The sequence below is a fragment of the Trachinotus anak genome, unplaced genomic scaffold (genome assembly GCF_046630095.1).
Source record: "Trachinotus anak isolate AG129_WGS33_773 ecotype Australia unplaced genomic scaffold, CSIRO_AGI_Tana_v1 ptg000012l, whole genome shotgun sequence".
NCBI lineage: Eukaryota > Metazoa > Chordata > Actinopteri > Carangiformes > Carangidae > Trachinotus > Trachinotus anak.
The window spans coordinates 21,930,695-22,002,783 of NW_027273863.1; the positions used below are offsets into that span (position 1 = coordinate 21,930,695).

The 72,089-nt window shown below is 41.1% G+C and overlaps 3 protein-coding genes across 14 annotated transcripts in view; all 3 read right to left on the reverse strand.

Moving 5' to 3' along the window:
• Positions 1–4,368: 4,368 nt before the first annotated feature.
• LOC139629604 (enhancer of polycomb homolog 1-like) lies at positions 4,369–33,968 on the reverse strand. Of its 5 annotated transcripts, none has more exons than XM_071492330.1 (15): positions 33,618–33,968; positions 31,008–31,097; positions 21,786–21,945; positions 16,760–16,905; positions 16,406–16,612; positions 14,628–14,776; positions 14,174–14,321; positions 13,801–13,965; positions 12,955–13,044; positions 12,394–12,542; positions 11,738–12,165; positions 9,102–9,223; positions 8,849–8,987; positions 7,478–7,888; positions 4,369–6,134 (listed from the first exon to the last, which is right to left on the reverse strand). In XM_071492330.1, exons 3-14 carry the CDS (start codon positions 21,883–21,885, stop codon positions 7,512–7,514), a joined length of 2,220 nt encoding a protein of 739 aa, XP_071348431.1. In that variant the 5' UTR covers positions 21,886–21,945; positions 31,008–31,097; positions 33,618–33,968; the 3' UTR covers positions 4,369–6,134; positions 7,478–7,511. The 5 variants fall into 5 exon arrangements, with proteins under 5 accessions (XP_071348431.1, XP_071348429.1, XP_071348428.1 ...); XM_071492328.1 differs by having other exon boundaries at positions 7,516–7,888; positions 33,618–33,962; XM_071492327.1 differs by lacking the exons at positions 31,008–31,097; positions 33,618–33,968 and adding an exon at positions 29,527–30,017.
• A 1,409-nt stretch (positions 33,969–35,377) lies between these two features.
• On the reverse strand, positions 35,378–57,849 carry LOC139629605 (integrin beta-1-like). Of its 2 annotated transcripts, XM_071492332.1 has the most exons (17): positions 57,492–57,814; positions 46,941–47,007; positions 46,334–46,419; positions 43,875–44,097; positions 43,537–43,707; positions 43,184–43,422; positions 42,920–43,075; positions 42,614–42,709; positions 42,433–42,522; positions 41,901–42,041; positions 41,289–41,491; positions 40,727–40,965; positions 40,406–40,628; positions 39,377–39,609; positions 38,395–38,561; positions 37,145–37,222; positions 35,378–36,648 (listed from the first exon to the last, which is right to left on the reverse strand). In XM_071492332.1, the coding sequence occupies exons 2-16, from the start codon at positions 47,005–47,007 to the stop codon at positions 37,145–37,147; spliced, it is 2,412 nt and encodes an 803-aa protein (XP_071348433.1). In that variant the 5' UTR covers positions 57,492–57,814; the 3' UTR covers positions 35,378–36,648. The 2 variants fall into 2 exon arrangements, with proteins under 2 accessions (XP_071348433.1, XP_071348434.1); XM_071492333.1 differs by lacking the exon at positions 37,145–37,222 and having other exon boundaries at positions 57,492–57,849.
• Positions 57,850–60,106: 2,257 nt separating this feature from the next.
• Positions 60,107–72,089, reverse strand: part of LOC139629823 (neuropilin-1a-like) — a 177,891-nt gene continuing 165,908 nt past the window's right edge. For all 7 annotated transcript variants that reach the window (XM_071492705.1, XM_071492704.1, XM_071492710.1 and 4 more), the window contains 7 exons: positions 71,518–71,700; positions 70,803–70,847; positions 67,820–67,957; positions 65,839–66,140; positions 65,251–65,347; positions 65,018–65,062; positions 60,107–63,863 (listed from right to left, as the gene is read on the reverse strand). In XM_071492705.1, coding sequence (XP_071348806.1) covers positions 63,589–63,863; positions 65,018–65,062; positions 65,251–65,347; positions 65,839–66,140; positions 67,820–67,957; positions 70,803–70,847; positions 71,518–71,700 — 1,085 coding nt within the window. In that variant the 3' untranslated portion in view covers positions 60,107–63,588. The remainder of the gene's footprint in view (positions 63,864–65,017; positions 65,063–65,250; positions 65,348–65,838; positions 66,141–67,819; positions 67,958–70,802; positions 70,848–71,517; positions 71,701–72,089) is intronic.

Below are 72,089 nucleotides of genomic sequence, written 5' to 3' on the forward strand. Positions count from 1 at the left end.
AGGCCAAGAGCACAGATAATGAGGACGGGGTTTGAGAGCATCTTTTGTGCCTCGCTTTTTCCAGCTTTGATTGTGCTCGATAGAAAATAACTGCTCAAAGCACCAACCGGCATCATCAAGCTTTCATTTACAACAGCAGCACTTACACAGCAGCACATGTCACTGATGTCAATGGACGCAACTTTATCAAAGTCATGAAGCATTCAAATGAAGTATTTTTGGTAGTTTTTCTAGGACACACAGTTGGGTATTGACATTATGAACTATTTTTTGTTTACCCATGACTACAAAACTCAAAAATGAGAGTGTAGCAAATGACACTTTCTCCATTTCCCTTATAATTTGTAGTAAATTGTGCAGGTCTTTCTTGGAAACATAATTATCATATTACATGTAAATTGTGGGGAACATTTTTAGAAAAATTACTGGAAAATACATAAAATAAAGTGTTACCCTGTTTGTTTAACGGCGAGACTGGTTATTGTAGTTTAGTTGCTGTGCACAAATCCAATGAAGAGATCAAATCCAACAATGTATTAAGTTGTGTCTTAATGCTTTAAATGGTCCATTGGTTCTTACTGAAGACTTAATCTTTAAAAACAGTTCACTGAAAACATTTAGCAAACATTACTCAATCTGGAGGAAATAGAGCATTTGTTTGGGACTATTTTCAGCAGCAGATTAATATGCCTAACTAGCAATTACTTTGCACTTTCGGTGAACTTCTTTACTCGATCCCCTTCCACTTATTCAAGAGATGTTGTACTTCGTACTCACACCAAGGTCTCCTACCACACAGAAGCTTTGGTTGTGTCCCTCATTTGTAAATTGCTTTGGATAAAAGCATCTGCCAAATGTGTGAATGTAATGTAATGTAAATGGATCACTTCAACTTTGGGGCTCTTGTGAGTATTTACAGAAGCAGGGTGGTGTATGTGGGATTCATTCACACTTTTTAACACAAGTCTTGCACGACCTTATCGCCTTGAGATGCAAAGTTTGCCAAGAGCTGATATCACCCTCTCTCACATCTCTAAAAACTTTCTGCATTTACACTTTTTTTTCCTCTTCCTACCTTTTTCGAACAAGCAATTACAGGCAAAGATCCAAAAATGATCAAGTCAGACACATGGTAAAGGCAATCTCTCTCTCTGGGAGTCAGGCTCCGCTCTGCTCATTTATTTTCCAGCTCTTATCGACTTTCCTCTTTTCCTCCTCTAAAACGTAGAATTTACATTTAAATGTCATCTCTTATCCTACCCATTTTGTGTTTACTTCAATGAATAGGAACCACGGGTAAACAGCTACAGTGTTCCTGGCCAGCCTTTTTCAGATGCTGAGAAGTCTGAACAAATGTTTTTTCTGAGCTTCTATTTTATGAAGTTACAGTTATACTACAGTGCAGCGGTGTACTGTAAAAGCTGAAAGTCCCTTTCTTTATCAATGCTTTATTTTAACCTGAACCATCTTGATGTTAGAAAAATAATCATGATAGAAGAAAAACCTATGAAAAACATGTTTTTTTGTTTCACTGACCTTCACTAACTACAGCTATGCACACTGCTTAATTTATAGCTGAACATAAAACACATTCAACATAGAAACATAAGTTTGATTCTTAACCTTTGCCTGTGGGTTGTAGTTAATGAATAAAGAGGACAGTTGTGGGCATTTGGCACAAAAATAAGACAGAAATACCACGACACATGGCTCTTGCTTCACCATTGTAAGACAATGTCACCTTTACGAACAAAACCCATCTAAGACTGCGAGAGAATCAAGTCATGAACTGTGCACTAAGCTCTATATGGATCTAATACAACTTTCCTGAGGAAAGAATAAAGAGAACGGCTCTGGTCAACCTCTGCCTACAGTTTCTGAGTGTATACTGCTGTATCTCGTGTACACTCGATGCTGTGGACTAAACCTTTTGTTACGTCATCCTGTCGGCTGCCAGCGTCTGATTTCTGACTGAAGGCACATCAGCCATCTTTAAATGTTGTATGTATAAACCACTGACATCAGGCAACTGAAAAGTCTGAAGACAGAGAGAATAATTGCTTCAGAGGATGTGGGACTTTGTCAACATTATGCATGTTGTTTATTTCCTTGTGTATTTTTTTATGTTTTCTGACCCTATTGTTGTTTAGTGGCCATGTTGTTAACAAGTACAATCCAGACTTTTAGTATTTAGATAGATAGTTTTTTTTGTTCTTCAGGCTCTTTCCTACAGCACATTCGATTTGAAATAAAAAAATGAACACTACAATAAAGTGCCAAGTCTTCACATCAGTAGGTTTACATCAATATAGACATAACTACATGGGAGATTAAGCCCTTTAAAGAAATAGTGCTCAACATTTAGGGATTCAAAGGTAATCTGAAGATACACATGAAGTCAAACAAAACCATCACTCAACAGACATCAACAGACACTTCGTATCTCCCTGGTGACGCTCTCCCAAGCCTCCACTGCAGCCTCCTTCAGTTCTTGTTTATTGTGGGGTCTCTCTCTCATTAGTCTGGTCTTCAACAAGTGGAACGCAGCTCAGTCAGACTCAAATCAGGTGATTGGCTCAGCCAGTTGAGGATGTCGCACCTCCTCTGCTTGAAAAGCTCTGTGGTTGTTTTAGCCGAACGTTTAAGATCATTGTCCTGCTTAATGATGAAATGTTGTCCTATATGTTTTGATGCATTTTGTTGAATCTGAGCCCGAACACTCCATTAGACCTCTGCATTCATCTTGTAGCTTCATCAGCAGTGAAATCAACAATAAATGTTAGTGTGACTATAAACAGAGAAACTTCATATTTCTTCGTTCCATCATTTTGATGGAGGTTGATTGATTAGTTTCATCAGTCCATACAGAACTTTGGAGGTTTACATCTTGTGCTGAATCCTCTGGCCTTCTCTTAGCTTTAAATTAATTACATTTCAGATATTTTGACATGGTATGTGTCCAACCGAGCATTGAGATCTGTGGAATGAGACATGCTGGTCACCCCAAGGTTTGTGAGTAAGGGTGTCGTTTTATCCCTAATTATTGTTTTTTTTTAACATATTTTATTGCTTCTCTTCACTTCAGAACTTTTTGCATAATACTGATACATGTTACGTTTTTATTTATGTTGTTCTACTCTTTCATTATGCTCAGGCTTTGTCCTTCTCACTTATCTAGTTTTATTTTTCTGTGAGGCACTTTGTAACATTGTTGAGGAAACTATGTTAATCAAACATTAAACATTTCATAGCCAAAAGGCCAATTACTTCTGAACCTTTGCAGTTTTGACACCGTGTTTAAGAGGCTATATCTCACAAATAGTTCTTTCAATACTTATGTAAACCTTTTCAAATTAAAGCTGAAACTTTGCACTTAAATGCAGTGTCCATTATTTTATCTCATATTGAATGTGCTGAAACACAGAGCCTGAAAAACTGTCCAAATATGTATGGTCTGGATTCAGTGCCTAGGTATTGCTGGTAGGTGTATTACTTATAAACTGCTTCAAAGTTATAGCACTCATGCAATACTAAGTGTAGAAAGAGTTGGACACATATTTTCTTAAACCAACAAATGTGTGTATCTGGTAGTTGCCAAGCTACTGCACTGCGGCAGTAAAATTGAAGGACATACAGTACCAGGCTTAACAGGTGCAGTAGCAAAGGAACTGAGGCACACATGGATTTAAAACATACGAGTTTTCCTCCACAATTCAGTATCTCTAATTTAGAATAAAACAGAAATTAGGAATAACCTCCAAGAGGTGCACACATGAATTTTATGCAGGTTTGCCTCGCAACTATATGATCTGAAATATACACAGAAATGTCTTTTCTCCAGTTTTGTTTTCTTGTTAGGACACGACATGATTATGAAAATGTGGTCAGTCGTAGAATAGATATGGAGTCATAAAATAAAGAGCTAAGAGCAGCAGAAATGAAAAAATGAGCACCACTTGTATTTGAAAATATTTCACATTTGATTTTCAGGTATTAAAACTGTATAAAAATTGATTTGTGGGGTCAAAGCTACTGGATTCATCTCAAGTTGTGCGAGCACCAGACCAAACGTCAAAGGATCTGATTAAACCCAAACTTACTAGTCATTCCCACCATTTTTAAATAACCTTATAAATGACAGATGCTGCTTAGTGGCAGGCTGCCGTATTCATGTTCCTGCCCAAAAATAGACACACAATATAACCTATAAGCTCAAGGGACTGACAGACAAACTTAACACACACAACCAAAGTTGTAACAGCATTTGGCTGGAGGTTTGTGGTCATTTCCCTCAACACGCAGCAGATTCTACTGCATTCAAGTTGTAATGACACGTCAAAGACAAAGACGACAAAGAACGAGACATGCTGGTCAAAACACATAATGCCCTGGATTTTTATTTCATTTTGTGACAGTTCAAGAGGATTTTTAGTCTTTCCCGTGAGTGTGTGTCTGTATGTGTGTGTGTGTGTGTTTGTGTCTGTGTGTGGTGGAAGAGACTACAAAAAAAAACAAAACTCATGAATCAACTGGGCCACTGGAATGGGCATTGGGATTGTGGTACAGACAAAGAAAAACTACAAGTAGCCTTGTTCAGTACCAAACTCTTCACAGAAGAGAGTGATTTTTTTTTTAAGGTTTTTTCTTTTTTTCCCAAATGAAGGCACCCGATAACTTGTGGTTCATGGCCTTTCAGCCTTCTGGAGAGTTTTAAAAGTAGAGAAAACGATCTTTATTTTTTTAATTAATACATGTTTTCTTCCTTATTATGTAGAAGCTGGAATGATAGTAAATGTCAGTTACTGCATTTTTTTACTCCCTTATAGTTTTTTTTTTTTTTTTTTTTTTTTAGATCAACAAGTAACAAAAGAATGAAGTCTTTTGTGAGGAAAATTTAAATAAAAAAGTGGGAGATACAAAAATATTTATTTTAAAAAATGATACGGGGAGGTGGGAGGGATTATCTTTGAGAGAAAACAAAAAGGAAATGAGGCCACCTGGTGCAAACCAGAGGCCAAAATCATACAAAAGCAGCATCAATCAATTAAAAAAACAAATTATATAGTGCTTAGATAAATCAGAAGCAGCAAAGTCTTCTGGGAAAGAGTCTTCATCCCCATTGTTTTGTTACTTGTCTCAGGAATAATATACGTATGGAAGAGCTTTGTGGAAACTGATTAACCCACTGACAAACTGATGCCTACAACAAACAAATTCACACCTGTCTTCTTCTACTGCCCTGCTGCGCCCGAATCTGTATGAAAGCACGTCTCCATGGATTCAACATGACACACGGGAACATTGTGGAAGGACGCCCAACAGAAACGGGCAAACCCCCGGCCATGTTCACAACATCCAAAAAAAAAAAAATAAAAAAATAAAAAATACAGAGTTGTTTAAATCTAGCTAGACACTGACTACAGCACGGGGAACCGGTGAGGGGTACAGTGTATTAAAAAAAAAAGATATTTCAAAAAATTAAAAGAACAAAAAAAAAAAATCATAAATGGAAAAAACCCCTTTGTAAACACGGCACAATAAATAGATCAAACAGCAGGTTCCGCACCATGCATGTGATGACATACATTTTTCTGTGGTACAACTTTCACACCTCATACTCGCACCAGTTGCAGTTTGTCGTTTTCTCTTTTTAATTTTGATTTTTTTTTTTTTTTAATATCTTGAGTGCAAAACATCACAAATGAACAATTCTGTATTCAAGTAATGTTATATACAAGAACAGGGGGTGGGGAGGGGGGGTATTACAAATATGCAGTACTGTACATATAATTGCCATATTAAGAATTTACAGACGATCTCTTATTAACAGTAACAAATAGGGAAATGGTGGGGGGAGAAAAAAAATTGTACGAGACGAGCATTGCAATTAAGTCCCAAAACAGTTACCGTGGAAACCCAGCCTTGCCATGCTCATTCTGCCACCACTTGCATTCATGACTAACAAATGATGCATAGCACCTAAAAAAAAAAAAACAACCAAAAAAAAAAAAAAACCCCAACAACAAAGGAGTCACGCTTCCCCCGTGCTGTGTACGGGAGGCTACGTAACCTCCATGGCCACTGTGTTCTCTGATAGACTGTTCAGTGCTGGCTTGTCTTGTTCGTGATTCTCCCTGAGGACAAAGGAAGACACGAGTCAGTAAGACACACTGTCAGCAGCAAGACGTTAACATTTAAAGCAGTTTCATAAATGTGCAAAAGGCCCTTTAACACTGCAGGAACTTAACTCATAACCTGTTTTCATTAAACTTAACTTTCCACTGTGTCTTCACAACTGAACGCTTCACACAGTATTCATGAGGGAGACGTGTTACATAGTTTGGTAGATAAGTGAAGTAAACAGATGCTGGGGTTATTTTCTGCTACTTCATACTTTTACTTGTCTGCATTAATTCTAAAGTTGTGATCACTGGACGTTATATAGATTAACATTTTACATTACACATCTATTATCAGTGTATACAGTGGTGCTTATAAAGAATGATTATTTATTGGTTTTAATATACCAAAGCAGCCTATAATTAGTGCTTCTACAGTTTGTTGACGCTCTACTTTATTGGTTCCACCCTTTTTACTTGGATTAGCCATTTGTGCCTAGATTTGTTTTGTCTTCTTTGCCATTGACTTACTTCAATATGTTGTCTATAAACTTAATCAAAAATAAACCTGAATTGCAAAAAAAAGAAAACAAGCCAGATGTTGTGTTTGTTGTGATGGGATAACACATCTGCTTGACCAGTCAGCAACATCCCCTGAAAGTTTCTGGCAGTTTTATTTAGCAGTGCTGAAGTTCCTGCAGTGGAAAAGGGATTTAACCGTCACATGCTGATATGGCCTAGAGAAGAAACATACAACAGGCTGCATTCAACTTAAGCCCTTTCCTCCACTATTTATACATTATAAACTGGCTCATCTCAAATTAAATTTCATTCTGTTTTACCACTATAGGCTGAAGCTTTCATGATATAATCAATGTGTGAAATTCTATTATGTAAACAACCGTTCCACATATTGTTTTTTTAAAGCCACTTTACCACTGTCATTTACAAGCACTTGCTCCATCACTCTGGGTGATATTTACTAGGTTCATGGACATAAACATCATCTCCTCCAGACTTCTCCTCAGTGACTCCAGCAGCAGTTTATCTAATATAACATATATGTAATATACTGTCAATTGTCTCTTGTGATGGTGTGTTTGGTGGAGCTATTCTCCTCAGTGTATGTTGAGCATGACAACACAACATTATTATTCTATTTTGCACACCTGTGGATTTGTAGAACAGTTACATCTGCAGTAATAAACCTAATGTGGCTGCAGCCTTTGTCACAAACTGATACATAAACCGTTTCTAAAATCAAGGTAAGGACGGATGATAGTTTCCACTTAAATGTCATCCTAATTATTTTGAGCCTGGGGGCTATGTAACGGCTCACCCCCCCACCCCACACACACCTCTTTAGTGTCTGCCGCACCAGATGCATGTTCCTCACCTGGGCACTATGTCCAGCGGCGAGGCCGATGCTGTAGTGACCTTGGGTTTCTGACAGTTGGCGGTTGCGTGCGCAAACTTTAAGGCGGGTGTCGACATGGTGGTGCTCAGTGTCCGGGGTGCATGGACACGCTTGCCGGTGGGAACACCCAGACGGAGGCTGTTGTTGTTTCCCAGCAGGACCTGAGTGGTGGCGGTGTTAGTGGTAGTGGTGTTGGCGGGGTGGGCGGTGCCGTTGTTGTTACTGGTGGCGGAGGTGGAGCTGGTGGTGGTGCAGGGGTGGAGCAAGGCGGGTGTCGGGGTAGTGGTGGGAGGAGCCGGGGCGGCGGGGGAGGGGGATGCTGTGCTCGAGAGGTGCAAGCCCTTATAAACACCTGGGGGGAGGGGGTCAAAAGAGGCCGGGCGATGGTGAGGGAGGGGGAGGGGGAGAAGGGTGGGGATGGTTGATGACAAGGGTGGGGGTTGGAAGATTTTATTATTATTAATTATCTTTTCTTTGAACAAAAATCCTGAAAGTATTTATATTGAAACTTGAAGCACTGAATATGCACTGTGATATAATAATTACTATTATAATATATAGTAAGTGTGATAAACCAATCAAAACGAGCCGTTGAGAATAACTTTAAAACTTTGAGATTGTTCACAGTTGTGTTGTCTTAAATCTGTATTGTGAGACTTGAGGTCAGTTATCAGCTCCACTTATCCCTTTGCACCTGAATCCTTAAGAGAGTCAGTATAAGAACAAAAATTCTTCCACAATGTTTATTTGACTTTTCGTTTTCAGCACTTTTATCTGTGAAGGACAGATCTTTGGTTCATGCGTTTTCATCTGCAGAATAATCTCAAATTAAATTCCACTTTGTCACTTTTCTCATTTATCTTCTGAATCCCGCTGCCTGAGACGGCGTCACTTGTTCGGGGGTTAGTGCTGCAGGTTTTGTTCTGTCTGCTTTGTGCCGTTATCTGCTCTTTGGGTGCACTCCATTATGGGTTTTAGACAGTAATTACTTTACCGTCATTGTTTGCTTTGTCTGTTCAGTGTCACTGTACTGCTACACTTGGGTGAAGTGCACTTGAAATTGCAAATGCTTTTATTTTTTATAACTGACTGCTACTGTATTTGTTTTCAAAAGTTACATTCAGGACAAAAAAAAAGTATAAATATATAAATAAAAATCCAAAGTTGCTCCAAATGTTAAACATTTATGAAGCTTCTTGTCGTGAGTAGTTAGATTGGATAGTAGTTCGACTGATTAGACAACTTTTTAAAAGCTGAAATCCCCTGACTGAGTCTACCACCCTACCAGTGGAAGTATTGAGAACTGTCATACCTGAGGGGGAGAGGACGCCATTGACTCCGCCTCCCAGGGCTAGCTCCTCCTTGGTTTTGAGAGCCAGCAGTTGGTCGGCGGTGACGAGGGCCGAGGCGGCGAACTGAGCGCTGGCCTGGTCCAACGTGTTCGCCAGGCCCTGTTAGGGGAGAGGTAAAGGGTTTGTGAGTGGTGAGGTGAGAGGAAGAGAAGGACGTAAGAGAAACCGAACAGATGTAACCGTCTGCCGCTGGCGTGAAAGCAGAATACTGACCACTGTGCTGTTGGCAGTGGTGGTGCTCTTGGCTTGCTGTTGCAGCTGGATCTGCTCCAGCTGCTGTTTCTGCATCAGGGCCAGCTGCTCCTGATGCTGCTGGTACTGTTCGGCTGTGAGAGCTGAGAGGGACAAAAGTGTTGTTACAAATCTGGAAATAGACTCACATGATCATACACATGTGTGAAACGTGCAAATCACATGGTTTCCCCAAGTGGAAGATACACACAAACAGCTCCATCTCTAAAACAGTATTCTAGTTGTAAATGCACCTGTCAAGGATCCACTCAGTTTAAACATCAATCAATACAATTGGAAACAAAAACAACTTTTCTGTTAAAAAACACTGTACTGCGTTCAACTGGTTCAACCCAGGATGGCACGATGCATGTTAAGCTATTCAGATAGGCCACACACACTGTCTGTACACACAAGATATGATGCAGCTCTTTGTGCGTTACAGCCATTCTTAAAATTTTCTTATTGTCACCTGGAAGCTTCTTGCAATTTGGCCGCTCCAATAGCTTCAACTACAAGACAGACTTCACAAACATGAATCTCGTAACTGACGCATGAAGCTGTTTGAATCCACAGTTTTACTCTTCACCTCCTTCTCTCTCACACAAAACCTGTAAAAACCACTCTGGGGTTTCTAGACAGTGCAAATATGTTCAGAAATATTTGTTTTCAATTTCTTTTTGGCTTCAGTAAGCAACCAGGTGAGCTGTTGGAATGGTCTCCTGCCTCCCTCTTCTAGCAAACCGCCAAGGTTCTTCGTGGTGTGCCTGTTTGGTAAGTCAGGCAGTTAACCCACCCACTCTGCACTGCATTGTTTGATAAGGAAGCAGGCAGGACTGCAAGAAGACTGGGTCTCAGACTTCAACTATTTTCCTCAGCTCAGTCTTCTTATGGATATACTGGAGCTGTTACTGCAGACTGCGCTGATCAATAACTGAATGATATACACTGAGAAATATTTATTATTAAATATTAAGTTCCAGACAGCCGAGTCTGACTAGTTTGGACCACATTTTGGGCACTTTGAGTCTGAGAGTCCAGAGCTTTCCTTTGTTCACAAGAGTTTACCATTTCTATTACAAGTAATTAAAAACTATTAAACCTGTAGTCTGACAATGAGCGAGTCTGTTTTTGCAGTGACGAGGTTTGGCTTCAAAGAGATGCTCCTGGAGTTTGATCAAACTTTCAACAACTGTGATTAAATGCGATTTAGTAACCAGCTTACTTCAGTATGATTTTCTCGTGCCCTTAAAATATTCCTGCCTAGTGTTGTGTAGGAAAGAGATCTCATTACTGAGCTGCATGTAAACATCTGTTTGACAGTAACCATGTTACTCCAGTCAATGTGCGCTAAAATTATCTGATCTAACCTGATTTTACTTGGTGTTTTGTGTGTATTTTAACATTCCTCCTCCATGGGTCTCATTTGCATCCCAACCACTTAACCTGTAAATAACGAGGTCTGAAGTCTTTCTTCAATTCCTTTCTATTGATTAGCGTTACGTGGCCTTGCGCCTCAGTGCAATATTGATTTCCTTATTACCCGAGATTCTATCAGCTCTCTACTTCACACGAAAGAGGACTCATCACTCTGCATGTGAAAGTAGAAGCTCGTCCTCTGGCACCGCCTCCATCTGGATGGCGCTTCATGCTTATTTCATGCAATCTCACACCGACTCATTTAATCAAAATACTGCACCTTTGCACATTAATTCAGCAGTGCATACAACCTGCCTTCACTGCAGCTCTCTGCTCTCTTTCCCGCTAGTGTAGTTACTCTGCACAGATGCAGATCTTTACTCATTCAATGTTTGTCCTTTAGTTTCATTATGCAAGCACATCAATTTTTCCAGAAGGAATCAACAGACAGTTGTTTTTTCAGCACATCAAAATGAACACAACTCTTGTAAAAGGCTTGTAGTGGCATTAAGACGCCCACCGCCTGATTGCCCTCACAGTGATACCACCAGGGACCTGTGGCATTTAGTTTGTATTCAATGCTCCACACCTCTGTGTCCACACACCCTGATAACTCCTGTGAATCTCATGAATTTATTTATCAAACCCAGTTTTAATTGACTTCTTGTAAACTGGGTGGGGTGGGAGGTGACGCAGTGTGAATGCCAAGCAACAGCAACAACAAACAAAAAACGTTCACAATGCAGCTGGAGGAGAGCAGACACCAGTCCTGAAATTAAGACAATCCCATCACACAAAAGGGAAGAAGATCACAACAGTCTGGGTCAAGAAAAGAAAAAAATAAACAAGGAGGTAAAAACTAAGCAAAGGTTTTCTCTGCATTTAAATTCACCCTCATTGTAGAAGGGTGTGAGCAGAAATATCAGTGGTGGGCATCTCAACACCCAGACACATAAAACCAAAACTATTGGCAGGGCAAAATACCACTAGGGCTGAGCAACTAAATCTTATTTGTAAGTGGTGCTAACAGTGTGTGTGTCTTGTTTTCAATAAAATATTTTCATAATTAAATAAATCATCTATGATCAAAGTAGAGATGGTGAGTCTGGATCCTCAAGCTGCCCTGAGTGCAAGATAGTTAAACCAACAGCGCCTGAGAGAGTCGACCATGTGTGTTTGAAGGCAGACAAGCCTCTTACCAGCAATGGTTGAGGGTGCAGGGACAACCCTCCCCGGGCGTTGAGAGCCATTGGGCTGTCCCCCAGCTGTGGAGGCTGAGACTGAGCGCTTCAGGCCTCGACTCAACCTCCTGAATAGCGGGTGGGCGTTATCCAGCTCGTGTAGTGGTAGTGTCCGTGGTCTAAAGTGCCTCCATCGGCACGACTTTATATTCAACAGTATCTGACTGAGGTCCGTGGAAGAGGGAGAGGAAAGAGAGGAGTTGAAGGAGTAGGAACTTCTGTCCGAGGTATTTGTTTCTGAGGTACTGGCAAACTTGTCGATGGCCGGCGAGTGTGAAGTAGCTGAGGGAGGAGGGGGAGACGGGGGAAGAGGCAGGTCGAGCATTTCTGGATCCAGTTCATGGAAAACGTTGTCATAGTCCGTGTATGCCCGGTCCAGCAACACCCTGAGAGAGGAGGGGGGGGGGGGGGGGTCAGATCTTCTGCTTTAACTCCAAGACATGTCAGTTCAGATACAGACTCATCTGTCTGCCATTCTTCCTGTCAACAGCTTCCTTCTGACATTTATGTAAGTAAAGCCTTTTTATAATATTTTTGTGTGATATTTAATAAGTTTCATTGCAATAGCACATGACCAAAAAAGTGAAATCTGAGCAACATGAAACTTAACCGACCTGCCGCCTCGTCCAACGCGTCGTCTGGCCATGCCCAGGCAGCGCCGCGGCACGGTGAGCGTGGTGAGACTGTAGCGAAAGCGAGCTTCTGCCAAACCGCCCTCCCAGGGACCACACCAAGGCCAGCTCCCCACACGGTCCTGGCGAGCCTGGAGAGAGAGAGAAAGGATGATGAACTTCACCCATTCCATTCCTTCTGCTTGAGTAAAAAATGCCTGATATTTGCAGCAGGTGACTGGTCGGTTTTGAGCCAGGTAGACCAGTTGTAGTCTACTACATATCTAAAAACACTGACAAACTTAAAATCCGTATACTGCTAAATGTTGTCTTCTACTATGAAGGTGAAGTTCTGAAAACTACAAAAATGTGTTCAATACAGCTGGACTTGACAGCCAAAACATTACTTCAGGCATTCAGCATTTACACAAAGCAACAACTATTTATTATGCCTCCCATCACCCCACCACTATAATCATGATTTACTGAATTAGCTACAGAACGTAAACCTCTAATGAGCTTTGTTATACATTCTGTGCAGGACCAAAGGACGATGTCACTTACAGCATAGTACTGGCAGCCTGCCTTCCTGCGAAAGGCGTATGCACCATCTGGATCGTTCTCCTCCTCCGCTTCTGATGAGCCTGAGTGCAGCTGAGGACACAGAGGTCAGAGGTCAGTCAGAAGTCAGTGGAAGAGCTCAATTAACAACGGCAAAGCCAGAGGTTATGGTTTAAATACATTTCCCACCCAATTGTCTCACATGGTTTTGCAATTCTGAGTGGATTTATCAAGACATGGGGCAGAGTGCAGTGACAGAGGTTGAACTCTAAAGTCACTCCATCAGTAAAAGGTGTAAAAAATGTCTGGGGAAGCTGCAGTGGGACTGACCGCCCAGTGCCCTCATCAGTTCATCAATTTCAGACAAACCTCCCAGGTCTTTTTCATTGTTCATTTAATTCTTGGGTCTAGATTTAAGGTTTCCAGTTTATACCAGTTTCTCCTTAACTCTATGAACTGGTCTGTCATCTTACAAACTTCAAAACTTAAACATAAGCTTTTATTGTTCAGCCAATTCTTTTAGCTCAAAAATTAATTAATCTAATCAGGAAATAAAATCTGTTGCTGCTTCGTTAAAAACATAATTTCAGGATCATGTTTACTAGAAATAATGGAAAAGGTAACAGACAAAAAACTAATTTATAAGAATTCATTATGTTAGACAGATGATAAACTTGAACAACAACAAAAACAACTACAAAATTTTATTTTAGTGAGAGAGGCGGTGATGCTCGGTCTGTACAGTGTCCTTGGCTTTGCAAATGAGTGCCTGTGTTTGTTTAAGTGTGTGTGTGTGTGTGTGTGTGTGTGTGTGTGTGTGTGTGTGTGTGTGTGTGTGTGTATGTATACCTGGGAGAAGGGCTCGTCATCCGAGCTGGGGAAGTCGTACTGGTTGAGGTCCTTGGGATTGAAGACAACAGGACCCGGATGGTGCGGGACGCCCGACGACAGAGGCAGCACCTTCTGCTTCTTCTCGTACTTCCTCTTCTGTCGGGGAACTTCCATCTTCTCGGGCTACAGGGGAAAGGAGAGGTAAGTAATGTTAACGTTACACAGTATTCCTTCTAAAATATTCCTAATATTACCATTTCAAAACACTTTAACTGCAGTTTCTTGACTGCATTTTAAGAATGGTTGGTGCTTTAAATGTGTACCCTACACCTTAAGGAAACTGTACTAAAATACAACAATGTGACAGTCGTGAACCTAAAGTGGGCCTCACCTTGGACTTGTAGTCCTTGAGGTCCATGTGGTCCTGGTGTCGGTACTGGTTGGTGAGAGGAACCAGAGGAATGATCTGCGGCCTCACCAGCGCCCGTTCAGCCAGAACCTCTGCCATCACCTCGCCACCGTAGTCTGACATGACGTTTCTGGAAAAGAAATGGGACAAAGGATTTGCCAGTCAGTGTCTCCGTCTGATCAGACCATTTCATTTGGCACAGCGCTCTGTTTTCCCCTCAAACTACATCAATGACAATCCTTTTGGAAGCTGTGCCAAACATCAAGTACCACAGAAATAGAAAAAAGGAGCTTCAACTCTTCTCTTATCTCAGTCTCACACTTTGAGCAGACAGCTGACTTTTCCATTTATAACGTTCGACAGCCTGCTGTCAAACTGCGTTTTGTTTTATTTCTGTACTAACGCATTTTGTGTGCGGCCCAAGAGGCAGCCTCACCTCTTCTCAAAGATCTCCAGTGTGAGGTGCAGCAGCTCTCTCTTGCTCTTCTCCCTCCTCTTGATCATTTCCAGGATGGTAACGGCTCGGCTGAGATCCCGGCGCAGCTTCAGCATCTTCTCATAGGATGCCTCGTCATTCTTACGATTCTGTGGAAAAAGTATGAACAAAACACGTAAGAAAAAGCAACACAAAGACCAACCTGTGATAAGATGAAAACTTTTTACGTTTCTTAAAGCTTTACACTGAGACATGGCACAATTAAAGTTTCAAAAAATTATAATTAGGTGTATTAGGTGTATAAAAAGGTGTATAAAAAGGTGTATATAGTAATTACACCTTTACTACAGGTTGATTTATACTGATCCAGTGCAGAAAGTCATTTCACAGGTGTTAGTTCAACTTAAACAAACACAAACAGGTTCTCAAGATTATTAAAAACTACATTAGGCTAAATTCTTCTAATGACCACTTGGTGGCATATTCATCCCTTACAGGAGCTCCATGGAGTCAGTGTTTGCACTGTGTTGGACAGTGTGTAAATCACCAAATTCAGAAAATAATGGGCTGGGGTAAATATAAAAGAGGCGCAGTATTTCTCTTAGACTGATCACTTTTGTGGGTTGGGTGGGTACTTTATTAAAAAATAATAATAATCGCTCATACACTGATGTACTTGATGTGTTATTTTGTATGTATCCAAACACTTCACATCAGGGACTCACGCCTGTCTCTGAATCAATGAAATTATGAAATAGAGCTATCATATGTATGGATATAGATATGGATGTGTATTGATGCATCTGTTGTCATTGAATTATTGTCTAAAACTTTATGGGGACCCCAGGAAGAGCAGATACTGTTACAATACAGTAGCCAATGGGGAAACAAAATAAATACATTTCCATATTAACCAGAACCATAAAATCACCACTTTGCACAGCAGCTCAGTTTGTTGAGCAGACACAAAACAATTTAAAAGTCAACTAAATCTCACACTTTGCCATTTAATTCAATCTGTCAGATTTAACACAGCATTGATGAAATCTGTACTGATGGAGCCAACAGGTACGAGCCAACATGACACACACTGTGAGCGCAGTCAGACGTTGTTCATTTAGTGTGTTTCCACTGCCTGACAGTCAGTCACAGTCCAATACTGAGAGTCTGTCCCAACTACATCACAGCTTCAGCATGTGTAGTGTTGACAAACTGGATCTGGTTAATCAGGCCAAGCCTCATAAAACACCTTGATGCAGTGAAATGTAATCGCTTTAAGATTAGTTCATGCATGGAGGAAGCCAGCCTGGCATGACAAAATAGTTCCTGCAGCAAGAAATGACAATGCACATTTTTTGTCTGCAGTGGTAGTCATACTGTTATAGAATCAACTAATGACAGTGTGCTATATATATATATATATATATTTACTTTGAAAGCAGATAGGATAGCAGACAGTCTTTTGTGGCAAATGGCAGCATAAATTAACTTAAAATAAAGGTGGTTTTAGCTTTGAACTCAAAGACGAGAACCAGAGGAGCAGATCAGGAACAGACAAGGAGAAATATGGGTAACATCTAAAATCTCTTCAAGTTAATCTCTGCACCACAACACGCCACAACTTAATGAAAATTAATATCAAAACTCAATCTAACAATTGTAAATTATCAAAAGAAATAACTACAACCAACACAGGGATGAATCTGGACATTAACAACTTCTGCAATCACAGCCACATCCAAACTGCCAATAAAACAATGGGTGAACAGACAACCGACCTTCCTGGTTTGCATCTTCTCTGTGCGCCGTCGGAAGGCCACATAGGGGTCACTGGTGCTGGAGCCATCCCGCTTCTCCTGCTTGACGTTGGGGATGAGCGAGTTAGCCTTGCTGTTTTTCCTCTTCCGGCTCCAGTAGTCGAAGACTTCCTTGATGAGCTCGTCGTCCTCCTTCAGCAGCAGTTTGGCCTCAGGAAGACTCACCAGCTAAGAGACACAGAGGGGGTGTTACACTTTTGATAAATAATCTTTTTTTCCAAATATCACTGTGCAGTGATCTGTAAGGTATTTGATGGGGTTTTCTGTAAAGCCAGTCTGTGTTTAGGGGAAGATGGAGAGACAAACAGTGCCGACCTGCTGCCCACTGCCTTTCTCCAGCCGGTCAATCATCTCCTCAAACTGCAGGAAGCTGATCTCCATCTTCTTTTTCAGCTTGATGACAAATGCCTCATCGTCTGAGTCCAGGTCGTAGTCGGGCTGCTCTGTGTCCAAGCTGAAAGCTGCAGGGAGGCAGAGGAGAGGAAACAGGATTCATACTGATACTCATAAGCATTTAGCGCAAGTGCCGTCAAGTTTGGCAATTAGCTTGTACGCTAACCCAAACTGATGTGGAATAAGTGGGATAAAAGAAACGAATATCAATTAATTATGACTAATTATGACACTGGCATGCACAAGGAGCATACATGTTTGGACTTATCTATTCAAATAGCAGTGAACTGGAATGAGGGCAGAAATTAGGACAACATTATATTCGCATTTTGAAATTTATTTGACAGAGAACTTCACATTGATCAGGTGAGATGGGGTTTTCTCTGCTCTGACTCCACAGCAGATTCACTGTTCAAAGTTAAAATTCAGCTTAATTGGTCTGGCAGTAAGTGAAGGCGCTGCATGCAGCATTACAAAACATTACAGAGCCAGTTTCCAGCCAAGATCACTTAACCTCACTGTTGAGCAATCGCTTTGAAATAACAGACTGTGTGAACCCTAACTTTTAGTTATTGTTTGAGATGCAGCAAAGCAAACAGAAACTCCCTTATACCCATCAAACAACAGCAGAAAACTTTGGTTTACAGAGGGGGGTTAAACAATGCTCCAAATCAACACTTCTGTTTATTTATTTATTTTTTGGTGGCCTGAGTGTGCCCAGGAGGGCTGCAACCTCAGGGTTATTATCTTGAACTAATTAAACTAGCCAAACTTTTTCTGCAGGCGTGATCGCTCCATGATAACTGTGTTAATATCTTTATTGCGGTTTCAGAGTCGTTCTGTCCCTCGTTTATAAGGAAGATAAAAACTAGGACGGCCCATAGTTCACAATTCAGTGTCAGTGGTTTGCCAGTCAGTTGGATTAAAAAAAAAAAAAAAAAGAAAAAAAAAAAAAAGATGGTTCCTCTTTGTAGTGGCAGTTAATAATACTGAGATATACAGATGGTTGCTTAGCAATAAGACTGGCAATGTCACCCTACAGTTCAAGTGCTATGTTTGATAAAGTAATTCAGTCATTTAATATACTTTCAGTTTCAGTCTGTGCGCATACGTGTCACCTATCCAATGTAAAAAGATGTTTATTGCACATCCTCTGTAACACTGTTCCCACCATCGAAGCAAGGTTACCACCTACACAGAAGTCATTTAGAATTCATCATTTAATGAGCAAGTATTTAATGACCTCGTTTTCAGCACCTCAATGTACCTATGATGAAAAGGCAGCCAGATATATGGAAAAGGAAACATTCTTTACAGATGCTAACTATGGCTGCTACACACAATGAAACTGACTAAATTATTTTGATTATACCTTTCAAATAGTTTTCTGTGCAGCTAAAACTGTAAACAGTGTTTATCCCTTTTTAACATGGCCACAGGGTTTCCACTGGATACATGCTGATGGCAAAATTTGTCTGAGAAAACTAAAACCCAGTGTGGCGCCCATCAACAGACGCACACAACTGAAACCAGAGAACAGAGCTCTGACCAAAACAGTGCAGCGGCTGTGAATAGGCGACAGTGTTTTAATTCTCAGTTTCCCTGAGCTGTCTGTTTACTCTATATACCTCCACCTGGACTACTGACGGTATTCACACAATGCTACACAAATCTGTAGAAAGGTGCCAGGGTGTGAAAGGATGGCCAGAAAACGTGCAGACTACAGAAACCACCTACACTTTAACATGAGATGCAGACAACATGGACTCATTCCCAGCAGCTTATGTCTGGGTTTACTGTGACCGGCATAGTTATATCCTCAATTATGATGTTGTGGGTTGTCATCACAAAATAAATTCCAACAATAATGATGCTAAACTGATGAGTAATTTAAAATAAATGTTTCTGTTCTGCATTTGGGTCAGACCTCATCTGCATAATCACTCTATTAGGCTACAGCAACACAGTTACACAGCTGATATGTGGCAGGCCAAAACCACACACACACACACACACACACACACACACACACACACACACACGGAAGCATTAAAAATGAGAAACTGCGGGGGTAGTCAAACATCTGCATGAGACGAGGTAATTGTGATGAAGAGACGCCGCACAACATCAGTGCTCTGGAAGCGGTTTGGATCTCTAAAGCTGGATCAACAGCAGAGCGATATCCTTTGTAAAAACATGCATGCAACCTGTGCCGACAAAGATGTGAAGCACAACAAACCTTTCCCACCATCTGAAAAACGGTACCATCCCTCCGCTCATACACAAAGCCACAGTCTGCGTTCCCAGACTGACAGCAATAGCAGCCAGGCTCGCAAACAAACCTCCTGTGGTAGCGTGAGTTCAAACCCCAGCAGCAGTCAGCCCTGTCTGCCTTCTCAGCCATCACTGAGTCTTTAATAGGGACCAGGCAGTAGTCATTTTATAAGTCACATTTAACCAAGTTATACACTTTTTTTTATCATTATGTGGTAAAACTAAAGACATCTGCTAGTGGCAGTGTGGAACAGTCGTGTGTAGCAGTTTTTGCCTTTATCATGATAGTTACAGTGAGAGAGAGACATGAAGCAAAGGGCCACAGGCCGAACTCTTAACTCGAACCCGGGCCGCTGGGGTTAGGACTAAGCCTTAATGGTATGCGGTCTAACAGGTGAGCCACCGCAGCACCTCTTGCCGTTGCCTTGTTCAGACAAGAATGTTTTCAGAGAGGATCAAGTTACTGATTAACAACTATAACAAATTCTTAATTTATTTTGGATTGAGTCTTAAACAGAATAAACCCCTTCAGCACTAAAGCACATGGTGCTGTGAGGAGTTTTCTTGTAAACAGGTTTAGATTCAGTGTTAATCACAAAAACCCATTGTGTGCATTTGTGAGGCCTGACAAACATCCTACCTCAGTGATGGCGTTAAATGTCTCTATACACCAATAATATTCAATATCAAATGAATATATTGATAATATTTTTGACTGTAAGGCCCAGACCCATTTCTGTATTCATAGCAAACCTGCTGTGGTTCTTTTCTGCGTAAGACATAATGCTCATTAAATTACACAGGACTAATTGCCCAAAGTTAACTGCATTAAATGACTGTTTTAATAGTTCAGCCCACCCAGCGTCTGTTGGACACCAACTCTGGGGTACGCCGGGTGATTATCAGGCTTAATTACACCGAATGTGTACTATCAGACATCTGGAAGGAGGAGGACAGACTGGAGACGTGACTGTAAACAGTAAACATTATAATAATAGTAAATATTATCTGGCTGTTGACAAGTGCAGATACAGCTTAACTCAGAGACTGACCTAAGACCACCACACAATTTAATGGAGTCTGCATTGATGTGTACATGCCAGCTGAATACTTCTGCAGGTCAGGGATACATTAGTTGAAGCATAAAATGTGACCCTCTGCCCTCTCCTAATGGTCCAATGTCAACATACTCCTGACTCAGGAGACAGAAAAATATCAAAGCTCTTCACTCAGCACAGCTCAGCTTTGTCTCAAACCTCAGTGACCTCTGAGACATGAGTCCGACCACAGACTAATTCAAATCAATGCAACTCTCAACAACTAAAGAGGTCAAAATGTCAGCAACACTTTAAGTACACAGAAGAACTTTATTATTAGACAGATGCTTTTCGGTTGTTGGCTTCATTGGGGTCAACAACAAGCCACAACGTGTTGGTCACATAATCAAGTTCTTCTGTTTTGACCTCTTCAGACTTTCTCCTTTGTCCATGCACCTTGGAAGTAGGTAAAGCTGTGCCAGAAACCTCTACTTGGACTCAACAACTGCCTCATGACTCACAGCCAGTGTTAATTTTGTATTTTAATACAGCCATGGCGTGTCTCACAGCATGAACGCTGCCAAATCTGCTAAAATCAAATTAAACTAGCTGCCATCGAGCACGCACGGCTACTGCAATTACAATTATACAGTAAACAATGTACAGGCTGAAGCATCTGCTGCTTCAGCTTTAAAGTGATAACCTCTGTTTAGATTTAATTATAGCAGCCATCAAGACAACTGAGCGTAACAGAGGGGATTCATCGCTATTGACCAGACAAGTTTTTACTGACACTGTGTAGAATCATCCTTACATAAATGGCATAACACACAACATAATCTTGAGTTTCAGATAATTCTGTACTAACACATAAAAACTTTCAAGGCCTGGAAATGTTCTTAACTGAATTTTCTTCACGGTCTGGACCTCTGAGGAAACCCCAAAATTAGTTCGACAGCAGTTTGACAGGACAACACATTCGTCATTTCAGCTTTCAACTGATAACGGTGTCTCAGTTTAGGGTACAACAAATTGCTTTCCTTTGAGAAACAATTGTGGCAACCACTTGTGACACAGACATGGTTACTGAACTAACCAATCTCGCAAACTCATTTTCTTTGATGCTATTACTGAACTAGGCAATCTCTCAAACTCATTTGCTTTGACAAACAGATGACAACTCAGTAAAAGCTCATAAAAAACATGCCCAGTGCCATTAAACGGACGAATAGCTGTCAGCAACAACAGACCCACCACCTTGGCTTGTGAGTCATTGAGTGGGATCAACTTTTTATCAGCCTTTCTGCAGCCAACTTAGCAAACCTTCTGTAGCCAGGAAAACTCTTCATTAACTGTTTCACTTTAATCCACTTTATAAACCAGAAGCTGATCTAATGAGCACACTCAGGGCTAAAGTGATGATTTACAAATGAAAAACCCACCTAAAGGTACACTAATGAGGAATATTCTACTCATTGCAGCTTCTTATTTTGATCAACAGCCCCCAAGTGTCACTTAACACATTCAAAATAATTGAGGAAAACACTATTATAGCCAAATTAAACCTAAACTGCTACATCTAACTGATTGTCGCTGCTTTCTGCATCATACATTTGCTATTAGAGAAGCCCACTTACGCTGTATGTGAATTAGCTGCTTTGGCATCTTGTAGTCCCCAGGGTAGAGGGAGTCGTAGTAGGTGATGTTGCTCTCCGCCTCGGGGACCGGGATGACCATGTTGTCCCGCTTCTCGCCATATACTTGCTGTGCAGAGATGGCCCGCTGGAGATGGTGTTCCTACAGAGACACAGAGGGAGTTCAGACACTGAGGATGGATTTTATCTCACTAGAGACTATAAAAATTATCATTAAATTTAAATTACTTAAACACAAAAGGATTTTTTTTTTTTTTTTTTTTTTTAAATTGAATCCATCAGGCTGATAGGAAGCTACCAGACTATGTGAAGACAGCTGCTGGAACACTTTAAAAAAGCTCATATGAAGGCAAAAAGACTTTATAGAAAATGGTTTTATAGGTGGATGTGTTGGAGAAGTCCCTGCTGTTGCCAAGGAAAAAAATAAAAAATAAAAAATCCAAGCAGCATAAATCAGCCAGGCTGATACATCAGCTAATATTAGCTTATTACAGATATCTCAGTGTGTTTATTATGTACAAAAAACAACAAGGAACTGTAATACAGACATGCATCTTGTCTGGTGATTTAAAAATTGTCAAAGTACTCGAGGACCAGTAAGTTTATTCTTCAACTGTAAAATGTCCTATTTAATATGCATGAGTTACATATTTTAAAAAACTTAAACACAATAAGCAAACAAACAAAACTACAATATTTGCATCAAGATTAACATTGTGTTTGTTAACGAAAATAACACCACCAAACAAAACTCGGTCAACATACCAAGATTTTTTAAGCTTCCAATTATCGATATCGGTACCTGACTCAAACCTTCCAATATTAGACAAGCTACACTGTAAACCGGCATAAAAATGACTGGATGTTAAATGACAGCCACACAGCTTAAGCATAAATGAATCAGTTAATACAAGTGTGACTGAGCTAACGCTACACTCCATGTATCCATTGAGCAGCAGCAGTTTTTTAAAATGACAAATTTATATGCAGAAAAGTTTAAGTTTTGTGGTGTTTTCTTCTCTCTACCAGACACAACAGCAACCATGACCGAGAACCAGTTTCTATTTCGACTGTAACAAAGTAAAAGAAAACATCAACCTCTGACATTTAATTTTGCTGCCACAATAGGAGGTTTAACAAGTAATTAACAGCTTTAAAAAGAGCGAAATTTCACAAAGGGCTGTAACAAACTTAACAATCCAAGAAAACAACTCCCAACTTAAGACCAGTTTGTGAAACAGCTGGAGCGAAACAGAACATTGCACAACCCAAACAATATCTTGGACAATTTATGATTCTGAGGGGAAAGACACACTGAGTCATGGAGATACCAGCCGAACGTACACCTGCAAAGTGAGCTGCAGGAGGAAGCTGGTGATTTTCCAGTTAATCATTGAGTAATATTTGGCATCCAAGCCTTATGACAGAAAACCAGTAGAGGAACAAACACAACTGCCACCACAAACAGAACCATATTGAAACATCTGTTCCTAAGTCTACAGAGTCAGTCAATGTTGTGAATGTTTTTACATCTTAATATATAAGAAATTACAGATCAGCCCTTGAATGGCATGTAGGAGCTGTGCAGGGACAAATCTGAACCTGCCATCCAATCACTCCAGCACAAAGACAGGGGAAACTTGACACCGTTTTTGTCTCCAGCGCTCAGTCTGTTGGCCTTATCTTCTCGCCACAAGTGTGACGGGAGCCTGCTGCTGCCAAGCCTGTTGAGGGGGAATGTGCCGGAAGGAAGGCAGACAGGCTGGATGGCTGACTAACTGGTTTGCTGGCGGGCTGCTTGTCTGAACAGTCCCAGTCAGTCGTAGTAGTAAGAGCCTTTGGCCCAGAGTTGGGCACTGTGCCACTGGCAGGCGGGCAGTCTGTCAACGAGGCAGCGTGCCGCCGGGCTCGCTCAACAGTTCTCTGGAGAGAAGGAGGTGTGTGTTTATTGTTTCCCCTGCGGCTGTCCAAGTCACAAGGAAGGGTGTGTGTGTGTGTGTGTGCGTGTGCGTGTGTGTGTGCGTGTGTGTGGGGGAGGGAGAGGAAATATTTGAGCCTGGGGAAGGTAGCAGAGAGAGTGAATGAGTCAGAAAGAAAGAAAGTGTGTGTGCACTTGAATGAGGAAGTGTGACACTGGAAGTGCAACTGGTCTGTCACGGTTGCATTTTTGCATGAAAAGCAACAGAATTCACCGGCTGCCGACACTATCACTAGTCAGTCACATCACAGAGTCACTGTCGTGTAACACATGTGCCAGCCCTGAAGAGGATGTGCTACATTACATAAGTATTGAACAGTTTCAGCCCATGAAGTCGACATCCTCAGAGAGATATCGTAGGAACTGGTCCCTTCACAGGTGGTATGGCCTGTCATACTGACTGCGCTTCAAGCTCCACTGGCCATGTCTGTATCTCATTTTATATGCCAGCATCTGCCCTCTATATATGCATAGTCAGCCCCAGTCCCAGATTTTCTGGATTCTTGCCATTTGTTAATGGTATAAATACAACAAAACATATTACACCTAGGTGCAAACAGCGGGGTAAATTCTGACCGGTGATAAATTTCTATTGTCTCACTACATTTTGTAATTCAAACCATCCCTGTTCAGAAACTAACAACTGCACAGCAATGCACCATTTTTTCCCCAGTCTTCTCTTACAGGTTTATTTCTGCGCAGAATTCAGAGAGAAATATTTTTCATAAGTCAGCCAACTGGTTAATGGTTTATAAAGTGTTATGCACTACACAACTTCAAGTTGGTTGTACATCAACAAGACTCTTACACCTGTGCTTTAAGTTATTCTGAACTGTGACTGGAGAACTACTTTAAAAAGAAACACCCTGCAGGAGCTCAGTAATCATTATTATTATTTACATAAAACTCAATAAACAGTTGTTTGGAGGCCTGACTGTTCCTGAGACACAGCTCCATTATAATAAATATGGTATTTCTACTTAAACATTTACATGAGGCCATTTTAAAGGTCATTTCTTCAGTGATTCATATCAGCTATATTTTGTTTTAATCTATGCTGCCTCTGGCACCATGTGAAGGCCAGGAGAAAGGGTTGAACAGGAACATAAAGACAGCAAATTTGTTTTCACTAAGTTAAATCAAGCAAGTGAGGCGCTTCTCAGAGAGACCTCCAGCAAAACTGAAGACAGACAAACACAGCACAGCACTGATCAATTTGTGTCTCTTTAAAAGACCCCAATGTGCAGGCTTTTCAGAGCTACAGGCTTTTGAAACAGAAGGTCCTTGAAGACACAAAGCTCTGTTCCACTGCATTCTGTGCAAGCTTTATTATTCTATATGGTCTTCAGTCGTTCATTATTTCATACAACAGAACCTGTCCAGGACTGCAAAGTGTGGACAATCACAAATTGAGTACTTTTTACTATTGCCAGTTAAACGATTAAGGTTTCAGTCATTACACAAAAGTGTAATTATGCACATAATTTTCCTATATTTTCAAATGAATCACTACAGCTTGTGAAAAGTCTGATTGTTCAGCATTTGCTTCGACTGAATGATTTAGACATCAATGTATCACAGTAACTGTTTCTTCACATCATGAAAACAATAATTCTGGATTGTTACTAGTCCCTGGTTCTGGTCTAAAGAGCAAAAGTAACTGTTGGTTAATCATTTCAGTCAGAAAATGTTGTTTGTAATCATCAGTAAAAAAAAGTTTCAGTCTTCAGCAGTAAATCCGATTTACTGCGTCAGAGCCCCGTGTTCATCACCATTTGGGCTTTTGGGGCTGGAAATATTCTTCACAGTCTGTTCTACCTGAGGTTAGTGACTGTACTTTACATTTATTGCACTATGTGCTCCGACGATCTGCTCTAAAGATGTAGTGACTCCCTTATCTGGAGAAGCTGCTGAGCACAAGCCTTTCACTTTTATTCTCAGAGCTTCCCCAAGGTGTGTGCACACAGACCTCAAAACTCTTACACATTCAATCTGTAGCATTCGCTGTAAACCCCCCCCCGTGCTTGTACGCTTGCATAACCTTCAAGTTCCCATCTGATTCCAACATTCCCCCGGCAAGCCCCTGCAGCCCCCACATCAACCTCCTCTGGCTTCTCCACCATGAGGGAGAAACTCATAAAAATCAAATGGCCTTGAGCAAGAATCACGTCAGCTGCCAAACCTAATCAAGCAGTGTGTTTGTTTACTTCCCCCACCATGGCAATTTGCCTGGGAATAAATAGACTCAGATTGAGGTGAACAGTCAGAATACAGAGCATTTGGCTGGTGCCCCCTCACTCTCACACACACTCTCTCACACACACACACACACACACACACACTTTTACATCTTGGTCTGGCTTTCCCACCCACACACACACACACACACACACACACGGGAGTCCAGAAATAGCCTTCTAAAATGACCAAATCGATCACTGTCAAGTCTGCTGAGGCAGCCAGAGCCTCCTCCACCCTCTCCAGTCTCGCCTCTGACAGCTACTGTCCCAGACACTGTAAATGCCACTTAACATGATGGACAGCTGCAGGGAACGGTCTGGTGGCGCTGTCAGGGGACGCGCAGCTACAGTACAAAGCAGGTTTATGTGCTGCGTGGGAGGAGGATTTTTAACACCCAGTGTAAGTGGGGCGGGAAATTAACAGCAGCCATCAGACTGTGTTTTTGGCTGTTCCAACTCAGTTTGCAGTTTGTAAAGTCTCAGAGCATAAATTGAGAAACTTTCCATTCCCCAACTGAAAGTGGCTGCTGGTAAAATAAGATGGAGGCAGCATCTGCAAGTTTTTCCTGACTTGAGCGTAGGCCCACTATTGCATAATAATGCAGTGAAACCAATTAATCCCCAACAGGCAATGTACATACAGTAGTTTTCCATTCATGGGTCATTGACTGGAGAGTCCTTTAATTCACTGGCTGTGGAGTTGGATTCAAGAACCTGCCCCAAGGCTGGTGTAAATTTCCCACGCTGCCCACATACACATCAATACAAAACTGTCAACACTGAAAGAAAAAGGAGGGAAACCGCTGACAAAGGCAACTTTCACTTTCACAGCACGTAGGCTGCAGAGACTTTGGACAGGTGACATGCTCCAAATTCCCACCCAGCAAGGTCACACAGTGAGGAGCTGGTGGTCTGCCAGAATCTGTGTGCGTGTGCGTGTGTGTGTGTGTGTGTGTGTGTGTGTGTGTGTGTGTGTGTGTGTGTGTGTGTGTACACAAGAGCAGTGTCTGGCAAACACAACAGATGCCTGTGGGTTCCCACCAGGGCCGCAGATATTGACCTTACTTTCACCCAAGTGTAAACACAAGACAAAGTCTCTGGCCCAAAACAAACAATCCGCACGTGCTGAGGGAATTTCAGCGATGACGGCTCCTCAGTCAAGCCACGCTACATAAACGCCACCCGTAAATCACAAAACCAAACACTGGACTGAGATATGACTTCTGAGGGGCCAGAACAGCAGCAACAGAGAAAGCAGGGCTGTAGTCTTGAAACTAGCAGGGCTAAATACAGCCTACAGAGAGGCCTGAAGCTGAGACGTTGCTCTGTGGCCCGAGTTCAACAGCTCACTGTTAAAAGCGGCGCATCAGGAAGCACAGAGACACCACATGTTAGCTCTGTAGACCACCGAACATTGAGTGGGTAGTCGATGTGGTTGTGGTGGTGTGCCGAACATGAAAAGCTGATGCATTACCACTTCGAGGATGGCTGTTCAAAATAAAATCTACATGTTTGCTCAGTGGATGAATGCAAGGCACTGCTCCCTGTGTGGAGCAATGAATGCAAACTCAGACCCACAAAACTTAAAAAACAAACAAATATGTATTTACAGCACAATAAACCAACAGCACCACACCTTCAGTAGGGAGAGAGAAAGGCCTTTTGAAGAGTGTGGGCTACATTATCTGCCAGCAACGATTCAAAGCAAATTTCCATCTGAACTCTGACGTAAAAATTCACGACAGACAACTCAAAAACATGCAGCAGGCCTTGTCCCATCTCTTATGATGCTATGACTCTTACATAACCAAGCACTCCAGCTGAGCGGAGCACAGACTTTGAAGTGACAGCAAACCCCCACCACCTCCCCCACCACAACCCCATCCCTCCTCCTGCTGCTGCCCTGATCTCCTCCTGAGCGGCACGTGCCGCTGGTCTGCCAGCCTGCTGTGCCATCTGACACACTGAACCCCTGACACCGAGCCTCCACGGGAGCAGGGATGCAGACTGGCTGCAGTACACTGTCAGTGAATTACAGCGTCTCCCACCACATGACGCCTGCAGTGATATTCCCCATTTACTTGCTGTTTTATTTAAACATTATTCAAGCTTGCTGAGTCAGCTGTAACGCCGAAACCCTTGGAGAAGCTAATATATTGCTTAGGGGACCCAGAATAAGGGCCACGCTGTGCCACGCTGTTGTCTGATAAACGGCATGAACAGAAGAGGACAGTAAAATTACAATGGGGTGCATCTAGTTTACAAACACCGCCACTACAGCCAACAGACAGCTAAAAGCACCCATGTGGGCTGCTGCACAACCCAGACAGAGAAGCAGACTGTTTATTTACCTGACCCTGTGGCTGGTGCATCCTTGAATCCTTCCTAAAATACCTCTCCTTTCTCGTTCCAACTAAAGACTGTCAGTATACTCTAAGAGTAGACAATTAGCTGCAAAAATAGCGAGCAGAGTTTCCCAAATGAAACGTAAAAGACTTTGATTTTCAAATGAGCTTTAATGTGCTTATCTGGCAAATCAAACGTCAACACTTTGAAACCTGAGAGATGCTCATTACAGTCACAACAGCCATCAAGACACCCCCCCACCCCCCCCCCCCCATCCCCCAAGTGACCTACTCTGAAAAGTCAACATAGGTAAATATATTAGGAGAAATCTCTGCAGCTTTAGTGGAGTGAGGCTGGAAGATTAAATAATAGTCCAGTCTGACGGCTACACAAACAAGGTGATCAGTCCAGTTCATTTACTGTCCAAACAATGGTTTTTAGTTGCTGCAAAACCTGAATGACAACAGCTGCATTACACACAGGGCAGGATCACAACCCACAGCGTCACTACAATTAAACTGTACTACACACAGACAACTCCACGCTGTGACAAAGTGGTACCAGCGAACTGCACCTTAACTGTGACAGCATGCTCTAATACAAATGTGGGGGGGGGGGGGGGGGGACTATGTCAACACACAAACAAACATATAAACTGCATCGTTTCAAGATGTCAAAGATTAAGCAGCTTCCAAATGCATGGCAGCAGTGTTGACATTCCTGTCTGGTAGTGGCACAGATGCCACATATAATATGAAATCACTAGCTCCCCCTTGCCCCGGTCCTTTGCAATTACGCCAACACAAGGCCCCCATCCTGACAGACGAGACAAAATGTCGGAATTGCTGAAGTCACATGACTCCTTTGTACTCAGAAAACCACCTCATGCATTAATAACCCGGCAAAACCGGGCGATTTTATCCGATAATGTCACAGTGTATCCCCGCTGTACCCCAACTTTAGTCAAAACCCCACATATATGCAACCCGCCGCTGAATTCTGTCGTGTTTCTTCTGAGAAAATTGGCCGCCATTTTGTGAAAGCTTGCGCAGGAGAGAAAAAAAAAAAAAAAAAAAAAAAGAGGGACGCCTCTGATCATGTAAAAATAAGAAATAAACCAAAGCGTATATTTTCACATTTTCGAACAGTTAAAGCATACCGATTCCTCTTCTTTCTCCATCCCCGTAGGCATCTGCGGCACTGCCCGGTTAATGGATGCATATTCGTGTAGGTCGGGTAAATCCTCACAACGGAAGACGGGTAGTGGCTTGGAAGCGTCCAGCGCCCGTGCCCGAAACGACAATTTACTCATTTTTTCACAATTCAAGATGCGATATAAAATCTATCCGATCTCCTAATATTCACACCGGTGCCGAGTGGAGCTTTCATGGATGTTTCTGTGCGGTTAATCTCTGTTCTAACGTTCGAATGGTTGTAGCTTGTTTTTAGGGCGTCGCCAGCGGAGCCGGGGGAAGGCCCGGATCTCGGTCGCTCTCTCTCGGACTGTTTTTTTCCGACGCTCCGCTCCCTATCGGTGGTTCAGTGCGCCATGGACAACATGGCGGACATTTAAAACTCTTTTGCGCTGTTTCGCTCGGAGCGGTCCAACCCCCAGTTCGCGGACCGACCATTCCCACACGGTCCCTAGCGCTTGCGCGTTGCGGGGGTGGGGGGAAGGGGGCATTTCTTGCAAACTAACTCCTCTGCACACATACACATAAATAATTAAAATAAACATTAGGCATGGCCGAAATACATACTTCCGTGATAAAATAAATATGTAAATAACGGATTATATATTAATGAAACCTCCCAAAAAATTAAAGGGAAACTACAAATTAAAAAGGCCAAAATCCTAAAAAACTAAAAGACAATTTATATTTAATATTTCTTATTAAATTACTGATTTATACCTAGTTATTAAATATGATAAAACAAACGGATTAATAAGAATTTAAATTAAATTTATAAATAAAGTGATTAACATGATTCACATTTTTTAAAAATAAAATTTAATTGTACTTATTCAAATTTGGTGTTGATTACTAATTACTGACTGGGCAGTCCAATAATGTTGTTAATAATAGTATTAATTATAGTAATAGTAATAATAATAATAATAATAATAATATTAAATCAATTTTTAGTATAAATTATATATGTATTTATTTTCCTGGTATTTGCTTTTATGCTTTAGAGCAAAACTGGAGGAATTCAATCCTAAATCCATTACAAGACAACGCCTCAAGTACCAGAGAAACTGTTCTGCAAACTGACCTGAGATAACAGATCCACTGAACCTAATCTATCAGGGTTGGTTCTACAGCAGCCCACCAAAAAAAATGCTCCAGGTGAAACGCTTCACAGCAACATGTTCACACCGTGAACAATGTCGCCCTCTTCTGGTCCGACAGGCAAAGCATCTAGATTTTCAGGACAGGACACCAGGATGCATATTTGTATGGAGAACACACACTGCACACACCATTTGGTGAATATTCAGAATGAAAACACTGCAGTTCTATGAGTGAACATGTTATTAAATCTATGCTCAGTATGATACGTAGCCAGAGCCAAAGACGTCTGGAATGTAAATATATCAAGGTTATAATAATATTTACAACCATTTAAACACCTTACTTGTTGATGGCATTGGGTTTAGCCAGGGTCCACCCAGATGAAGTGAGGTTCTCTTGTCATCATTAAATCCACTGACAGCATGATGAGGACCTGAGAGCCAACAGGGACATTTAGTCAAAACTCTGCATGAACACAAAGCTTTTAAAAGAAAGACATTATGAAAACTCAGGTACAGGAGGAAAAAAAAAAAGTCAAGCAGCAAGTCAGCCAAAAAAGAAACCTCTGGTCTTCAATTTGTTGATTAAAAAGAGGCTTCGAAAAGGGCAGTCTGGGTGGAGCAAAGACAAAAAACATTTTTCCACCACCTGATCACGATTGTCAGCAGTGTCGCCTGCTCTGGCCCTCCCACCACCACACCTGGCTGTGTTCATGCACCAAAGGAGCTCTTTTGTATAGTAAATGTATTTATCTATTAAGTTAAGTTTATCTGAAATTTTGTACAGATATTCATGTTTCTTGGAGGATGAATCCCCATGACTTTGACCCCCTGACCCTTCCTCTAGTGCCAGCATGAGGGTGACAAGCTTCAACTACTTCAGAAAGGACTGCCATGAAATCTGGTCCCCAGAGGACAAACCCTAATGACTTTGGTGATTCACTTTTGATCTTGTGCCACCAGTGGGTCAGATTTTTCAGAAACATCTCCACACCCACTAGACTGACAAAAATAAAATCGTGATCAAGTTAGCAGGCTGACTTTAGCATTTGGCTAAAATAAGTGCTGTGGGTAATCACAGCCTCACAGGGTGACTGGCTCTGCTGTGGATGCTAATGTCTTGTTATGTTACTACTGGGCAATAAGATGTAACATTTAAAAGGGGTCAGTTGTAGCGATGAACCCAGCTTCGCACCTGAAAGCCACTACAGGCCCCTATCTGAGGCTGAAGATAAACCTGCAGAAATGTGTTGAATAGTGTAACTGTGACCAGCCTCCAAAGAAACCTGAACCGTTGTATAGTTGGTCTAAATCTATCTAAATAAATTCATGTATATTTATTATCAGGAAAGAGTTCTGTTATGCAAAGTAGCATTGTGATCACCTGAAACCACAGTATACAAATCTGTATTTGAATATTGACCAGCTGGATAAACATAACGTGCTGGGTCCATTTAAGATAAAACTACTGACATTCATCAATAGTTTTGTCCTTTTGTACTAACTCCTCAAAATGTCTTATCATCCTGGTCCTACTTGTTATACCTTCTCAATACAGTGTCAGCAATATTGTTATGTATATACCAGAGCTGAGCCCTTAGGAATGAGGTTATGGCTGTTTGAAGTTTTCACATGATGGTACATTTGTGCGAGTCCCTGTTCTGAAAACACTAAGAACTGGAAGCACTATATGATCCAGTATTGATGCTAGGCTTTTGAAAAATTACCCTCCCATTGTAGAGGTACGTTTCCCCCTTCAGTTACACAAATGCTGAGCTGCATTGTAGACGAATGCCTCAAAAAATATTCCTCAATTACCATTCATTAGAAAAAAGGGAAGCATTCGAGTTCGAGGTCAGGGCCTCAGTGTCCAGTGATCATGCAAAAATGTCAAGAGCTACAGTGAAATATCAGAGTCTTCCAAATTCATGTTTGTGACCTTGACAGCTAAGCTTCTGCAAATTTAGCAAAACGTGTCAACACACTAACCGACCACCTCAACCTAACAAACAGTGTTTTCATGCCTCACATACTTGGTGCTAACCTACATATGTCCCATGTGGGTGGGGTTTGTCACACAATACCCAGAGCTTTTGATTTGTACTTTTCTGAGTTACAGCTTACAAAGCTTATTTGATGCTGTGAACCTTACCACTCAGTTGCTCTAAGCAGGCCTTTATGAAGAATTATTAACTAATAATGATAGTACTACAACCACTGCTAGTCACCCTGAGGCAGCTCTCATCCTGCCTGGGTGCAGATCTCCCAACCTTCATCTTTACATGGAGGCCAAATCCCTCATAAAGGTTTCTCCCCCTTTTTGAGTCCTTGTAGGGAGAGGTGGGTGTTTTAGGAGGGGAGCTACTAATGCAGGGGGATATGAAGGATACAATCTATGATCCATGCAGGCCAGGGCCAAGCAGTTCCCTGGCAGACCACAGGGGCTGCCTGGCACTGTTTAGCCACACACCCTAAGCCTGTGAGCCAACAATGTTACACTTGAAACCAAGATGATGGAAAAACCCTCTTATAAAATCATGTCAGATTTGTCTGTAAGCTTCTCATCGACCCCCCCACCTCCGCCTCCAGCTGATGTTTTTTCTCCCCATTAGCCAGATCAGGTTTCCGACATTATAATTTTACCATTAATGTCACAACTAGTGAACTAGATTTTTTTTGTTTTATGCAATGAAAAATCACCTCCTTTGCCCCCACATCGATCGATATCACAATCTCCTCGCTTCGAGAACTGACAAAGTGATTAGGAACTTGTGGTTTTAGTGCTGAATTGCATCCAGCTGACCAGCCAGGAATTTGATTGCGTGTATGAAATCATCTGATGCCAGAAACACTTTTCACGATGGGCCTTTTTTTTTTTTTTTTTTTTTTTAAAAAACAGCCATCGATTCAAGTAAAAAAAAAAATTAAAAAAAACATTTCAAGCAAATACTCACCAAGTCGATGCGTTTAAAGGCAGATGGACAACATTTCTGCAAGTCAGAAGTAGAAAAAAAAAAAAAAGAAAAAAAAAACGCCAGGCAACACCAACACGACGCAGCTAGCCAGTGAGGGACCAACTACCACTAACGTTAGCCGCTGCTAGTTCTCCTAGTTGGTTTCATAATAAAACACCCGACGGTGAGCCGGTATTCCTGGGGGGGAGAAGAGCCGCTGTCCGGTTTATATCCAGCTCGTTGAAAAGCGTTTGTCGGTCGATGGAAATTCAGTATTTTCCTGTCGATGTAAAGCAGGCTGAAACTAGAGAGGTGGAAACCAAAGTGCTACTGTTGGGGGTTAACAACTTTGCTGTAAAAGGCGGCCTGTGATTGGACAGCCGAGGCCACCAATCACCTGTAGAGAGCCCCTGGGCTTGTGGCGTCACTATCCACAGGGGCTGGAGCGAAACGTGATTGGCTGACGGCGTCAGCATGAAGTCTGGGCTCCAGCTATTTCTTACGCTCTGATAAGGTTTTGGTTTTACATGTTTGTTTGTTGTTTTTGGCTCAGGATTCAATTTAGACGTTTTTATTTTATTTATTTCACCTTTTTCGTTCACCTGCAGTTCGGCCCCTAAAAGTAAAGCAAGGATGTTAAATAATGTCTAAATCTACATTTTTCTGTGACCACATTTTGTTTTGAACAGCACTAGTCCTCAAGATACTTGGTGGGTAGTTTGTTACAGGACCTTGGAGAAGTTTCCACAGACTTTAGTGTCTCCTCATGTGATCCCAGACTGACTCAATGATGTTGAGATCGTGGCTCCGGGGGGGGGCAGGCCATCTGCAGCAGGACTCTGGCTGTATGCTTGGGCTTGTTGTCCTGCTGCTGCCTACCTGATGGATAAGAATCTAAACACCTGAAGTGCATAAAACCTTTGCATGGTACAAGCTTTACTTTAAACCTGGGCTAATTATTCCTATGTCACACTGCACTGCAGTTTAATCCGTCTATTTTGTCCTATTTTTATCTTTTATTTTGTTTTAATTTTACTTTTTGAAATCCTCATTGTTTCTTTGAATTGCGTTGCTGTTGCTTTACAAATAAAACTTCCTTGCAGTTTAGTTTAGGCTAAACAGATCACCACACAGTCCAACTTTTTTTAGCCACGTCTCAAGCGTTTCATTAGTCACCTCACTGAGTGGAAATAAACATTAATGTGCAGTAAATTTTTCAGCTATATCATCTTTATCTGGTTTTATTCTCAGGTTAAAACAAAATAACTTTATTTCACTTGATGTTTTCTCAAAGCTTGTTATAAAAAGGTGGCAACAGGCTACGAGACAGAAGAAGCTTCCCATGTGTGCCTGTTTTGAGATGAATTGCTGTTACTACATCAAAGATCTAACAATTTCTTTAAAACATTAATAGTTGTAGTAATGTTTTGAAAGCTCTCAACATCATGACACTTGTAAACAAAACCATTTAATTACCAAGGATTTTAAAAATGGATTTAGTGCCAGACCTGAGCAAATAAAACTAAAAGTCTTATAACAATTCATATGGTCGACTCATTTCAACAAACTCAGTTTCCACTGCTTCCATTTTTTCAGGATTATATACAAAGCATCCATCATTAAGATGCTTTGTACTTTGTCCTGAGTTTTTCCATCAGGTTCATGCACATCAGTAACACACCACCTGGTACACAATGAACACACCAATGAGTAAATATCAAAATAGTAAATCACACAGTAATGTCTTAACAATATGGGGGTAAATTGTTTTGATTGTTTATTCAATAAATAATTTCAGAAATACAGAATTGCAAATGTGAATGTGTTGTTGAAATTAAAAAGGCACTTAAAATAACGGTGACAGGTGTAACCTTTTTTGTTTCTTTACATAAACCAAAGATTCTTGAGCTCTAGAGACCATTTCCTCTCCACCGATCTTTAGAAACGAATGATATTATATCCACTCCTATTTCTGTTCAATAAAAAACGTTTGATCGAGGCACCAACAAATAGTTGGGTGGAATTACTGACATTTTTAAAATTAAAAAAAAAAACAACAACAAAAAAAAAAAAAAACAGGGACCCTTCCCCAGTTCATATTCTAAAAATAAAACAAGGCATTTCAATATAAGAAAATTTAGTTAGCAAATAAGGCAGGTTTTCATATTTGGCATCGCTGTGAAGAGTTAAGGACCTGAGTTGGCTTTTAAATTAAGCAAGTAAAACCTGGAGCCAAACAGTAATACTACTGTACACTGATGCCCTTTCACCTAGAAAGGCAGCCAGAGAAAATATCCTTTGTAGATAAAGACACATTTCAATTGATTGTTCAGATGGATTAAGTCACTTGGAAAAAAAATACTAACGCCTTCAACCCTGTTCTGTGAACACATATATGGCTTTACACAGAACCCAAAACATACTGTACACAATTCATTGCTGCCATACACGGCCAACTGGTGCTACATTTGAAGAGTTCAATCCAAAGAGATGTTTAAAAAGAAGTGAGATCTACTCGTCAAAACACTCACAGACACAATAAAACCTTGAAGGAACACTTCATTTGCCGCCCATTATTATCAACATCCAATTAAACCCTCAACAAAACACTGATGGCTTCATGGTTCTATTAAAAAAAGGCACAGTTAGGCTTTCGTTACCTTGCCAGTCCTGTGGCGGGAAAAAAAAAATCTGTTCAAGACACATTCTCTCAAGTTCTGCAGAAGCATAAAACAAAATATAAAACCCCACATTTACACAGACTGTACACATTTCAGATGATGCATAGAAAGTAAACCAAGTTAGTAAAACAAACTGAAATAGTGGCAAAATGCATTGCTATCTTTTGGTGACTACAACAACAACAAACAAACAAACAGTGAGAGCATTATAAAACCCGCCCCTCCCTTCACCCCGGCCCATTTTCTTTTCCATACAGTGTTGTCACAATGAAGACACAGCTCCATCATTTGCCCTCGTATTTTGGATTGACGACGGTTGTTACGGCACTTTTGTAGATTGGATTCTCACCCTGAGGAAGAGACGAAAACAACGGGAGTGAGTTAAACAGTTGTGAGAAACCAGGCTAACAATCACAGCACTTCCTGTAGTTCAGGTTTGTGGGGTCACAACAGCAGAATGTAACAACTAGTAAGATCAGCAGTTTCAGATCAAGTCTGACAGCAAACAACAAACTCCAGCAACGAACAGGTGGCCGCATAGGTCATCTTCTTGAGGCAACGGTTTGGTCAAACATGTTAGATGAGCTGAACAATAATCAATTATTAAATTATTTTGTTTGCTCATATTAATGCTCTTCTTTGCGGAAAACGTACTTTACACCTTTAGTAACAAACAATGTGCTTCAGTATAAGGAGGCACCTCTGGTTAATCATGCTAATTTCACAACATGCAGTCACCAAACCTTTCATGTCATTGCAGCCCTAAATAAAATCAATCAGGGTGTAAAACTGCACAGAAGAGGTTCATGCAAGTGCACAAAGCCAACTGGTGATACAAACTTGGACCTAAAGAGCAGCAGCTTTATTCCCATAGCTGGGATTCTGGAACTGGTTAATGGGACTCTTGTAAATGGGGTTCCCTTGCTAACACGGAGAGAGAACGGGGGAGGATGAAAGGGAAAACAGAAGAAAAAGAAATGAGTAGGAACAGTGGAAAGGACAGGCATAAACGTCTGAAGAAAGATGTTCAGCACAGCAGGAAAGATTAGGAAGAAATTTACGTGTTTAATATTTGTTGTGTCATTATGGTCACTACCCCCCCCCTTTTCTATCTCTAACATGCTAACAACAACAACAACAACAACATATGCTTACAAATATGATTTCTTTTGTAAGCAGTATCTTGTTTCTAATTTCCTGTAAACTCTGGTGTGTTACATTTTAATCTGATGAGTTTATTTTACTTAAATATCCTCTTAACTGTTACACAACAGCAAAAAAAAAAAAAAAAAAACCCACGGCATCCCCCTGGTACAAACTGGGAATTAAAAACAAAACAATCAAGTATTCTTTATATAAATAAGACTAGATTACCATAAAATATGAAAGAAAAGACACTGAAAACAGCCTTAACAGCACAAGCCATATTGCTACTTGTTTATTAAGAGGCAACCCCTACTTTTTCTCATCTGCTAACATCTACTTCAGTGACATGGTAGCTAATTATGTTTACAAGTAATTCCCACCAACACTGCCTCAGATGACTGTCTGCTTCCCAAATTAAGCCTGCTCCTGTGACTAACACACAGCAGTGAGCAGTAGTGTAGCCTTCCACCAGTGGTCACCCATCAGCCCTCCTCTTTCTCCGCTTCATTGCCTTTTATGGTTGTGCAGTTGTACCATGTGGACAGTGAGAGGCAGCACCGTCAGCTGAGGGGAAGGCCGCTCCCTCAGTGAATAAAGACTGAACATTACAGCATGGAGCTCAGGTTGATCAAGGACAGTGAGGGCCACAGAGCTGCAGATTCTCTCTGTTCTGTTTCCACACTTTTAGAACATTTTACTACTTCACGTCAGTAAAAAATACAGTTTAAGACTTGCTACAAATCTTTCTACCTCAATCCTTTAAAAGTCAGGAACATCCAGTTTATTATCTCCCCAAGTAAATATGTGTAATCCTGGTGCAGCAACTGAAATAAAACCAGCTTTGATTCTTAAGGGAACAATTATTTGAACTGGAAAGAAGAATGAGGCCTGTGCACTGAGGAAAGGTCTGATCAGTTATTGCTCCAGATGCTCTGCTGAGTCTGACTCACCGTGTCCCACTTGGCGTTCATTTTCTCCTTCTCAAATTTGGCAAACTCTCTGCGGTCATGGATGATCATGAGTAGTTTCCAGATGAGCAGCAGGGCAAGGCCGATCAGCACAATGCCTGCTACCACACCTGCCACGATGGGGATGATGTCAGGACCTGCTGGGCACTCTGAAATACAGAAAAAAAGATTATCTTAAATGATAAGAGAATGCAGCTTCAAAATAAAAAAATAAAAAAATCATCTTTCACAAACTATTCAGTTTATTTTTGGTTGTTTGCAAATTTTAGAACCTCCTACTATTTCCATGACCTGGGCGAACATGTGAAAGCTAAGATAGTCTGTCGGTTTCACATGTTAAAACTAAATTTGTAATGATGGGGAACAAATCAGTGATCTTGTCAAATATTTTAAAACAGACTGAAACCTTGAAGTAATTCATGTATCAACTGTAAAAGTGAGGGAGCAGCCATCCCCTCCCATCATACTATCACCATTACAGCTACCATTACTACTGCTACTAACATTCATGTTTTAAATGAAATTTAAATGTAAATTTTAAACGGTATCATGTGGAGTTTTCACAAAGCTCAGTTTTTATATTTAGCCACACTAAAATGTCTTGTGTGTTACCCTAAGGCCTATCAAACTGCTTTGAATGCACTTCCTTCCTCATAAAACATTTTCATAGTCTTGTTTTTGAAAAACTTGAAACTTGCATGTTTTACAGCTGTGAATACTTGCCAGCAGTTTTTCCCTCCTTGCCTTGAGCAGGAATATAGCTGTTTTCCTTGTGTATTGTGCATGAGACATAAATACAAGGAATAGTACTAGTTGTCAGAATCTCCACCATGTACCTTAGATTGTTTAGAGAAACTGGTATTGTGGCAAGATAAACTAAAACAATTAAACAAACAGCATCATATTTAGTCAGGTTTTCAATCCTTCATCATGATTCACACAAAATTTAGCCATCCAATCCTACCCAAGTTCTCCACCACGTAGACCTCCTTGGTGTCATTCCTGATGGCGTAGGTGTAGTAGAACCAGCAGTCGTTGGCGTCTCGCTCTTTGCAGTGAGTCAGAGGGAAACTCTGGTCGGTGGGCTGGGGAAGCTTGTCCCGATCCTTCACCTTGATCACATTCAAGTATCTGCAGTCATTCTCACAGGTATCCTTCTTCTCACCAGCCTGAAATGCTCGGCACTGCACACAATCTCTGCAGAAACATAGATTGATTAACTCTCCAAAGTGTAAAATCTATGCAGTAAAGTCTCAGAATACATTGGTAGAAGGCAGAGAAACTAACACACATTGTGATCAAATGAACAGTGAGGTTTCTACAGTTACTGAGGCAGAACTACAGCCAAGATTTTAGAACTAATCAGGTCAGGATACCAAAAATATAAAGTCTCAACAACTGTTAAATGATTTGGATTTTTCATGTTAAATTGAATTATCCTATGTCCCAACATTAAGGTATATATATATCATTTCAAAGAAGCCACACACCAAAGAATAATGGAATAATGTAAATAATGTGAATGTGGTGCAGAAATACCGAATAGTTATTATATTCTTTTATTTCAGGGCCTAAAACTAATCAAATTGAAATATATTATATATATTATATATATATATATATATATATATATATATAATTGTTAATTATAGAGAATTAATTCCCCTGAAGTTACTATAAAGGCCACATGGCCCAGAAAAAGTACAAGGACATGACCTCACTGTTCTCAAACATAGCTATGGACCGGCTGAGAGGAAACGCACAAAAACATAAAGGGAGCAGATGCAGACACAGACAAGCTTAAGGCTCAAACCCAAATCATTCTGTATTATTATATGTATGTAAAGGTTTATATGAATGTACAAAACAAGCTAAAAAACCTTTGCATCAACTGTATATCAATGCAAAGTCACCCATCTGACCAGCGGGAACACTACATTTTAAGATTTCTGATTCTTAAATTTCCAGCCAAGCATGAAACCCTCAGACTCACTTGTGCTCAGCACAAACACCAGGGCAGGTGGGACAGATCTCACAGGTTGGACCCTGGAATTTGGGGTTGGTGCATTTGCAGGTTCCACATTCACAAGTACCACGACCGTTACAGATCTGCCCGTTCTTGGCGAGGCAGGTGGAGGTCTCCAGAGAGCAGTCACAGGCACTGCCTGTGTAGTTGGCGTCACAGATGCACTTCCTGCATTCACAGCGCCCATGTCCTGGTGAAGCACAGGCAATGGCAAAGGTTAACGCAGGGTTTTCAATAACACTGATGTGTTATTGAAAGTGTTTCAAATTGTGTTCACATAGTCCTCACCTCCGCAGAGCTTGTTGTTGGAGCGGTCACAGTTGAAGTTGTCGCACTCGCAGTATTTTCCACTGTAGACCTCTGCTGGATTTTCCCTCTTCTTGCATTCACAGGTGCCGCAGACACAGTCGCCATTGTTGCTGCAGATATCTGTACCATTGTCTTTTCTGCAGTTGGCATCCAGGTCCTCTGTCCGGACTTCATCTTTGCTGCACTCACAGAGACGTCCAATACGCCCCTCATTGCACCTGAGACAGAAGATAGGAGGTTAGCCTATTCAGTAATAACGTGTGTCATTAAAATCAAACATTATGAACAGAGAATAAGTAAAGACAGTGAAGAATACTAAATGTATGAAAAACATCATCTTGGTGGAGAAAGCAAAAAACAGGCACTTTCTCCCTCCTCCTTTATTGAACATGTACCACAGAAGCCCAAAATCCACCAGTTCTTCACCCAGTTCATCACTGTGCCTTTAAAGATGTACAGCTGTGGCTGGAAACTGACAACTCACGCTTCCTCAAGGCTCCATTGCACATGATCTAGTAAATCTTCCTGGCTTGATACTTACTTGCAGGCTCCACACTCGAAGGTCCCGTTGCCCTCGTGACACTTGTCACTCTTGGGTTGTCCTTCTGCGGCGCACTCACAGTCACAGATGAAGTTCAGCACTATCTCCACCTCCTCGGTGAAGCCCAGCGGTTTAATCTTAATGACCTCAGACTTGACAGGTGATGGACACTTCTGGGATGCAATGGAAATCTCAAAAAACACCTGGAGACCAAAGGGGAGTTTATAGGGTCATTAAGCCTAATGAGAAGTTTACTTTGAAGATAATTGTGCCATTTTCCAGACATGACTCAGATTATTAGCTTGTGAAGTTTTTCTCGTTTCTTGTTTATTTTGACTTTTTTAAACTGTTTTTTGCTCCCTTTTTCTCCCAGTTATGAACCAGCACATTCCCTCAACCAGTGGGAGACACTGATGTAGAAAAAGGACATAGTTTACAGCCTGGATGCCTTGGTTTTGGGATGTGAAGATAGTAAACTGCTGCACAGAGCCCTTTCACCAACTGTCTTGTGGCACCAATATGCTACCTCAGTTCATGAGCTTAGATGCTTAAGAATCTAATTCTTCATTTTCCCCAGTGTACACAACTTGCAACAAAAACGATCATTTCTACCTCGTCTCCGATGGAGATGTTGGAGCACTTCCTGCCGTTCTCCCCTGTTCCCTCAACACCATTCTTACAGATGGACTTGTAGGTGATGGAAACACCCTCTGGCAGCCTGCCGTTTTCCAGAATGACCTCAGAGGACAAAGACTGTCCAAAAGAAAAGAAACAGAAAGATTGAACACTCACTACAGACTGTTATTTTTGGGTGATTTGTTTAGATGGACATGATTTATGTAACCTGAATCTTTTAAGTATTATGTACATAGGTAAGTAAGGAAGAAGAAGGGACTGTGACACTGCCTTCAGCTTTTAGTGTTTACTGACTATTAGTCTTGCATGTACATAACCTCTAGTTTCATTGTAGTCTTTATTTAGCCAGGGAAAAAGGATGTAGGACATTTTCTCATACGATTAATTAATAGTAAAAATAAGTAGTAATATAAACTAAATCAAGTATAAATTCTAATTAAGATCACAAGTTATCTCTTAAAGTCAGGGAGAGTCAGACATCATGTGAGGACGGTGCAGTTTGACTCACATTGTAAGCATCAATAATGAGTTTGATCACGTTGCTGGAGTTGGAGGACAGTGTGCCAACAGCTGATTTAGGAATGAGATTTTTCAACTCCTGTAAGAGACAGTGACAATACAAAGAACGCATTTTAAATGTGCACCTGACGTTAGAATTAAAGTACGATGTACAGACAACAACAGTTTACCTTGTAAACAGGCTGGAATTCCTCAGTGACTGCAAAGATTGTCTGGATGTTGTGGTCACTCAGTTTCTGGACCAAATGGGCGATGGAGGGGTAATCCTGAATAACACACACACACACACACACACACACACACATATATTAATAAAAGTGTAAAAACTGTACAGTCAAGTGTGGGTCTGGCAGGAGACAGCTCTTAACATCAACAGGAAATTGAGACCATGAGTAAGAGGATCATGCTTATCTCATAGACTCAGTCAACTCTTGCTGGGTACATTATGAATGTTAAATATATGATAAGCTACATACATAGTAGTGGCTCATGGTGTACATGTTGTTCTCCAGATGACACTTCCCATCATTGGGCAGGACAATGCCGCCCAGTTTGCCGTCTCCAGCAAAGTGGAAACCAGCATCGGTGGAGAACACCAGCAGACGAGTCACGTTCCTCCAGCCAATGTGCTCCTGGGAAGGTTGAGACAAACAGAGTCTCCTCATTAGTACTAATCTACTGAATGCTGACACTAGAAGCAACCACTAAAAAGCACACTACTAAGTCTTGCCCCTTCTCACCTCACAGACCGCCACCTGCATGATGGCATCGAAGCCCCCCTCTGGAGAGTCAAGGTTTCCTGAGATCTGCTGCTGACTGACCAGTCGATTGAACTCATCTCCATTTTCTGTCAGCCTGAGGACGTTCTTATAGCTGAAGGGGCTGGTGCAGTTCTGGTTCCCTGTGCAGGGGTTGATGAGCCTGGCTGGCGTGGTGCTGATGTAAGGCATGACTGTCTTCTCCACAAAGGAGCCAAAACCTACAAGGGTGAGGAAAAAGGAGAATGTATTTTACTCAGGACTGTAAAAAGTATTTGTAACACTTCAGCTTTTCTGTTGTCTTTTATTTTTATTGGGAGTCAAGTTTTCCTCACCAATCCTGAAGTCTGAGGTGATCTCCTGCATTTCCCTCATGAGGTCAGTGCCAAGGTTCTTGACGTTTTCCAAATCGTCTTTCATGGAGAAGGAGAGGTCCATAAGGTAATACAAGTCGATGGGGTAGTCCTCAGCTCGCTTGAACTTCAGCTTGAAAGTCTGGGGCTCACCTAAAGGACAAAACATGACAACATTTACTTTAAGTTACAGATTACACAATGTGACCACAGCTGAAGTATCACAATAAAACCTGCACTTGTGTCTCACTGTTCATGGTTATTTCTACACCAGCGTGAGAAAGCACTGGAAGATTTGGCTACAGAAGTTAAATATTTACCAGATCTGAGTGTCAGTGTGAGTTTCTGGGGCTGGATCTGGGTGATCTGCTCAGGCTTCAGTTTCTCAGCCACGTCCTTCTTGCGGTTGGTGACGGTCTTGTTTTTGTTGACGGTAATGCTTCCGCGTGGGTTCTCAATTTTGGCCACAGCACAATTTCTATTCTTCAGGGACTCCAGATCATCACAGCGGGCTGACTTGGATTCACCCACAGTGAGGAAGTTCTGCAGAACAGCAAAAGCGGTTGTCATTAGGATTATTTTAAGTTAAATTTGTTCCGATATCGCACTAATTTCATAAATATTGTTCCTTGGGCTTAAGTTTTGTCGATGAAATTGACACCTTGCTACTGCAGGGATTTAATCTGTGACATGTTCTTCTAAGCATCAAAAAGACCTTGAATCTTTTCACCAACTGATACAAATCTCCCAGCACAAAAATGTAAGGTAATTTTCATGTGTGGTGTATCTGCAGAAACATCTGGAAAGGTCCTGTAAATGTAAAGGAATTTGTCTCGGTGGGACTGGCATGAAGCAACATGTTGGCAACTTGCACAGTAACACAATACATACTGACAAACATGTTAAAGGAACAACAGGACATTATATTAATGTCACTTTACAGGTTCACAGCCTCATTCAATTACTGTTTTGTAGGATTGTGATGCCAAAAGTAATAGTTCTAATTTTCTGTTAGTTTAACTAACTGAACTCGAGGGTATGAATATACAGATACAATTTTCAGGATCAGTGAGACCCCTGCAAATCAATCTATTTTACACAAGCTGCCTTAAACTGTCTCTTTTTTCAGGCCATTGTTCGTAACCAGCAGGAGACAAGTAGAAACAGATGACTCTGAGGCCTGGCTGAGAATATAGATTGGATGCACATGATATCCCACAAGGCATAGTGGAGGAGAACTTGGGACAATGAACTCAGTCAAAACAAAAATAATGTTTTGACCTAATTCTTTCAAAACCACATGAGCCACAGAGGCCACTTATTTCTCCCCTGTATTTCACCACACATCAGATACGATTTATGCAAAATTTCAAAAAACACAGAAATGGAAGATGAAGAATTTTCTGAGGAACGCTGAGTTCACAGGTAGAGTACAGATAATAAATAAGAAGAGCTGACACACAGAGACATTTACAGTTTTGTGTGATTGTTAAGGCTGCACAACAAGTGCCCTCTCAGATAAAACAAATGTAGCTAACTTATCTGGCTTTAAAAAAAAAAAAAAAAAAAAAAAAAAAGAAAAAGCCACTAACCAAACACCACTGTAAAAGACTTGCAGTCATGTTGAGATTTCATAAACTGAGGTTGGATATGAATCAGGAGTATGAGTGAGAAGTGCAGACAGGATTTAACAGCAGCTCTTTCCTGATATAACAATTCAACAAAAACACCCAAATCTGAGAGTTGTTTTATTCACCATGAGACTGACCTTGGTGAATAGTTTCAGACTGATGACTAACAAGGCTAAATCTCACTATTTTGGACAAATAGGTTAATGATAGAGTCTGTATTCATATTGAGATGAAATATTACAGGTAGGGTTCTCATACTCTCATAACACAGTAAAAATGACACTAATTTACTGCCTTGTTCCACTGATTTACGTTAACTTAATGATCCCGAGATCCAAGTCTTACACAGTGAAACTGAAGAAAACATGGTGTTCACCACAATACAGTTAATTTAATGTAGAAATACAAATACACTTCCTAAACATCTGTTCCAAAGCAGGGCATGAAATTCTATAGCATCTGTCATCTGTTTGCCCTGTAAGATGGACGGATATATCCCAGCTGTAAGTATTTTTCTATACTGTGGTCTGTTCACTCAGTTGTGTGTTGCTGCCGCAGCATGTATATTTGCCTTCAGTCCAGAAAACATCTAATTAAACAGGGTCATTCAGCTAAAGTTTCCACTGTGAGACAAGAACTCGTGTTTACAATTAATGGAGTAGTGGTGGTTACTTGTCCTTGGTCGAAAGGAAAGAGAGAACAAGTCTATTTAATCTCTTAACTCTTAAGTGCTAGTCTGCATTTGTGTTATGTACTGACTGGGTAAGGTGTGGTTTAGGTATATTATGTATATATATATATAGTTATTTCCATTTACATACAGTACAGATGACAAAAAGTATTTTCTTATTTTCTGAACCCTTCCTCCTTTTCAAAATGATCAATTAAAATGTTGCCTAAACCATAATATCTTTGGATTATGTAATCTGTTGAAATGTCAAAGTTGTCAAAGATGACATTATTATTTTTTGATTCTTTAGATTCATCAGATTGTCCTGTTTCGTGAACAAGATGATGACTACCAGCTGTGTGAATTTGACAACGCTGCTGCACAGATCAAATGCTGCACCCAAAGTTTAAGATCGTCCAGATAAGTTTTCATTCATGTGATAAAATTGTTTAATGCCAGCTTTACTGATTCAACTCACTTCATCTGAGCACCATCCACATGTCTCGGCGACCTGAATGCATTCCCCACATGACTGTGCGTTTGCTTTGATGCATATGCTTCCCTCTGAAAGAGACAACACAAATTCCTTTTAGCCAAAATGACAAAACAGAGTTTCCATTAGTTCACTAACTCAAAACAGCTTCAGTTTTTGGCTGCAAAATGCAACCTCTTCCCATTTAAGAAAACTGAGTCATGCTGAGAAAAGCTCAAGGCAGTTCACCAACAAATGACTTCACCCACAGTCATAAAACCATGATTGAAGAAATACACATTTATTTGGCAAGTTAAAAAAATGGAAGAAAGCAAGTTTTAGCCCATTCTATTATTGTATTATATTGTGCACTTAAAACCAGAGGCCTGTCTAAGTGTGGGCAACATTTGGCCAAATACATAGAGGAAGTCAATGCACAGATCAAAGCATGTCAAATCAACAGACGTCCAAAGTTTAACAATGAATACCACGGTGACCGTGTTGCACTGGTGTGACCATTAACAGATGCTACACCATGAATTAGCTAATATTTAACAGTTGAGATAAGACAGAGTAAAATCTAAACAAATTTCTGACATTTCTGTGTTCTTACCTTGCTGTGCCCAGCTGCCACCAAAAACCGCTGATAATGATGCTATTAAAAGTAACCGCAGATCCATCTGTAACAAGAAAAATAAAAAACTGAGTGCTGGATGAAACAAACAGATCTACATTTGAAGCCTGACAGGTATGTGCATGTATTCAAGAGTAGAGAAAATGCAGAGATCATCTAACATGGCAGTACGGCAAGAGAACCTACAAACCAGACAGAACCTGTACATTTTTGATGCAGCTGCAAAGGAACGGGTAGTATAGTCAGGATATCTTTGTCATTAGTGCCAGTGACAGCTAACAGGGCCCAAAAATGTGTAACTATATGTCACAATAATATGTATTGTGTTGTGGTTGCAGGAGCCTAATGTAGCACAGAGCTAGTGTTTCACAGTGACAGTTTCTCACGGTGTCATCACACATTCACCATGTGTGAGAACACAGGAAAAGGTTGGTTTTTGCCCCTTCTCCTGTCACACTTGCTGCAGTGTTTCCCGCTGGTGAATTTACTTGTGGTGGTGGTGTGGTGATTGATGGATGTGCATGCAGAGACTCGTGCAGTTTAGAGACAGAGTGTGTAACCCAGGGTTTTTTTCTGTAGCTACAATTCACAGGTTTTTCCTAAACGCATCACACGCAGGCTATCAGTAGAGGCTAGCACACAGTGAAGCCTCTAGTGTTCACTCAGTAACTGATGCAGACACGTGTGTGTCCAAAAATGAGCTTGTTTTAAAAGAATCAAATAAAACGTTCTAATGTAAAAATTTAACCAAGTTGAAATTGAGTAATTTTATCCACCTGCATGGATCCTCATCTACCTGGGTGTACCAACCAAGTACAGCCTATATATGGGAAACATTGCTGACTGTAACACTGTCTTGTACACCAGGTTTCAACCCAGTATTTTAATTTGTCTATGTAATACAGCTGCACTGTATTTTGAGTTGGCCAACATTAACTTTAAGAAGCTATTATTACCAAGTATAACATTAACACAACAATTTCCTCTTGAAAATGTTCTCATGGCCTGTAAACTGAAAAAACACACTGAAGTGAATTACGTCATTGTTAGGCAGCAGTGTGTGTCATTTTGCCTGGTCCAAGTGCAAAGGAATGATTTCCCCACACTCAGCTGCCAGTTCATCAACACTTCCACGAACCTCCATACATACTTGTTCTCCAACTGTGTTTTGGAAGCTGTCGTGTTGTTGCATGCCTACGTAAAAGGTAGCTTGTTATCTCAACAGGTCGCATCAGATTAAAGTCAACAAGAGAGAAACTGAGGAAGGGAGAGAAAGGCTTCAAGAGATTTAATGAAGAATGTTGCGTAAAGGAGAGAGCAGTCATATTTACACTTGAGATATTTAGTCTTCGCCACTGTTACTCTTAATGAGTCTAACAGCAGACATGTAATGACTCTAACAGAGCGGCAGCAGCAGCTCTAATTTAACATTTCAGGCCGCCACAGTAAAGAACATAAATTAGGAAGAAATAACAGTGGTTCATTGAGAAGCCCTATGATGCCTCTTTACCTCCCTGAGCTGAGCTGCTGAGGATAAACCATCCAGCCATAACACAAAGAAAAAACAAAAAAGCCAAGACAAAAATCTCCAAAGTGGCTACAGATTGTTAGTGTGATAGCAACTTGAATGAATCAGCATTCTTACTAAGCTAGTTTTGTGCAGAAAAAGATAAGGTCACAACTCAATGGTAGAAAGCACAGACAAGAGGTGCAGTAGGTGTGTTCTCGTGAATGTGTTCGTTTCCATTTTTGGTCAGGCGGTCTCTTGCCTCCTCCTGAAACTCCCCTACACCCCAGTGACACACTTCCTTGACTGTCTGCCTAATCCTCAAACCTTAGAAACTCAGACCAGCTCTGTGTATTTGCCCCAGTCAGATACACATAGGAAACCAGGCAGTGTTGACAGTAGCTGAGTCAACAGCTGTGTCCCAAAATAGTCTATCCTTGTTAGATATTTAGCTAAATCACATTTAGCTTAAACGGTTCTGTGGAGAAAAGGGCCATTTATATTAACACTACACAAGAAAAGGATATTACAGGAACATGTAACTCTGAGTGTTGTAGTGAATGTGTTCTTCAGCAGATGCTAGGGGAAAGGTGAAATATGTTTGCTGCAGTGCACTGTGGGTCAGAGGGTACAGGCATCAGAACAACCACATCCTGTGAAATGAGGCATAATGACAAATGTAAGTTTCCTCAAAGCGGTCTAGTGATAGTTATCACGATAATGTGGGGAAGGGGAGAGACAAACATGATAATTGTCAGACAAAATTTGCCACAGTCGATGATTTGGAGAATGGTGGGGGACAGAAAGAGTTGGACATCTAACAGAAACAGCTGAGCACAATGTGATATTTGTTTCTCTTTTTATGGGGCCAGGGACAACAGATGGAAATTATTTTCAGATGATTATTTATGTTCATGAATAGGCACTGTGCCTTTTAAATATATTTACTAACTAAAACCTGACACAAATGAAAACTTGTGGCAAGTTGGACAAAACATTCAACACACAACATACCCAGAGAGATGATTAAGAAAATTCCAACACCACCAACTGGAAAGACTTTCTACACTATTGAGGCCCCCTCCCCAACATTCCTGAAGAGCAGCTCTGTTTACGGCTCTGAGGCTCGACCTGCACAGGGCTGCAAATTGCAGAGAGCTGACAGATTGGGAGGTATTTGGGGTCTCCAAAGCCTTTGTGCCGCCTTCAAATGCCAGGCAGAGGCACTGGTATTTCTGGTCACCATCCTGGTTCATGTTGACTTTGAAAACAGACTTGCCTGTTGCATTAATCTACATCTTGAAACAAAAAGAAAATCTTCCTTAACATTTTTTTGGATATCTATATCTGCCACTTTGTTAAAGGTGCAAGTTTCTGATATATGTTTCTTAAGTCTAAAGGATGTCTTAACTGAATTCATATCATTTGTTAATTTAATTATGAGTCCAACTTAAATAAAATGTCACTGTCAACTTCCAAGCTTTGGAAACAGTAGCTCAACATTCATATTTGCAGGAGAGTCTGACCGCTGGAGAGAGAAAGTGTCACTGGTTCTATAGAAACGGCGGGACGCAGAAGCCAGTACGGCTTTTACACAGCAATGTCACTGCTGATAAGAGCTGAGAGCAACTTCAAGCAAACAGAGTGAAGACACTTAATCCATAACAGACTGTGGTTAAACTGCTCCTTATAGCCATGAAGCTTGATAAAGAAAGGTCCAACTCATATGTGCTGAGTAAGTGCTGTAGCATTTCTAATCAATTCTCCTTCATGCATTGGACAGGGAATTCCTGACTGACCTCTTTCAATAAGTAAAGGAGTTTGCTTGACATCTTTTATCAAGAACTAAAGAGGAACTTAAAATAATGTTAATCACATGCTGATTATCCAAGCAGTTTCCGAATATATTTAGTTCATTGCCTTGGGAGGGAGGCCCACCCCACCCAAGACAAGGGTAGTGGAAACACTGATATTTCCTCATCTGCCCGTGGGACCAGCATGTCATTAGAGCGTAAGTAGATTCCTGCTCCTTCCATAGGTTATTTCCAACAAGAACATTCACAAAAATACTACTAGGTATTATGTTCATTGACCAACTGTTTTGTTTATAAAATATCAGACAAAGAAAAGCATAAAATCTTCACAAGAAGACAGGAAAAGAAAATGTGGCATGTTGGTTTAAAAAAATGACTAAAAAGATTAACTGATTATCAAAATAGTGCAAAATGTAAATGCAAATTAATTTTACAGCGACATCTACCAGTTGTATCTGATTAATGTTGTGTTTTTTTCTATGCAGCACACAGCTAGCGTACTTCATCTGTACCACATGTCAGTTGAGAAAATGTCCGCTGGCTACATGTGAAGTCATAAACTTCCTGGCTCACAAGGTAAATGCTTATAAAGGGAAGATATTGAATCAGAGAAAAAGAAAAGGGAAACAGCATGTGAGTAGAAGCCATAACTGAGCTGGGTGAAGAAAATGTTACAAAAACAAAAAACCAAACAAAAAACAGAAGCTGAATTGACAGTATGTTTTAACCCTATTGCCCCTTTGCTTACTTTTCTTTTATAAAGTCCAACTGTACTCATCCTCCTTTTTAAACCTCCCTCTAATATCGTCAAGCAGAAACTATGACCTGTAAGTATTCTCGATGACAGACCTGAGAGCCTAATATTTAGAGTAACAGGAGTAAACTGTGTCAAATCATGACTTTGTATGGTCAGACTGGAGTAGACAGAGGCAGCACACGCTTTGTGTTCATGGTGCTGAATGTTAACGTCACAATTTTTCATTTACAGTTCAATCTCTGTTAACAGTAACCAGAGGTGCTCAGTTCATTCCAATACTAGAGCAGCAACGCAGACACAGGTTTCTGCCAAGCACTTCTCTAATATGGATGTGTGCCTGTAGTAAGACGACGCAAGGTCCTGCTGAGTGAGAGTTAAAGACAAATATTAAGGTATAAGGCTGCAGTAAGGAAACTTTTGAATACCAACACTGTCAGCTAGAATCACAAAAAGCGATAGTGACACTAGTAACTGATCCGACTTTTTTAGTTTTCTTTAACTAAAGGAGGCATCACAGATCAAAGGACCAACTGCTGCAGATTATTGATCTGAATCTGGATATGAAACTTGTAGTTGTTAAATCATCAGCAGCTTTTTAACATTATTAACATTATATATCAATACACTTTACTGACTAACTGTTTAATGAAGACAATACTTGTCTGATTGATAAATATTACAAATGCTAGATATTACATCTGAGGGAACAGATTCTTCACTTTTGGTTGGACCAAAATAACAACTCCAAACAGAAAACCGAAAATGAATCTGATGAATATTGAAGTGAGAAAGTCGATACCAACTTGAAAGTCTGGCAAGGTCATGGGAATTTTCATTGATTGACTGATTGATGATTTCTGGCCTTTAAAGAGACCACCCTGCTGAATTATGTATTTCATTGTTTCCATTATATACATTTAAGTAGGACTGGCCACTGACAAATGCTGGTGGGCTGCAGTTTCTGTGGATTAGTTTGGATGTGTAAATACAATACCAATACAATAGCCAAGTTTTAAACACAGGCGGTGGGAGTCATGCAAAGTCCCATACAAACATATCATCAAGAATGTCTTCCAACAGCTGCTGAGAAGAGCAGACTGAAACTCAACCCTCCACAGGGCTCGCTGTTATGCTCCACTGCCGGTCATCAGCTTCAGACAGGTCAGAGGCGTTTTGATTCAATCTGCAGTCTGACAGTATGCCTCAGGGACCAGAACTGTGCTCTCTCCCTCACGTAAATTCACAGAGAGCATTCCTCTGTGCACACATCTAGCTGTCCCACAATGAATCAACTCCCTGTGCAACATCTCCGCCTACTTTATTGTGGCATTTCTCTGACTCTTCTGTGGTGAATGAGAGACACAACCCTAACCTCTGATGGAAACTTAGGGATAGATGTTTGACAGATTAAGTCACTAGTATCCATCTAACTGGCATACTGATATTTCAGTAGCAATGATTCAGGCTTGTAGTACAACAGCATCAGCGCTGGGACTCAGACTACTTCTGGTGCTTACGGGCAGAACAACAGCTGAGGTAGCTATCCCTTTAACATTTCTGGTTGTATCAGGACATTGTAGACAACGCTTCACATCAGTGAGAACTCCTTCATGGTTAAATCTGAGCAGCACAAGCTGTTTACAAGTTGAGACGTGTAGAAATAAATGACTGGAAAACCTGATACTGCATTTCACTGAGAGGCGTTGGTAATAATTTGTTCACTCTCCTTATATCCATTAAGGTAGATTAGGGTTCCTCAGAAAGAAAAAATTCATCATAAATATGTTTTTTTGTGATCCACTGTGCACAAGTCATAGTGAAGTCATATTAAAAGGATTATTCTTTCACTTTAAGAGATCTTGGATTTTCCCAAGTCACACTTAAAAACAAGAAGTGAATATGAGGGCTTTGACTCAGACCATGGAGACATGTGTCACCACTGCTTCTTTGTTTACCCCTTCCTCTGCTCACCGAGGGTGGCGTGGTCTCTTGTTGGCTGTTCCTAACAGAGGAAACTCTCGGTGTGAAGTCTGGGGCAGGAGACTTCCTCTTGATGGGGACGCTCGCTGACTTTCTGAAATACTCCACAATAAGGTCTGGTTATGTTTATAAGCTCTGCCTGACCCCTCTGCGACTAGTTGCTGTGGCTCAGCAGTCAAAAGCCAGTGTTGTCTGAAGGTGGAGCTGAGCACATCTGTGAATGTTTAGTAATCTTTAACAAAGTCCATGTTTAGACTGTGGATGACCACATTTCAAAATTAGGCCTAATAATGCTTCTCCATATGGCTGAGTTTATGGTAAATGTGGAGTAGTAGTCACAAATAAGTGGGCTTCAGTAAGAAGACCAGGTCAGGTTTCTTTAAAAAAACTGCATGAAGACAAATATCTTCATAACAAGAAAATAAAAATAATTGTGATCATCTCAAGTTGACTGGTACCTGATTTTTAGCTGAAATGGTGAATAGAAGAATTCACCAGTCAGTAAACAAAACAGGTCAAACTTTGTGTGCATGCCTCCGACAAAACTGAAAACAAGCTATGTGAGCTGATTGCAAAAGCTACCACAACTCTAGCTGGTTTCTCAGTGGTTCCTTATTTAGCACAAGTAGAGGTTAACCACACTGTGCTTTACTAACCCCGATGAGTTACTCATTGTTTTTAACTTGAAAAGAGAAGTCAGTGTTGAATAATCAGACTTCCATATAAAAATGTTTATTAAAATAAAATCAAAATTAAAAAGAAGCTAGAAAATTATTAAAGTTTGGAATTTAAGCTTCAAAAACTACCTCAATGATTAATCAAGTATTAAAATAGTTGTTATAGCTACTGTTCATCTACCAACTGCTTCAGCCCTTACTGGAAACCATCAACCTTGCTTTTTCCACCAAACCACCTAAGACCATTCGGTATTTGGCACAAAAAACCAAATCACTTCGCTGCATCTACTCTTCAACAAATCCACCCAAATCCAAATTCAGAAAATGCCAGATTGAATAAAATGAGGACGTCTAACTACTGAGTGACCTACACAACTGAAAATCTGAAAGACACCTAAATATTAAAAATCTGCCAATATAGGGGTTTCGGGGCTGATTTATGGCAGACTGTGCCTAACATTAAATCACCATATGATATTGTTTCTGCTGGCATCAACACCAACTGTGAGAGACAATGCTAGAAACTAGAGTATGTGTGCTCCACATTCGGCCTGGAAATGGTTTATAATAGTTTTCGCCTTCATATACACCTTGTTAATGGACTGTGTCCAACTATATAATGTAAAACCACAATCACAGTGTAACCTTGACCACAGCCATCTCTCATTTAAAGCTCTAACAGCTGCATGACGAACACACATTTCTGTCAGCTTCGTGTGTTTCACATCTGTTACATAATGCAATCAAAATGATGAATGTTGTACGATAACGCCAAGAACTTTTGCAAGAAACATGCAAAGGGAAGGTGGAGCTGAACACAAGTCAGCATTGTTCATGCTGGGTCGGTCATCTGGTAGTCCGCAAAATGAGTTAGATGCCCCCCCCCCCCCCCCCCCCCCCACCTCTGTTTGCCACCCAGTCGGCCAGCCGGCCCCCACCTGCTGCTGGAAGTCACAGTCCACTCTCAGTCCATTAAGTCCCCAAACAACTCAGCATGACTCTGCCTCCATTTTGTTAATTAAACCACACCCAGGCACTGCTGAAGGATCAGGAAGAAGACATCGCTTCCCGCTGCAAGCACGGCATGTTTGAAGGAAATCCAACCTACAAACAGGAATACCTGCTTTATCCAGCTCACATCTGCCACAAGGTTGGATACTGAACTTAAAGGCCTGTCAAGCTAGATGAGAGTTAACAGGTGAAGTCTGCTTCTTTATCTGTGCTTTCTAGACAGAGCATGTGTTTGAAAAAAAGGAATGTGTTCAATCTGATGTACATTTTGAACTTTTGACATCTGACTGACAATAAAAAAATGTGCGACAGGTTTATTGTGATCTCTGTTGTCCTTTTCCTTCTACCGTGCATATTTTTAATGCAAATTCTCAGATATGTTGTGTACTCAGCCGGTGTAACCGACTGAGTCTGTTGTACTATTTTTATGTTGCAGAATGAACTGACAGACTTGTATGTGGTTCCTCTGTCATATGGAGGAGATCCCAATCCCCCACCCCTCCTCAGAGAGATGAGATAACACATTCCATCTTAACTAGCTCCATACTGTGTAGCTGAAAAACTACATCACTGAAATATGGGCTGCTTTTTCCACTTCTCTCTGACTTGAACCCAGAGTTCGTTCGGTCAGTTTGAGTTAGAGCGAGCACGATGACAATTTTTGCTCTGAAAATTATTAAAATTATGGTTAAATTATTATTATTGCTCTTTATTTATGCATTTTTTCTTGCCCTAGCACCAGAACACTTTGTACTTCTGCAGAAATATGTCCTTAAAGCAGCTGTAGTTGATATTTTTATAATCACTCCGTAAAAAAAACTATGTCATGACGTCATTCATACCACGTGTAAATAGCTGTACATATCACTTGCCCTTCTATACCTCCTTTATTTTAATTTTGTGTTCTCTTTAAGTTCCTATTTATTTTATTCTGATTCTGAAAAGGAGTCACTCAGAGATGAACCGACAGAGAATTACCACCTGAATCTGCAGCTCTCTTTGGCCTTAAGGTGCCAGCCTGTCCAGACTGTACAGTTTTGGTTTACTGTCTTTGGCAACAGCAGGTAGCTCTTTCCAGCAACATGACTCTAAAAACCCACAGTCGACTACCTGCTCAGCAGCAAAGAGCAGACAGACACAGTTAAGGCTCGCTGGTGAACATGGTGGAGCATTTAGCAGCTAAAGAGCCAATTATTTCCCTCAGGAGTTTGTAGAGACCCAAAGCAGAGCTCGCAGGAGAGTAAACACTGGACTTACATTCATCAGGCGGCCACAACTGCAAATGAATGATAATGTTGTTCCATGACTGCTAAACAACCATTTGTTAACAAGTTTGCAATATCAATTTAAAATGTGATGATATGTCAATGTTGTGGTCACAACTTGTTTCCACTGGCCCGCAGCATCCTCTCCAGCGGTTCAAAACTTCCCATGTCTCTGCTGTAACCTCGAACATTTTACCACAGACCCAGACCTCCATACAAGGGATAGAGGGACAACAGTTGAACCATGATTACATATCCTCAATTATACTCCCACTCCCACATGCTTCATCCGGACACCCCCGGATGATCCATGCATGACTCATATCTGATATGTTGGAGCAAGGGCCTGGTGTTGAGTAACGCTATATGAGCCGTCACGCTGTCCCAGCACTCCTACCCCCCAGACCGGCTCTGGTCAGTGTGTTTAAACATCACAACAACGTAACTAAGGGAAGTGAGTCAGTGATCTGCAGGGTGCCTGGTCTACAGACACGTCTCTCCTCGTGCCTATAACCACCAGGCTTGCTGTATGTTGTGTGTACAAGATCAAAAACATATGTGTTTTCACACCTCGATACAGCGCTGTTGCTATGTCATTACAGTGCTGTCTTCAAGGCCAGGCCGGTAATTAACCCAAGGCCTTTTATTCCCATGTCACTAAATAAAGTCCTGCAGCAAGAACTTGGGCAACACAGATTACTAGTTTAACTCATTCCCGAGAAATCAAGCCTCTCCTTAAGATTCACAAGGGAGAGAAAAAACACCCCCTCGGGCTACAGCTCCTTTACAGGAAGTGAATGAGGCAGACAAGACCAATCTTGTCCAACACTGCACAGCCAGCGGTCCTGGATCCGAGCTGTGGGCCAGACAAGACCGTGGAGTCTGGTTGATGATCCGGCTGGCCCGGGGAGATCTTGGTCTGACTGTATGTTCAGCCACAGGTTACACAGCCCATCATCCAGCGGGGTCCGGCTGTGGTTTGTTTCCTCTCCAGGTTTAACTTCAGCTGTAACTTTGGTTTACAAAGGGATGATGTTTGAGTTTCTTCTTCATTTATGTTTTTCCCCTGAGGTACGAAACTTCTCTTGCTTTGTGTGATCAACAAACCCAAAGGTTTTCAGTCTGCCATCGTGTGTGATTTTCAGAAAACATCACTAACATGACTTTTAAATAGCTGACGACTGATTTTATGATTTTATGTAAATCTAGAAATTATGTAGGGTTATGAAAACGACATCAAAGTGGACAATAAACCCAATCAGAGACTCCAGTATGGTGAGCAACAGACGTGTGAAAGCTTCTGTGATAGTTTTGACTTTAGGGTGAAGACTAAGATGATTAAAAACGGGAGTTAATTATAAATAAATCTCACCGGGGAGCGTTTCCAGCGCTAAGCTAGCTGTCGCTCACCCACACCCACAGGCGGCCCTCGCTTCTCCCCTTTTGTCGTTCACATCGTGTTTCCCCTCGTCTCAAACACGGCAGGTCGACAAATGTCGGTCAAAACAACATCACTCACCTTATCCCGACGTTTTGATGTAGTTTCCGAGGATTTAGAGGAACATTTGCCCCCCGGAAAGTGCCCCCTTCTGAAGAAACGTTACGGCTCCCGAGGATGAAGGCGAGCGGCGGTTGAGAGGGTTCGCTTTGTTTGCGCTAATACCCGCGCCGGTCCGAGGCGCCACGTCAGAGCCGATCAAAACACGGGCGGGGATATCTGATCAAACGCGAACATCGATACCGGTTATATTAAAAAACAGATAAAAAACGAGGACTCCCGGACTCGCCCGAACACCTCGTCGGCTCTGGTGCTGCTCCTGTGATGAGCCGTGCTTTTTTTTTTTTTTAATGCCCCAGTTCAACAGACCTCTTTTCTCACTTAAACCCCGCCTCCGCAGGAGGAGCCGCGGCGCACAGAGGCGTGAGCAGCAAACACCCAGGTCAGAAGCGAACCCGTCTCCACCGCGGATGTGGTGAAAAAGTTCACCCACAAATCCAGCAACACGTTTACACACAACCCTATACTTCCACCCTGTCGTGCACAGAAAATTCACATTTATTTTGAATCTGGAACCTTTATTTGGCCCTTTCACAAAATTTGAAAAAAAAAAAAAAAAATTACAAAAAATTATTTGCATATAGGTTTTTCCAAATTTTACTACATACTAAAATGCAAAAAAAAAAAAAAAAAAATGTAATTATAACTTGCTTCAACAGATTAAGTGTTGATGTTAGAATATTACTAAAAATCTCAAAGAAAATGTCGCTGGAAAATCATACAAATCAGTTGGGAACTATCTGAAGGCGGCCAACCTGGATTGTCCCATGTGCTGGGTTTGAGCTGCTGGAGTGAGAAAGGATCCACCAGGGGCTGGGAGACAAGCATCAGACTGGATACAGGAGGGTTTTGAGTGAAGTTTTTTACCATGAGGTGATGCAACAGGTCTCAGAAATGCTTGTATAAAACAGTTTTAAACACCAACTACCAAGCAGGTACTTTATCTGAACACCTTTAATTGAGAAGCTGTTTAGGAATATGCACTAAAGCACAACACCCACTGACATGACATTACTTTAAGCTACAGTGTTGTTTTCCTTATACATATTTGTCTGCTTATAAAATATTAACGATGTAAGAGGTATTCATATCGCTCACTTAAGTAAAAGTATCAGTAAAACACTGTAAAAATACTCACTTACAAGCCATAGTATTATCAGCAACATGTACTTTAAGTGAGACTATTGAGTAACTTTTGAAAGAAGAAATACTGGTGAATGTCCCTAGTTATATTCCACTGTTGGTGTACCTTGAAGGAAACTATCCAAACAGAAAATAAAATAGTTAAAACTAGCTTCACGTCAACCAGCCGCAACATTAAAATCATGTCAGATGAATGTAGTGGCGTAAAAAGTACAAGACCCCCCACTGAGACGTGCTGGAGTGAAAAGGAAAGACTGGAGCAGCACACTACAGGCTGTGTGCATTTCTCTGTGGACTGAGGCTTTGATACTTTCACGGGATTAATATAGAACCTAGACCTGCTTTATAATCAAAAAACACATGGGAATCTCACTTTAAAAAATATGGAACCTTTAATAAAATTTGAAGTTAATTCATTGGGGGAAAACATAGGAACCAATCAGTAAAGAACCTTAATATATTTGACCTAACACACACACATGTTGAAATGACACTTCGCTGATTAATGGAGCATTAAAGGAACTAAGATCTGATTTCCAGCTTCCCACATTCGGCCTCTATCATCGCTGCACAATGTCTGATGAGAATGGAACAGCTGATGCTGTCAGGTGGCCAAACGACACATGACGTCACCATCTCTGTTACACATCTTTACATCAGCTGGCAGTCATCCTGCCACATGCCTCTGATAATCCGTCCACGGGAGAGTTAGCTGAGCGTTCGGTTCAGGCAGACTATAGCGTAACACTGTAAGTCATTGCTGCATAAAGGGAGGCTGCACAGAAAAAGAACATGAGGGCGGCACTGGAGGCAGCGGGGTAAGAGCCCGTGCTACAGTGGCACCAATCTGGGGCAGGAAAACCTCATCTACACCAAACACACTAACGTTTCCAGAGGCAGTACTGCCACGCCGTGGTCAAAGCGTGATATGGCAACCAGACCGACAAAGAGCCCGGGAATAAAATGACCTCATCATGTCAATGTCAGCCTGAAGCTTTTAGCTCTGTCCCAGTTCAACACTTCATAACTGTAAGCTGGGGGAGTTTGAGGGATTTGCTTAATAATGCAAATTCATACTAAAATGCTCACTGAATCCATTTTGTATTGTATTATATTTATATTTTTATTGTAAATATTTTATTATTAAATGTTTCTATTTATATTTAAACCATCTGCCTGCAGTACTTGCTTTCCTCTTACTATTTTTATTGTTATGCACCAAAACGAATTCCTCAAATGTGAAAACGTAGTCGGCAATAAGCCTGATTCTGATGAGATTTTTCAGCGAGCTGTTGTGAAATTCACTATTGATCCACAGTGCAGTGCACAAAGGAAATAGAGGAGCTGCACACAAAGCAAACTGGGGATAAGCAAACTGATCCTTGAAAGCAAACCACTTCTCTCTGAGGTTGGACAGAAACAGCAGAGCAGCGTTTACTTAAAACATTTATTTGATCCAATTCTTTGGAATGTAATAGTCAATGATCAGAGTCTGAGACAACAGAGACGGATGAGTCTGGGCGCTGACCAGAAAGTCAAAGTACAAACAATACTTTTAGTCACTTAAGGCCTCACTGCTTTTCCATTTTTTTTTTACTTTCTTATTTCCTTTCTTGTTTTTTTCTGGATCTGAGACAGCAAAATTACAGAAGCAGTATTGAAAATAAAACATTTTTTCTTGTCATACAAGGGGAAAAAAATAAAAAAAATAAAACAATGGCACGTACATCAGTGACAGTACAAAAAGACAAGGTGATATTATACCAAGTAAATAAAATTGTTACGTTTCAAAGAGACGATATAAGCTTTTTCAAGAATGAAAAACATCTCTGTAAATTGTACATTTCAGAATTATAACACTGTCATCTGAAACCGTGTTAAAAAGAAGCAACAATAACACTGTCCTCTTCTACCTCCTCTCTCTCTTTTCATAAATCAACATCATAAACACATAGATTTTTTTTAAATATATCAGTGCAACATTTGTTTTCACATCTAGTGCTGCAGAATCCTTTCTTGTTTAAAAGGGAAGGAGCTTTATTAATATCTGTCTGACTCACCGGAGAAACACACACATTCCCGTCTCTAAAGTCAGACTGAAATTACATTTTCATCAACCCACAACCTTGTCTGGCAAACACAGTGCAGTTGATATTTCACTGAGAGAAGAAAAGAAACGATTGAAGCAGTGTGATTTTAAGAGCGAATAATGAGCTTCTCGACAGCCAGAGCACCTTCATTTGATTGGAAATGTTCGCTCAGGCGTTACTGAACTCAGACGAGGATTTGATTTGGATGAGGGGGTGGATTTCCCTCACAGTAAAACAGAAAAACTGGTCTCTAATGTCTCATTTTAAAAGGAAAGCATTGAGAATTGATTCTAAATTGATGCTGATGACCAGTCTCACCTCACGTTTTGAACTGACATGACGCCACAGACTGGAATGCTACATTAAAAATGGGCAGATTTAAGCTCCACACAAGACAAACACTGTTCTCCCTGTTGCTGATAAATGTGTCAGTCCGTATCACAGCTGCGTTTTTTAATCTTTGCAAGTACAATCGGTGACATAAACGACCGCAGAGTGAGCAGAGTTGTTCATTGTGAGACAAGTGACACAAGACTCAGTCCTCCCACCTGTACAGTGCAAGGAGCAAGCGACCAGCATCACAACACATTTAGCTGCAAAAGCTACAACACAGCGAAGCGGCTTTATTAGCACAAGGCTTTAACCAATGTTCACTTAAAAAACACCCAGATTTCAGTGTAACCTGATTTTCATCCAGGACTTTGTGCCCTCACAGATGTTGTTTCTGCAGTAAGAGGACGATGATCACAGTGGTTCACAGTGAATAAGACCCTTTTACAACAGTGACAGTTAAGAAAATGGTCCTGGATGTGAAGAGTGGTGAGTGAAATGTGGACTGAAGTCAAATAAGATTCTGATTATGAAGCAGAACCCCACAGAAAAAAAAGCAAAGAAATAAAACAAAAAACCACAGTGCTTTAACTGTAAGCGACGTTTTTAAAATCCAACTTTAACCTGTTTTAAATCAAAAAGAAAAAGACTTCAATTAAAAAATGAGCCCTATGGTTTACTGGGCACTTCTGTTGGGTCTCTGCTCTGGTATTAAACTCGTCTTGGTTATAAAAATGTGACTTTGCTCTGTGTGTCACTTCCAGGCCACTGTAGCTGAAGGGAAACAGGTTTATGAAGCATGATCAGCGTTGCCGTGACGGTCACCTGCTCACCTGGTGACTCATTAGTCACCTGTTGGGGTTGATAAACCTAATTAGATTTTTATATTAAAGATCATTGATACATTCCTCCTCTGATAGTCAACACTGACAGAACAGCGTTGTCACGGCAACCAGTAATCCTTGGTCAGTGTTCAGAAGCTTCCACATCCTGTCCACTCAGCAGAAGGTGCTGATGGAGCCGAGCGGAGACACGCTCAGTCTTTGTGGACACACTTCAGGTTCAGAGTTTAACAGTCATCTCGTGTGCCAGAGAGAATATGTCAGTCCCGATGATCCATCCTCCACACGCTGTCCGCATCTCAGTGGTACTGAGGTTGTCCGTTTTACCCTGTGCACAAAGCATCGCTTCCCATGAGGCTTTTCTCCATAATCCCAAAACCTCCTGTTCCCAGAACACAGCAACAAAATTGACAAAATGGCAACAAGAGAAACACAAAACAACAGGTTTGTGTCTCTGTCTCTATTTTTTGTACATTTTCTGAATTTTGGAGATTATGTCGAGTTTGATTCCAACATAGAAAGGATACTGCGGCACTTGTGTCTTTTTCTATATAAAAAGAAAAGGGCGCTCAAATATATTAAAACCTATGTACAATATGTTGGATGTGTCATGTGCCATGAAAACGAGGCATTCAGGGATCCTACACACGTTTCATTTTGAAATTCCAAAGTTTTCCAAAACCTAAAAGTTAACTTGGGTTTTAACATTTCAGTCTGTGTCAGTACAACCGTCATCAAGGCAAAAAGATCTACAGATCTACTCCAACTCACGTGTTAGTTGACAGTACATGACAAAAATCTGTTGTATAATCACAATCTCTTCCTGCGTGTTTGTGTAGGAACCCTGGACGGAACGCCAGCCGATGAGAAAACAACCAGCAGAAAACAAGGCAACGGAAAAACTGGAGGAAAAAAAAGGCACTGTTGGAACTAGACGCAGGTCAACGGGCCCGGATGGTACCCGCTGCACGCACACACACACACACACACACACACAGAAATATGCTTGCACTTCATGTGTACAGACACAGTAAACATGAGTGTAATGCACACACATGCAAACACAGCAACAGTCAGACTGAAGGACACATACACACCTTAAAAGCAGATGCATATGAATGTGACACATGTACACACACACACACACACACACACACATACACACTTACAGGGACATATGGCCTGCTAAAGAGCCAGATGTCAGAATAGCAAATTTCACATACTCTGCTTGTTCTGTGAAACTATGACATCTGCAAAAAAAAAACAAACAAACAAAAAAAAAAACAGAAAGACAAGAAAAACAAACAAACAAAAAAATCGAATCTTATCTTTCCATAAAAGTACACAAACGATACGTTCATCTGAATTGGTCTCAACACCAGCATGTGATTACATGAAATCAACAAAGCACACCAAAAAACAAATAGAATCCTTAGTTTTCTTCTTTTTTTTGCTGTACAGGTTCTTTATACACAGTGCCCCCTACAGGTCAGTCCCTTCCACCGCTGCTCCTGAGAAATAAAATTACATCGGCTCACTGTCAGCCCACCCTGCCGTGCCATTGGTGGCTTCAGCCCCCCGTGTTCCTCCTGCTTGATTGGCTGCATCATGTGTCCATGTGGAGCAGTCTCCGCTCCGCCTTTCTGTTCCCCCTCACGCCTCTGAGTAGTTAGTCTGTCCGTTCATCTTGTCCTTCTTTAGCTTCACGCCGTCCACCAGCTCAAAGTTATAGTTTTCCAGGGCTGATAAGTTCCTGTCTGTCATGCTGCCCTGCGAGCAGGCGCAGTACAGGACGACGCCGCAGATGGCGCCCAGGAAGACGCCCAGTGCAGACATGGCGATGATGGTGATGAGGATGGGGTCCAGGGTCTTCAGCATGTTGCCGGGGCCTCCAAGCTCGCTGGTCTCCTGTGAGAGGGAGTCTATCGCTGCAAGAGACGGAGAGAAATATGGACACAAGTTATGTTCCATTCAAATGAAAAAAAAGCCTCTGATTACAGGCTTCAAGGACCAGACTGGAGGTTTTACATGTTCTTCACTATAAACTACAAACGCTACATTCGGCTTCTCTCCAGGAGACAACACTCATACATTCATGTTTGTCTTCTGCTTTTAATTTATTTCATCCCAATATTACGACTTGTGAATGTTTTTTGGCAGTCGACCCTTAAATCCTGGATGTTAGACACACCACCAGAGAACTGGTTCCAAAACAGACAGTCCTCACAACCGCCTCAGCATGAATAATGATGTTCACAGAAAAACAGAGTTGCAGTTAAACTGTGGTGGAAAGTAACGTACGTACATTTTTTCAAATTACAATTATGAGGAATTTATAATTCACTTGTGTTGAACTACTCATTTATAATTATAACAAATACTGAGGTTTAACTAACTTTAGTTAATTTGCAGAAATAATGAAAATCAAAAAAGATGGGGTGTTATCACAGGTTAAGATATGACTTGATTGATCCCAGGGGTAAATTCACAAGCTACCAGGCAGTTTAAAATGTTGTTAAAGTTATTAGCCCCCACCTTTACCAGCTGCAACATTAAAATGATGAACACACTAATACATCTATAGTTACAATTCAGAAACATAAGTCATATTATTCTGGGCCAGTCTGCATAATGAGGCCTTTTACTTTAGGTGTTTATATTTTGATGCTGATGATTTTACCTAAATAACATTTAGAAACCACTGGTGGTGGACTGACCATCTGTGTCACATCTGTGTAAATTAAAATCAGCTGTGAAAGAAATGGAAACCATTGGAAAGAAAACAAACAAGATTATAAAAAAGGGCAGAAGCCACACAGAATGGAGATCCCTCACCTCTTCTATTGTTCTGACTGTTTTGGTCGCACCTCACTGGTCAATAACAATTCTACCATTCTGAACATCTATAATGAATAGTTGTGCTTTTGACTGAGCTGAAACTTCATTCACTGACCTTACTTTTCAAAGAGGTAATTTTATCAGTTTCTCTGTGTAGAGGCAGAGAAAACATTAAAGTCTGAGGAGATGTTTCCACTAAAAATGAGAGTAAAGGCTAAAGAAGTGGAATCAGAGATGTACGTACGCAGGATGAAGATCTCAGTCGGTGGAGATGTAGGAGATTCTGGATCTGAAAAGAAAATAAGAAAAGCAGCTGTTGTTAGTCCAAAGTCAGAAACACAAAACTAAACTGAACAGAAGTCAACGACATCAAACCATTCACCTCCGGTTCTAACAGCACATTACTGGACTGAGTATTTTACGTAGAATAACAATGTGATTTTTGGTGCAAGTGAGATCTAACACTGTTATACACACCCTTGCAGTCCTCTGCATTGAGCCCATCCATGATCTGGATGTTGTCCACAGCTACGTGACCTGTACTGCGTCTGTCTGCAACACCTTCCACCACCACCTGCAAAGTAAACGCAGTCAGTCATCTGCATTCATTCAAACAGAAGCTTTACATACACAGCTAAAAATAAAAAATAAAGCAACTAAGCTTTATAAACTTTTTCTTTAAAGGCATATTTACATGTGCAATATATAACTTGTTAAATCCCTATTGAAATAACATCAAATTAATGGTTTTGCTCAGTAAATTACAAAATTACGTTGATTTATTTTCAAATTATCAAGTGGAAACCGAAAGGATCTTATGAAGGCTCTTTGTTGTGGTGGAGGAGGGAAAAGTAAATGAGGTGAAGCTAAACTTGCATCAGACAAGGACTGATTTAAAAAAAAGACTGAGGATTTGTCATTTTTCTGTCAAGTTGACTGGAACTCATCCCAGTGTGCAGAGGCAAAAAAATTACATAAAAATAAACACACATAAAAAAAGCCACAGGTGCATCACAGGGCAATTTTGAGATTGTGTGTTTTGACATCTCCAGGACTCCATATTACCTGATACGAGACACTTGAATGTGGCAGTAAAACTCGTCCTTCCCTCCAGCGGTTGTCCTGACGACCACTGACCGTCCACAGGATCTGGTCCCCCTCTGCCTCCTTCCTCTGCTTGATGTGGAGCGATCCTGCATGTTCACCGAACATGTGATACCAGAAGGACATGCAGAGGTCTGCGTCCGGCGCTGTGATGGGCAGGCTCGCCAACCTCGCCATCTTTTCCTCTTCATCCTCGCCTTCGCCCATTTTACTGGGCATCTCTGTGTCAGTCAGCTGCATGAAGATGAAGTTGCCCGGTCTGCCTGCAGGGGGCAGCATAAGACAAGGTAAGAACTGACTGTAAACACATCACTGCAGATACTGACTGCTTCAGATGTCTGTAGCTTTTATATGAACATAAGCCTTAATGTGCTTGATACCAAGTTCAATTGTGACAATGAGTTTTCCAAACGCTCAAAGCCTCATGCATTCACTTTATTTCATTCACTTGTTGGCGTGATGTAGAAGTCTCTGCTGCTGTGAGGGTTTCACTGCCTTTTCATAAAGAGGGGTGCAATTGTTAAGTGTGACACTTGTGCAGCTCCCACAGACGTCAAACTCAGGGACTGGACAAGGTTTTTTGACAACAAAGGACTCAACACCGGCTTCCTTCTGACTTGTCATCACAAAGAGCTCATTTTTTACTTGTGATCTGGTTGAGTCAAGAAAATCAAGGTGAAATCATTCATTTTAGAGCTGCTGCTGTCTCCACACACACAAAAAAAAAATCCATCACAGGAGGTTTGAATGGAGGGAAGGCCAGAGAGCTGAGGCGTGTTGATGAATTTTAGTGCTGTATTTATTTATTTTTTTAAGTCAAGTATTTGAAGGTCGTGCATTCATTTTCAAAATGCTTAAAGGCTCAGAGCATGTTCTGCTCTTTTCTCCACAGACCTGAAGATGAAACATGTTTGTACAAAGATCTGAATACAGTTCTGATTCTTGCACTTCTTTACAATGCTGCTGATGTTCTGGAGAACTTCAGAGTCTTGATGTGTTGGTTCTTGTTTTGCATGGATCATGTTTATCACAGCGTTTTTTGTTGTTCTCTCTGGTTGTTTTAAGGCGTCATTTAGGTTGTTTGTGTGATTAAATCTTCTCCAGATTGTAGCATTTTACTCAGGATTGTGCAACTGTATTTCTGTGTGTTCTGATTTTGTTGCAGGTCTTGTGTTGCTTGTCTGTAACTCATTATCATTGCAGCTTAAGCTGACCAGGAAAAATAGATATTTAATCTCAATGAGAATTTCCTACAAGAAAAAAACCCCAACTTATTGTTGTTGTTGCTCATTAGTGCTAAGACAAACTTAAAGTTAACTCTCATTTGAAAGCTCATGTAAACTTCTTATCATAACATTTTTGTAAGGAAGAAGTGTAATTATTGCCAAAGGATGTTCAAACAAACAAAAATCTGGGCCTGTTTGTTTATACTTATGTTGGTAACTATCCCAACCAGAGTGAATGTCTCATTTCTTTTTAGTCTTTCACTAGGGAGGTCTTGGTTTTCATCAGTGTGCTCTGACTTATAGAAATTTGGACCTTTCTTTTTGAAGTTTCAAGAAATGCATAACCACCTGAGTGACTCCAGACCCTACATGACAACCAGACACGTTACAGTGCCAGGCCTAGTTAAGTCCATGTTCACAGTGTCTGTATCCTTCAGAGCAGGAATAAGGCCATGTGTCCAAAGGGGATTTCTTTCTACATCACAGGCATCTTTTTCCTCATTGCTTTAAACAGAAGATGGGTATTGTTGTGAATTCCCAGCAGCACTGAGCATGTTGAGTGTTATTTAAAGCTTTGTTAAAAATAATCCAACTTCTAGCAAAAGAGGGTTAGACAGGCTTTTCAACAGCTGCACGCGGAGAGCTCTCCCAGAGCATCTGTTGAGTGGTGCTGGTTAAAAAACCCTTGAACAAAAAGGTGAACATGTGTCTCGTACCTCTGTGGTCGTGGGTTGGCCCTCTGTGGATGGCAGGACCCTCGTTGGCCTGGATGAGCCACTCGGCCCCTGTGCCGGTCTCTCTGGTCCAGCCGCAGAATGACAAGAACTCAAAGTTGCAGGCGAACCACACGTATGCTGAAGTACAGAGAAAAAAACTGTAGTTAGAAGCTGGAAACTACAAACTCTACCCGATAAATTGCCTGGATGTTTAATCTAATATTACATTTGTTGTGAATTTTCTGTCGACTGACTAGTTGATTAATTCTTGCTGTGTTTTGTGTTTCTCAAAACATTATAGTCCTCAATGTGCTAAGCCCTCTGTTAGCCTGGGGGGGGGCTAGCTGCATCTAATACATGTATACCAATACATGTGGTGTCACCCGACTGCAAAGAACTTCATAAGACGTGTAGAGGTTGTAGCGATTCATGTCCCACCCAAGATCCCTCACTGGCTTCCCACCAGCCAACACTATCAAATATGTTTGATGCAGGTTGAAGCAGAAACACTGCTCCCTACAAATATCATTGTTTACATGAGAAAAAGCAAGAAGCTTTGCTTCCAGGCTGATCATCATATGAGTGCTGCATGCTCCTCCCGGCTACACACAGACAAACGGTCGTTTTTGTGTAAATTGCCTGTTGGACCAGGATTAGCTTGAAAACAGCCTTCTAGTCAAACCAAGAGCAGCAACAATGACCACAACACATTCTTACTAATGTGATAACCTTACATTGTAGCTGTCACAGTAACAAACCTCTATCTGCTCCTTTAAAACCATCCAGAGAAACTTTCCCAGAAGCATTACCTGCTGGACAGTTCTTAAAAAGCTGCCATGTGGCAAACTGTGTAACCTCTTCTTAAGTTTTACAGTGACAAGTCAAGGCTAGAAACTATGATCCTGTGCTGCTTTCACTGACTAATCCTCTTCAGTCGGGAAGGGGAGATGAGACAGCCTGAAAAAAGAACTGCAAGCCTTGTAACATCAATATTACTAAGCTGTTCCTGCTGTATTGTACACTCAGTATAAATTGTGTAGCTGGTGGACAACATATTGCACGAAACAAAAGGCTTGTGCAGACAGGAAGGGGTGAGAGAGCCATAGAGACGATTGTGATTGTATATGTCGCTCAGCGCTACAGGGCATTTTCCTTCACGGCCGCGGTGAAACACAGGAACTAAAACGTCACCGCTGATGGAAAACAGCGCCAACACATACATATGTTTGGGATCAGGACATCAAGAGGGATGGAGAGGAATGGAGGGAGCTTCCACACAGAAGGGCGTGGTGCCACCAACATGCGGCTGTGGCCCCCCGAAAAAACCCCAAACAGAAAAAAAACAACCTACGTTTCCCTCCCTTCTTCTGTGCCTGTGCCAGCAATCGACTGGCGGCAGCGGTTCACCACAGCATCCAAATGAATGCAGAGATCTGAACACTGGACATGTTGTTTCTGAGAGTCTAATAGGATGCAGAGATGACCGTGGAGCTGCACGGTAACACCCCCCCCTCCAACCCCGAGCTGTCTTCACGCGATGCTTTGGCTGGGCTAATTGAGACCCATGAGGCCTTTATTCTCTCTCTCCAGCTCTCACTATACCTCCATCCATTCCTCTCTTTTCACCTTCACTCTCACTCTTTCTATCTCATCTCTATTCACTCCTCTCTCTGGCTCTCCCTCTCTTTTCTTTCTTTGTCTCTCTCTGTCACTGTGACCATTTTTCTACCGTCCTGCCTATTCATCCCTCTCCCTCTCTCTCTGGCTGTTTACTCCAAATGTATTGAATTTGGTGTATTCACAAGGGATGATAAACTGTGAGATGATGCTAAGAAGAAGACATGAAGAATAAAAAACTGTAGACGACCAAAACAAATCACTGCATTTGGATTTGAATGCAGTTTGTCCATGCTCCTACAATTGGTCCATAAAGGTGATTTTAATGGATGGCTTTTAGAAACGTGTCTACTATTTTCCCACCATGTCTCCTAGTTTTATTTCGATTAATAAATTAGAAGATTGACAAAAATAATCAGCTAGTTAATTCGAGAAATCAGTTTGTCATTCTTCAAGCAAAAATATTGACACAGTGAAAATTATTCTCACATTTCAGCCTCTCAAATGAGAAGATTTGTTGCTTTTCTTTGTCACGTATCATTGTAAATTAAATATGATTTGTTTTTGGACTTCTCAAAAACGAAACTTTCGAAGATTACTGTGATTTTGGCTACATTTACTGATTAAATGTTCATTCAGAGACAAAGTTGGAAGCTCATTCACATCAGTTGCAGTGTGGTCAGCATAGAGAGGTTTGCCTACAGAGGGAAAATCTGACCTCAGTACTTAAGGGGCAACTATCTTCTATGTGAAGTCGCTAAAATTTTTGTCCAAAAAGTTGCTAAATTTGTAGCTCTGTGTTTCTCTGTCTCAACATGTCTCTCTCTTTTCCTCACTTGTCTCCATCTGTCTTTCCCCTGAAAATCAATTCAAGAGGATTAACTGACATGACAGATGAGAAAATATGATTAAAAACAAAACTATATTAACAATACTGTAAATCTAACATGTCCTTTTCTTCTCTCTGCAGTCCAGTTGTGTCGGAGCCGAGCTGGGTCGAGTCTAATTTGTGAGCTGGGACGATGAAAAATCCATTTACTCCCATGGAAAGTCAGTTTCATTGCTCTTTGTGATTGCGTTCAGTACTGTTGGTGACACTGAATGATGGGACCACTGGCTGAAGTAATGCGCTGATCTGGCAGCCCTGCACTGGCACATTCATTTGTACATCTCCCTGTAAAATGGTTCAGCTTGATTTTAAAGTTACTACACAGTGTAGAGAACAGAAGGGAGGATGTAAAGCAGGATGACAGAGAAAATAGAAAAGATAAAGACAAAAGGTGCGTTGAATAGATGAGGAGAAGATGGGAATAAATGAAAGATGAGAATATTAAACATGGAGGCAGATGGCGTTGGACATCCTCACCTGGAATGAAGTCCATGGTGGGGTCAGCCGCTGTGGTGCCTCCTGCTATTAACAGATGGGACAGTCAAAGTGAGGTCAAAGGTCAACAAGGCTGGTCCCACCCACACAGATGCCAACATACCCTCAACACACCTCAGTTTATAAGAAATCAATACCAAGTTTTCATGTTGTGTTGAACAGCAATTAAGAAAATATCAAATATTTCAAAATTCATCCAGAGCAGGTTTTGTTTTTTTCATAGGACTGTTCCAAGTTTTTAAAGTTCAGAAAATCAGGATAATGGATTTGATTACATGTGAAAGTAAAAGGGAAGATCAAGAAGAATTTTTGAACATGGATGTGGTGCAGAAAATTCACAGTCAAAAACAAAACTAAACAGCGTGAGGGAAGATAAGGGAGAATTTTTCATGGTCTAAGTCCAACAAGTTTTCAGTCTGTCAAAATCAGGAAGATACACAGTAGACATGAAAGAGATGACTGGCACAGGATGAAAAAGAAGTTAGACATGCAGGAGACTTTTATTTGATATCGCTTCTTAAAAAAGACTCGGCAAGCAGTTTACATAAATTATTCCAGTGTTCTTTGTTCTCTTTCAACCAGTTGTTTACATCTATTTTCTCATTTTTACCTTGTATTGTTTCACCTTTGAAACGTTTTGAGGGGCTCTACATAGGAGGAGGGTGGGAACTAAGTAAAAAGGGTTTCGGTGGTTTACCTGTCACTAGCTCGTAGTCATCAGGTGCCTCAGTCTCACCGGGACAGTCCTGTTGTCCCTCCTCACAGTCTGTAGCCGGGGTTGTGCCTGGTACGGTGATCGGGGCTGTGGTGGTTGCGCCAAACGTGGTCATGGGAAGTGTAGAGGCGATGGGCGTGGTGGGAGGTGCTGTAGTTGTAATGTCTGAAAAGGGAGATAGAGAAGAGACAGTGTGTGAGTGAGACAAGGAAGGAGCTAGAGAGAGAAATGAGAAACGTCAACAATGAAAGAGAAGAAACTGGAGATATTTAACAACATTAACATTTTGTATATTAAGTCTTTACATACAGCACAAGCCCAGTGGTTTGCAGGGTGAGTGTGTGGCCATAGGTATGTTGTTGTATTGGCTCAGTAGGTAAACATCTTTTCTGGCACTGGAAAGGTGACTACATGTCAGGGGCCTGGGGCTTTAGCTGCCGTTCAACTGGAGGAACATCAGACTAAATTTAGTTTCTTCCCCCAAAAAACTACTTTCTGAGCTAATGTTGAGTGAGTTTATACACTGAGTTTTCTAACTATCTTAACATGTCCAG

Coding starts and splice junctions, on each gene's coding strand:
- LOC139629604 (XM_071492326.1), bottom strand. CDS start 29,679: ATGAGTAAATTGTCGTTTCGGGCACGGGCGCTGGACGCTTCCAAGCCA. Junction 14,777..16,405: donor AGAAGATGCAAACCAGGAAG/GTCGGTTGTCTG, acceptor CTTTTTCCACAG/AATCGTAAGAATGACGAGGC. Junction 12,543..12,954: donor CAGGCTGCCAGTACTATGCT/GTAAGTGACATC, acceptor CTCTCTCTCCAG/GCTCGCCAGGACCGTGTGGG.
- LOC139629605 (XM_071492332.1), bottom strand. CDS start 47,007: ATGGATCTGCGGTTACTTTTAATAGCATCATTATCAGCGGTTTTTGGT. Junction 43,076..43,183: donor TGCAGGTGGCGGTCTGTGAG/GTGAGAAGGGGC, acceptor CAACCTTCCCAG/GAGCACATTGGCTGGAGGAA. Junction 42,042..42,432: donor TCATTATTGATGCTTACAAT/GTGAGTCAAACT, acceptor TCTTTTGGACAG/TCTTTGTCCTCTGAGGTCAT.